The sequence below is a fragment of the Gossypium arboreum genome, chromosome 6 (assembly GCF_025698485.1).
Source record: "Gossypium arboreum isolate Shixiya-1 chromosome 6, ASM2569848v2, whole genome shotgun sequence".
NCBI classification, from domain to species: domain Eukaryota; kingdom Viridiplantae; phylum Streptophyta; class Magnoliopsida; order Malvales; family Malvaceae; genus Gossypium; species Gossypium arboreum.
In genome coordinates, this window is record NC_069075.1 from 20,714,948 (window position 1) to 20,787,036 (window position 72,089).

At 35.6% G+C, this 72,089-nt stretch overlaps 1 non-coding gene across 1 annotated transcript; it reads right to left on the reverse strand.

The window, feature by feature from the left end:
- Positions 1-33,211: 33,211 nt before the first annotated feature.
- LOC128294693 (small nucleolar RNA R71) lies at positions 33,212-33,316 on the reverse strand. Its single transcript, XR_008285000.1, has one exon. It is a non-coding gene; the product is annotated as a small nucleolar RNA R71 (small nucleolar RNA).
- Positions 33,317-72,089: the final 38,773 nt, after the last annotated feature.

Here is a 72,089-nt window from a genome sequence, read left to right on the forward strand (position 1 = left end):
AACCCCCACATTTCATTCTAAAAAGAATCTTCATATGATTGATGTTCTTGTAATGGTACATGTCTCCTAAAGTAGCTAAACTTATGTGTGTGAGCTTTATGAAGTATCTGCACGAGTGTAATTGTATGGTGCGTGGTATGTATAAATGCAAGTGTTTTCTAGGAAACAATTGTATGTTTGTACATGAAGTGCATAATATGCTACATGATTATGTTAATGTGTAGTAAACATGCATGGAAATATGATTATGTTATGGGCATGACTAAACTTTGCATGAATGTGTACTTATGTTATATGTATGATGGGTAGTTGAGAATGTTGAAGAAATGGGGGTTTGGTGGAATGTCATGACGTGATATATGTAATTATGGATGTGATGCCTCTGGTAGGGCAACTATTTTGCAAATTGGATTGGTAGATCACGGTTTGATATTCCGGAATAACCCTACAGTGGTAATTTGTTGAGTCCATCGAGATAGTAAACACACAAGCCATTATGGCAGATATGTGGGAAGACCATGGCTATGGTGCATCCTATGAAAAATTTGCACAATGAGTTTTGTAATGCTTTTCTGGTGTATTCAGTAATGCCTTTGTGGTATATTTCAGAATGCCTTGTGTCTTATTTTGTAATGTCTACGAGGTAAGTTTTGTATCACCTAAGTGACAAGTATTTGTTAGCCCATTTTCATGGCAAGATCTAAATATGGGTTTGAATAAATTTTTGAAAGAGTTTTCCCTACATATACCCGATATATGAATCCACTATGGTTTCGCTAGAATAGAGAATTCGATGTGCTCGAGGTTATGTGTAGTGTAAGTGTCAGCCAAATCAGATTATTTTCACGCTAAGTATAGAGGTTAACTGGTTTTTATAGAATCTGCCAAACATAGGTATCTCTCCCTATGAAATATAGTGTGTTAGGATTCCATTGAATGTCTTAAAATATTGCATCCATTAGAATTGGTTGTTCTCTGGATTGATTTAAGGATATGAGTTGACCAGTATTCAAACAACCGTAGAATTTGTGTATGAGTTCATAGAGATAGGATCTATTTGTAAATCGTTCTGAGATGATTACCCAATGTTTGTCTATATAAGAATCCACCAAGAAAAATAACTATGTATAGTATTCTAAGCAAAGCATTCAACATCTGTTTGTATAAGAATCCGTCGAACGTAACTTCTGCATGAATATCGCTCTGAGAAATGTATCCATCTTCTGCCTTTCTAAAGAGTGAGAAATAAGACCCACATTGAAGGGTAAATTTTGCAATTTGTCTAATGTGTGAAATGATTATATGGGGATCAAGTGTAGAGTTTGGCGTATAGGTATACGCCTAGAGTTTAGGAAAGTACCTGCCAAAGGCTGAAAAGTAATTCGAGTTGAGGAATTCAACAACAAATGTTCAAAAGTAAACTTGGTTAAAATTCACTAAATTCATTTGAACTTGTAAGTATCTAATTGTGATGCAGGTTCTGAGGTAAAAGTTGATATGCCAGAAGGGACTCAACCAAGAATACGTCAAGCGGCAGTTCATGTTGTGACACCATGCATAAAGAGGGCACCATAAGAATATGACGCTTAGGGCTTTACGCCATGAAAAAGTTCATCTTTAACAAAGTTTTAAGTTGTAACATCATATATTGCTTTTGAAAATATGATATAATTATTAAACCTTCTTTTTTATTAATCTTTTGTTTAAAGAACAGTAATTAAAGAAATAAGAAGTTTGTTTTAGAATGGTTTTACGCCTATTGTAATTTTTTTGCTAACTATTTAAATTTTGTAACATCTGATATCTGGATCCGATAATTCGGGTCGGGTATAGGGTGCTACAGTTAGGTATTCCGCAACCATACATCACATATCTATGTTCATATCAACGTAATACTTGCTAACAAATATTGAAGTTACAATGCACTCTAGGGTATCAAAATTTGTTTAATCAAATCAAAACCATATTTCCTATTATCATTATAATCATATTTCAACAACACATTTTCTTAGCATATAATCTCATATTTTTAAACCCTATTAATAGAATCGAACTCAAGGACGAATACTCAGATCAATCCACTAACACTAGTATACACACCGAAGTGTCGAAGTGTTAATTGAACATAAATGCACAAATCCCACCAACTACACCAGAATACGCTCATACCCCTGAAGTATTTAAGCTAGTGATACGTTCTTGACCACCAAGGTATTATAGAACTATCACAATATATATGCTCATCGAGTTGAATCCCTTACCTATAAAAATGGACCCTATGGCATGCCAGCTATACTCGTAACTCTATCCAACAATGTTAATAAGGCATTTTTCCATTATTAATTATCACAAGATATATTTCCAATAGAATAGTTATCAAATAGCACATAGCAAACAAATACATATTTGATTAATATTTCAAGTAGTCACATATTCACATATTCACATATTCACTTATCTTACGTCAATCATATCGCACAATTAAAAAATATATGTACCTTTTGGTCACATACGACATTAGCATCTATATATAATGAAATCGAATTATGAAAGCACAAATTGAGAAAAAAGGCTATTCGTCTACAATTTTCGCTTTTCCTTTATATCATGAAGACCCTATTTTGTCTTTAGCTACGTAAATTGAATTTAGATATGGAAAATTCAATTAGTCACGCAATTTGAACATAAGTCACACCAATATAAGTAGGAATGCATTTATTTCAAATTGTTCCTTCCAATTCCTATGTCACGATTTACTCAATTGAAATTAAATTTGACTTAATAAATATAGTGTAGAGACCTCATTCTATCATTTTTCATTATTAACCCTCAAAGTTTTTATACCTTGTGATTAGGTCCCTAACAACACATAATCAAGTAATTCAAATTTGATTTAAGCTTAATTCAATACCATCTACAACTTTCTAACATGATATTCCCATATTAACTAACTAACAACACCAAATTTCTAACATGATATTCCCATATTAACTAACTAACAACACCAATGCATGACTTTGAATCTTTAACAACCAATTTCTAAAGCTTTCCAACAATGGAAATCTACATTAAAACATATGAATTCATTAATCTAGCATGTGGGTATTATTACTCTAAGATTATAAACTAAATTTCCATAAAATTTCAATTGAAAATTTATACCTTACCTTCAAATTTTAGGATCGGCAATGGAAGAATAAACTAGGCTATTTCTTTCTTTGTTTCTTCTTTGACCGATTGTAGAAGAAAAGAAAAGAGAAAAATGTATTCTCTTTCATCCCACTATCACACTAATATATTTAATTTTGATTAACTAAAAAATATTTATAAAATTCAATGGCTATTAAGCCTTAACATTATTATTGGTGGAATCCAACGGTTGATAATATTGTTGGCCACTAATCCTTCATTTATGATGAGATAATTGTTTTTAAGGATATGTCGATTGGCTTAACAAGGACTTATATCAAGACTTCAATTATATCTTCTCATTTACTCCACTTATGATTTAGTCCTATGCTTTATACATATTAACTTAATCGATTTAATTAATTAATTCTATTTAATGGTTTGACCCTAAAATTTCATAAATAACATGTACTTATTCGATTCTAATTTTTAATTAATTCAATTTAAAAATTTAAACTAAAAATCAAATTTCCTGACATTGTAAAAAATCGAGTTATTATAAAAACACAATCAAAATAATAACTAAAAGATATCCAAAGTCAAACCAATAGTTGTGGGATGACCTAAACACTGGTGTTTGAGCAAAAGTAAATTTAAAAACAACTTGCACATAAATTATACGGGATGAAAGTCGAACTTAAGATATTAAAGTTTGGAAAATTTATGAATAGTTTAGGAATAATGTATAAAAAACAAAAAAGCTTAAATTCTATATATCTAATTTCTTCAAAATATTTACATCACGTTTAATACATATTATACGGGTTCAAATGAAATATGTAAATATAATTATTCTGTAAAGAGAAAATAATAAACATTATTCATATTGAATAATTTCAATTATTTTGAGTTCAAGAGTCCCCGTAGAAATAATGAAGAAAAGGAGGCTTGAAAATGACCAAGAATGCGTGTTTTGGGCACTGAAATTTCACTATCTCCGCAACAATTATGATTGAATTCCATATAGAGCCAGAAAGTTTTGGTTGGCAGTTTGTTATTTATCTGTTTCAATTGAACTTGTTATTTGTCTATCACCATCAAAGTAAACAAAGTAATTTTAATCTATGTATTATTTGAAAGTAAACAAATAATTAAATTTAAACTTTATTACAGTTTTCGTTTTACATCTAGTTAATACGAATTTAAATCTTATTATTTCTTTTCTTTTTCTCAATTGTAATGATTATCATAATTGAAGAATATGTTAATTTCTTTCTTAATACATGAATTTGTGTAATTATGATTGGTAAAATTTAAAATTTTTGAAAAAAATAAAAATATAATATTAAACATGATAAAAATTAAAAATAATTCCAAAATTAATAAAAAAATCCAAAATTTTCAAAAGTTCAAGAAATTCTTAAAATTTATAAAAATAATTAAAAATAAAATTTTCAAAAATTATAAATTTTAAAAATTCATTTAAAAATTATAAAAAGAAAAAATATAATATTGAATAAATATTCTAACAATTCTTTAAGAATAAAAATTATAAAAGATTCTCCAAATTTTTTTAAAAATGCTGATAATTGTATAAGAAAATATATATATTTTTCTTTACAAATTTTGTTTGTAAATAGTATCCATATCACTTCTAAATTTTAATACAAAATTAATACAAATTTTATTTTAGACGAAATATCAATAAAAATGGAATTCGAAACTAAATATGAATCCAAAAATATTTTAGACTAATTTCTTTCGAATGAAAATATTCATAAGAAAATAATATATATATATATATATATATATATATATATATATTGATGTTGATTTTTGCTCTTCTATTTGTCCCAAAAATCAAATATTCTTTTCTTAAAACCTTGTTTTCTTAAATAATTATTTGTGATGAATATTTTGATTTATGAACGACATCAGCTAGAAATATTTTTCCACTCATATTTAATCAAGAATAACAATTTTGATGATTTTTGTTAAAATTTATAAGTGATATGATAACATTTAGAAAGAAATTTGTCAAAAACTTTTATAATCTTTTTAATATTATATATTTTATTTAAAAAATTATAAATTTTATTTTGAAATTCAACCAATTGTAATTGGAAACATGTCATGTATTAAAAAAAAGAAAAAAAAAAAGAAAGAAGATAATGACATCTTCAATTGTCATTGTCCGTTTACTTTTGAATGCAAATTACTCTATCTATTTTTTTAAGAGAGGCTATATTGCTCTTGACTCAATAGTAGAATGACTTCTTGGGTATTTATACCTTTAATCTAACACAAAGAGTAATAATCTTAAAACCAGAAGATGAAATTGTGCAATCATCCATGTACTATTCAATTTGTGCGAATTTTGTCCCTTTACTTTGGTAAAAAATAAGAGAAAGTCTTCCCTTTGTTTAGGTAAGTCATTTTCATAAACGGAGGTGAATGAAAAGGAGGTGAAAATCTCTTACTTTCTTTATCTTTATTCCATTTTTTTGTGCCCCGGTTTGGGGAAAATGAGCTGAAAAAAAATATAAACTACTTTACAATATTTAAAAATACATTTTTATCCTTCAAATATTTTACAACTAACTCTTTATTTTTAAAATTTATTTTCAACAAAAAATATTAATTCTTTACTGCTTTAAGTTGTTAAATATTTAAACTTTGAATTTAAAAATTATCAAGCTTTATTTTTTACCTTATTATTAATTTTATATTTTAGATTATTATCTCTTTATTTTTTAAAAAAATTTTAACACTCTTATTTTTATTTTATATTTTTTTAGATTACTAGGAGTATTTAATATTAAACTTGTTTGATATTTATTTTTGAATTATTAGATCTCAATATTTTTACCGTATCATTAGATTAAAATTTTAGATTATTATCTGCTTATTTTTACAAATTTATTTTATTTTTTATTTTGTTAGATGACTAGGAGTCCTTAACTTGTAATTTGGTTAAAATTATTTTCTTTTTTATTTGATCAAATAAGCTTGTTTTAAACCACAATATGTTGATATATTATTGATTAACACTTCAATTATGATTTTATGTAAAATATTAGTATTTTTCTATATTTTTAATTTAATTTTGTTATTATATGTTATTTATGTAAATTTTAAATTTAGAAAATATATGTAAAATAAGTCATTTCCTTTTCTTTCCACAATTAACCAAATACAATTCTTTTCCTTCCATTTACTTCTCTTTATAAATTTTAATTATCCAAATAGGAAATAAATATATCATTTTATTTCGTTAACCTTCCCTACTATTCTTTTCCATTTCTTTCTTTCCATTTCCTCTACACTATGTTTGGGTTGGGGTAAAGAGAGGTAAAGAAAAGGAAAGGAAGGGGAAGGAAGAATCTTTCTCTTGTTTGGATTAATATTTTAACTTAAGCAATGGAGAGTAAAGGAAATTGAGTATCCTTACCTTCTTTCAAAATACTTAATTTTCATTTACCTTAATTTAGGGATAAAAGCTGGAGAAAGGAAAGGAAAGGAAAATGATTTTGAAGCTATAAATTAATTATTTTGTCCTCTTCATTTTCTATGTAATTTATTTTATAAAAAGAATATAATTGTCAAAAATCATCATAATAAACATTTCCTTTCCTTTCCATTGGTTAACCAAACAAAATTTGTTAAAATTAGTTTACTTTCCTTACCTTTAATAATTTTAACTATCCAAACAAAATAATAGGTAATTATTTCCTCTCCTCAACCTTCCTGTTTTTCCTTTACTTTCATTTTTCTGTTTTTTTTTCCCTTCAATATCGTTAATCCAAACATACAGTTAATTATATTTATCCAAACATAAGCTAGGTAGTTGGTACAACTGGATGATAAAATTGTACAATAACAAATTCAATCCAAATAGTAACAACTGCTATTTGCTCAATTTAAGAATTTTCTTTTGTATTTACAGATCATTATTTTAGTCTCAGGTGATTAGTACATGTTTGCATACTCATTTACTACATAATTTCCTTTTTTTAAAAAAGGCTTAAATGTTAAAAATGCCTTTGTAAACTATCAGAAAAAAATTATTTAAGCCCCTAATTGAAGTATTTCTTAGTACAACACCGGTGTTCATTGCACCAATTGAATTAAAGGAGTTGAAAGCACAACTACAAGAATTGTTAGACCAGGATTTTATATGCCCTAGCATATCACCTTGGAGAGCACTGGTGTTGTTTATTAAGAACAAGGATAGTTCTTTGAGATTTTGTATTGATTATCGGCAACTGAATAAGGTAACTGTAAAGAATAAGTATCCACTACCGAGGATCGATGATTTGTTTGATAAGTTAAGATGAGATACAATATTCTTAAAGATTTATCTTCGATAAAGGTATTACCAGTTAAAGGTGAAGGAATCTGATGTTCCTAAAACAACATTCAAAATATGATATAGACATTATGAGTTTTTGGTTATGCCATTTAGACTCACTAACACACCAGCAGCTTTCATGCATTTGATGAGCCAAATCTTTAAACCATACTTGGATCAGTTTGTAGTGGTGTTCATTAATGATATCCTTATGTATTCCAAAACTGAAAAAAATCATTATCAAAACTTGAGAATTTTGTTACAAGCTCTTAAAGAAAAAAAATTATAAGCAAAGTTTAGCTATTTTTGGCTTCATGAGGTTGCATTTTTTGGGCCATATTATAACGACTATGGGATGTGAGTTTCTTTGAAAAATATTAAAATCATATTGGAGTGGAAAACACCTAAGAATATTTTAGAAATTCGAAGTTTCTTAGGTCTGGCTGGATATTATCAAAGGTTTATAAAAGGATTTTCAATTATTGCTTCACCAATGACCAAAATACTTCAAAAAAAATGTCTCATTTGAATCAAATTATAAATGACAAGAGAGCATTGAGAAACCCAAAGAAATTCTTACTGAAGCTCCAATTTTAAACCAACTTGAATTGGGTAAGAACTATGTTATTTATAGTGATGCATCACACAACGAATTCGGTTGTGTTCTGATGCAAGATGGGAAAGTGGTAGTTTATGCTTCAAGACAATTGAAACAACATGAAAAGAATCACCCAAAAAATGATTTAGAACTAGCTGCTATTGTCTTGGCTTTCAAGATATGTTGACATTATCTATATATGGAGAATGCTACATTTATGCAGACCACAAGAGTCTCAAGTATCTGTTATCTCAAAAGGAACTTAATTTGAAGCAATGAAGGTAGATAGAGCTTCTCAAAGATTATGATTTTATTATAGACTACCAACTTGATAAAGCAAATGTAGTAGTAGATGCATTGAGCAAAAAACCCTTTACAACTAATAAAAGTATATAGTTAATTGAAATTTATAATTAGATATTGTTAATTAATGAATAATCTTAATTGCATCTATGAATAATCGTAATTGCATCTTGTTTAACTTGGAGCATAAAAAGTTATGAATGTTCGAGTAGAGATGATGAGTGATGGTGCTTTGTTGGCTGAATTGAGAATTAGGCCGATATTATGTCAAGAACTAAAAGAGGTTCAATTGAAAGATGATAAATAATGAATACATGAAAAACAGTTGATAATGGAGAATCAAAAGACTATGTTAAATTCTAATGATTGTTTATGTTTCATATGAAGAGTTTGTGTGCCTAGTGTTAATGAGTTGAAGAAAGATATCCTTCGAGGAGTTCTTAGTATTTCTTATGCAATGCACCCTAGAACTACTAAAATGTATCATGATATCAAAGTTCATTAGTGGTGGCCAAGGATGAAACAAGACATAACAACGTTTATCGAAGTGTTTGACATATCAACAAGTGAAAGTTAAAATACCAAGTTTTTTCAGGTTTGCTTCATCCTATTGCAATACCTGAATGGAAATGCGATAAATTTACTATAGATTTTGTGGTAGGGTTGCCACTTACACTGAGAAAAAAGAAGTCAATTTGGGTGATAGTTGATAGATTGATAAAGTTTGCTCATTTTTTGTCAGTTAAACTAATAATACTTTGGAAAACTATGTATATTTGTAAATTAGTGAGATAGTATGATTACGTAATATGCATATCTCTATTATTTCTTGTAACGACCCGGTTTCAGGTGGTGTAAAAAAAGTAGTTTTGGGATCCCATTTTCGTAAACTGAGCTCTTAAATATTTAATAAGAATATTTACAAAGTTAAAGTATAGATGAATTGGATTTTTGACAACCAATTTAGTCAGAATTGTGGTTAATTAGGGCCCAGAGACTAAATTGTAAAGTTCAATTGCTATAGATTTTTAATTAGTAAATGACTTGGGAACTTAAATTGTAATTAACCAAAGATTTAAAACAAAAATTATGCCATGTTAAATTGTATGTTAGTGGATGATATGATTAATTATCCACTAACTTAGGTTAATTAAGATTTTTTTTTAGCAAAAACATGATTAATTAAATTAATTTACAATTTAATCCTAGTATATATATGACAATTCGGTGGAAAGAAAGAGAATTCCATCTTCTCCACCTGATTCTAAGCAAGAGAGAAACACTTGACGCCACAGCTATGGTTTTCAAGCTTTTTGGCTTTAATTTCTGGTTAGTCCTTAGCTATTTTTCTTCGATTTTTATGGAAATTGAATAATGCGAGCTTGGTATAGCTAACCATATACTAATTTGTAAAAATGTTAAAGTTTAGGAAGTTTCCATGCTTGAGAACTGAATGATTTTGGTGTTAAATTGTTAGAAATTAAGCTTAATGTATGAAAATGCCTAAATTGTAAAGCTTAATTGGTAGTTTCATACATTAGGGACCAAATTGAATAAAATAAAAATTTGTCATGAATTATTGGTAAGGATAGAAAATTTAGGGCCCCTAATGATTTTTGGTGAAATCAAATTTTAATCCAAATCCTTAAATTCAAAATTATACTTGCCCCGATTTTAGGGACTAAATTAAATAATTTGCAAATTTTGTAAAAAATGGTATTTGATTCTGTTTCAAATGGAATTTGATAATGTGATGTATTTTATGATTATTCATATCTTAAAAAATTGAATCGTCGAGAGGGAAAGGAAAATTGAAAATCGTCGACGAGTGATGCACGAAAATCTTAGTTTGTACATTTATAATTCAAGGTCATTTTTTGTTGATTGCATTTTTCATGTTTTCTACATATGGGAGTGTCAAGGTGAGTATATGTTGATAGGCTGACATGATTTGATTGAGATTGGTATGGATTATTGGAAAAAATTACTAAACCGAATAGAATAGAAAATAGTGTAAATTGATGAAAATATGAAATTGACTTTGAATTAGGCTAAAATATGTTATGTGATAAATTGATGAAGTGAATTATGAATTAGAAATGATGAATGTAAATTATGAATTGAATAATTGGTTACCCTATTAACTGTTTGTGTAGACTTAGATATAGTTGGTATGCCATAGGATTGGATTGTGTAGGTTTATGTGCTTACGCGCTAGGAAGCACTTCTTGTGCCAGTATACAAATTACGTGTCAATTTCCTTTATTTCGAGTTATATGAAAATGCACTTTGGTGCAGTTCAATGTGTTGGTTGGAAAATTCGAGTATCCATCTAATATAAATTTTTAGCATTAGAATAAATTGCACTTAAATGCGAAATAAATATTGAAATTACACAATCGAGTATTCAAAGCAAAGTAAATCGAGCCCTAGGGGCTGAAATAGATTTGAACAAGTTAGTAAACTCTAAAAACTAATGAATAAGGTGCTAAAAAAGAGTTTTTCACAACCTTTAGAGCAACCTTATTTCGGTTATATTTAGGGTATTTTGGCTTTTTTTTTTTTACGGCAAGACAAACGAACAAAGGAAAGAGCAAGCAGTTTATGCCTTGGGAACGTCCTGAATCAGCTAGAGTTTCTTCTTCCCTTTTATCTTTGTTTTTGTTCAATTTACAAATATGATTTGAACTAAATATTTTATTTTCAATATAATCATGATTGCTTAAATTTATTGGTGTTTGAGTGATTTGATTTCCATAGTTTGCTTTATTCAATTGTGTTAAAAGGTGTTCTATCCTTTTGATATATTTATTCATGCAAGTAAAACCATGATTAAGTTTCTTATGCATGTTTAATGTGAAGAAATGTATGAATTAATTAACTAATCTGAATAAGGTTTTAATTAATTGACACAATACTTGTATGGTGTAATGTTTAATCATGTATTGATTGAATTTGTAATAATACCAAAACTATTATTACCTTAAATAACCTTGTAATATGTTTTGCTTATGAAATTTTAAATCTATTAAACATAGAAAGTTGTGAGATAGGTTTAATAATTAATTAACTTGAATATATTTACCCAATTTGATTATAAATTATCAATTTAGCCACGAAATCTTCTTAACATCGTTTAACAATGTGAATAATTCTAAGCTAGGAAGGACGGTTGTTCTAACAGGAACTTGGTAATTGTGATTGTAACACCCCTAACCCATAGCCGTTGCCGAACTAGGGTTAAAGGCATTACCAGATAAAATCGAAACATTAACATACATTTCATAAGCATCAAAGCATCAAAGATTAAACATCAATATAGAGTCCCTTATATAGATCATCGAGACCATAAACATGCATTAGAAAAGGGTTGGGACTAAACAGAACACATACAAAATTTTTCCAAAACTTAAACATTTTTCAAACAAGTACAGGTCATACGCCCGTGTGAATAGGTTGTATGCCTCACACAGTATTAGACACGCCCGTGTCTTTAAGCCGTGTCAAAATAGGGCATACATTCTGACTTGCACACACGGCCACAAGACACGCCTGTGTGCCTTGGCCGTGATCGAAACTGGCTTGGGCAATACAGCTAGCCATACGCTGGTGTGCCTTGGCTGTGCTTGAGCCTAACTTACAATTGCAGGGTACCTCAAGGGACACACAGCCGAGTAACATGTCCATGTGTCACACACGGTTGAGACACACTCCCGTGTCTCTGCCCGTGTGGACAAAAATGGGCCATTTGAATAGCCAATTTGCCACCCCAAATTGGGTCAAACCTAAAAGCACCAAATCAAATAAATTTGTACAACAATTTTAGCCAATTTCTAACCCAAACCATACACCAATCATGCCATAATATTAACAACCATTCCAATATCAATTCATAAACCATTTCATAACCAATCTAAACGAAAATCATACTAAGGCATATGTTTCAATACATCATTCAACCTCATGATCAAAACTTACCCAAACTTATCAACATTGACCATTTCTTTTGGTCATTCCAAACATACCATATAGCATTTCCAACCATAAGTTCAAACACTTAATTCATACCACAAACTCATTCATATACATATCCATAATCAAGCCAAATCTTATGGCTTAATGTATTCACATTTCAAAACATAACCAAAGTATTCCTAGCCTATACAAGCCATACTTCAATATTTACACTTTAAAAAGGCACCAAAATATGATTCGATAGTGTGGTGACGATCCTCGATGATCCCTGAGCTCCCAGTGGCTTTGACATCTATAAAACAGATAATAAACACACAAAGTAAGCTTTCAAAGCTTAGTAAGCTAGTATAATAATAACTCATCTATATAATTAAACATTAACAGTTCATAATAACATACACATCTTCCGAGATTTCTAACAAACCTTTTACCCACATACTTCTCTCAACTTGTACATACCCGAAGTTCGCTATTGCACAAACAATGCCTTTCAACCAAAGTATTCTTCTCGAAGTTTCACACACTTAATGACTTCACGGATGTATCGCACACTAAGTGCCATCCTAGAGTCTCACACACTAAGTGCCATCCTCGATAATTCGCTCATTAAGAGCCATTTCTGGATGTTTCGCACATTAAGTGCCATCCTCAATAACTCTCACACTAAGTGCCATTTTCAAAATTGACATACTTGTAACCACCAAATCTAGTAACCACAAACACAATTTAATCGTTCTTAAGCATTATATATAAAAAAATATTACTCTTATAACATACTAACTTACCTCGTACATATTTGGATGACAGAATCGGTTACTCTACGACTTTCGACTTTCCCCTATCTAATTCCGAATTCCTCTTTTCTTGATCTTTATAAATTAAATTCTAACTCTTTTATTCACCAAATCATTCAAATCAATCTAAATACACACATTCAAGGCATTTTACAAATTAGCCCTCACATTTTTGCATTTTGACAATTTAGTCCCTAATTCACAAAATCACAAAATACACATAATTTGCATATACTCATGCCTAGCCGAATTCTCCTAGTGCTCATACTAGTCCACACATTTCATTTATTTCACATTTTAGGCCCTCAATTTACAAATTTCACAATTTGGCTCATTTTACTCAAAATCATTAAAAATTCAAAGACAAAAACATATCAACCCAACACATAGCTTTCGATTTCTATCAACTAACTTCACAAAGCTCACAATTTCATCAATGGAATAATTCAAAATCATCATCCAAATCAGAAATTTAGACATGGGCTTGATAGAACACTAAGCAACGATCACAAAAACATAGAAATTATAAAAAACGGATCAAAATTCACATACCTAATTGATCTTCAAAGTGACGAATGTTTTTATGCTTCAAACCTTAATTTTATTCTTTAATTTCGGTGACCATTAAGATGAATGAATCAAATTTTGTCTTTTGTTTCTTAAATTATTAACTAATTTACACATTTACTAAATTAACCTTATTTCATAACATTAAAATTCCACGAATAATGGGCATTTGTGTCCACCCATTATTCCAATGGTCAAATAACTACATAAGGACCTCACAATTATAAAGCCAAATCAAATAAGCACTTTTAACATATAGCAGACAACTTTTATATTTTACGCGATTAGGTCCTTTTATTAAATTAGGCACACAAATGATCAAATTTTCATACGAAACTTTCACACATGCTCATTCACATATCATAAACACGGAAAATAATATTTAAATATTTTTTGACTCAGATATGTGGTCTCGAAACCACTATTCTAACTAGGGTCTAAACTGGACTATTACAATTCTCCCCCTTAGGGATTTTCATCCTCGAAAATCTTACCGTTGAACAGATTCGGATATTGCTGCCTCATAGCATCTTCAGACTCCCATGTGGCCTCTTCAATATTGTGTCGATGCCACATCACTTTTACTAATGGAATTTTCTTATTTTGCAGCTCTTTAACCTCTCGAGCTAAGATACGGATTGACTTTTCTGCGTAAGTAATATCAGACTGAATTTTAATCTCAGACAGAGGAATCACATGTGAAGGATCTGATCTGTATTGTCGAAGCATTGATACGTGAAACACATTATGAATCTTTTCTAACTCTGGTGGCAACAACAATTTGTATGCTACCGGTCCAATACACTCGGTAATCTCATATGGTCCAATGAACCTCGGACTCAGCTTGCCTTTACGGCCGAATTGAAGCACTTTCTTCCACGGAGACACTTTCAGAAATACTTTGTCGCCAATCTCAAATTTAATGTCTTTTCGTTTCAAATCCGCGTATGATTTCTAACGATCAGAAGCTATTTTCAAACTATCTCGATCACTTTTACTTTCTGTTCTGTCTTTTTTATCAAATCGACCCCGTGTATCTTATTTTCACTTAGTTCAGTCAAAACAAAGGTGTACGGCATTTACGACCATATAAAGCTTTGTATGGTGTCATTTTAATGCTTGACTGAAAACTGTTATTATAAGCGAATTCAATCAAAGGCAGATACGATTCCCACATACCTTTAAACTCAAGAATGCAACATCTTAACATATCCTCAAGTATTTGAATAATCCGCTTGGATTGACCATCCCTTTGCAGGTGAAAAGTAGTACTGAAGTGCAATTTAGTACCCAGAGCATCTTGCAATTTCTTCCAAAATCATGATGTAAATCTCGAATCTCTATCTAACACCATAGACAATGGTACACCATGCAATCTCACGATATCAAAAATATATAACTCGGCTAATTTATCAAGTGAGTAATCGGATCGAACCAGAATAAAATGAGTTGATTTTGTCAATCGATCAACTACAATCCAGATAGCATCTTTCTTTCTTGGAGACAGGGGCAAACCTGAAACAAAGTCCATTGTCACTTGATCCCATTTCCACTTCGGAACCATAATCGGTTGTAACAAACCAGAGTACACTTGATGTTCAGCTTTAACTTGCTGACAGATCAAACATTTACAAACAAGGTCAGAGATGTTTCTTTTCATTCCAGACCACCTGTAATGCTGTTTCAAATCATTGTACATTTTTGTACTACCCAGATGCACAGATAACTGACTATTATGAGCTTCATTCAAAATCATCTGAATTAACTCTGGATTTCTCGGAACACAAATTCAATCTCGGAATCTCAAACAATCATCTTTATCAATTTTGAACTCTAAATCAGACTCTAAAGCACACTGAGCTCTTTTATCTAAAATCTTATTATCAATTTTCTAAGCTTCGATAATTTGCTGTAAGAACAAAGGTCTCGCTTTCAATTCAGCTAAAACCAAACCATCATCAGATATGCACAAATGAGCATTCATAGCATGCAATACAAACAATGATTTTCGACTCAAAGCATTAGCAATAACATTTGCCTTTCACGGATGATAATTAATAACAAGCTCGTAATCTTTCAACAATTCTAGCCATCTTCTCTGATGCAGATTCAAATCTTTCTGTGTCATCAGATATTTCAAACTCTTATGATCAGAATATACGTGACATTTCTCACCAAACAGATAGTGACGCTAGATTTTCAAAGCAAACACGATCGCAGTTAACTCTGGGTTGTGCGTTGGATAATTCTTTTCATGTGGTTTTAACTGTCTTGAAGCATAAGCAACGACTTTACCTTCTTGCATCAAAACACATCCCAAACCATTCAACGAGGTATCACTGTAAATTACAAATTCTTTACCCGATTCAAGTTGTACCAATACCAGAGATTCAGTCAACAAAGTTTTCAACTGATCAAAGTTGTTTTGACACTTTTCAGAACATTCAAACTTTACATCTTTTTGAAGTAACTTCGTTAGCGGAGTCGCAATCATCGAAAAAACCTTTTATGAATCGTCTATAATAATCAGCAAGTCACAGAAAACTATGAACTTCAGAACGTTCCTCGAAGGCTTCCAATATAAAATAGTTGAAATTTTGCTCAGATCAACTCGGATACCAGATACTGATACAATATGGACCAGAAAACCAACTTCTTGGAACCAGAATTCACATTTGCTAAACTTTGCATACAATTGCTTGTTTCACAAAGTCTGTAGCTGTGACAGCCCAAAATTGACCCTAGACGGGATGTGGTTTCGGGACCACAAAACCGAGGCATAAAAATAATTTAAAATTTATTTTGATGCCTATGATATGTGTTAAATTGTGTGTGACATTTTTGGTGATTTGATTTAGTGTTATAAAGGTGAATTTCACTAGAAAGGACTTGTGTGAAAAAATTTAGAAATGTGCTAGGCAAATGCAAAGTGGCCTAATAATGCATGTTGTGAAAATGAGGGATTTGCATGTCAAATTTCCCTAAAGATAGCCTAGTGGCCGGCCATGACAAGGATGATGGGCAAAAGAAAACATGTCATAAACATGTTTTGTTAATGGTTGATGTCAAAATTGATAAAATATTAAGGTTGTAGGAAGAGAAACAAAAAAAAATGTGTGTGTGTGGTTGCCCCCCCTTGCCGTGAATAGAGCAAAGAAAGAAAAAAAAAAGAGCTTCATTTCCTTTGGTTCTCTCTTAGCCGAATTGAAGAAAGAAAGGGGGAGGGGAGATTTCGGTCAACTTTAAGCTCAAAACAAGGTTAGTATTCATGTTAGATTTTGAAATTTCAGCTTAATGTAAGTTGATTACTAAGTTCTTTAACTAGCCCATGTTAAAATTTTGGATTTGGGTGGTGCATGAAGTATTCGGCCATGGTAGATAGTGAAGAGAGTTGATTATTTTCTTTGTGTTAAATGAGTGATTGTGGATGGGTGAAGTGTGAGCTAGTTAAATATTCATATAGTTAGGTTGGATGATAGGAAGAAAAAATCGGCTTGTGTATGTACACTAAGGCCGAATGTAAAGTTGGAGATTTGTGGGAAATGTATGTGTCTTGAAGTGTTGGAATGGAGAGGATGCTTTAATTGTGTTATGAACAATTATGTGTTAGAAATTGTGATTTTGGGTTGACTAGGATTTTCGGCCATAGTGGTCATTGAGGATTAAGGTTATGTTTCATGCTAAACTTGATAAATCTTGGTGTATGGGTGTTTGAACTAAACTAATGATCAAATAGATGCATAAATACAAAGTAAGAAGAATCGGCTATTGTATGTAATACTATTGCCGAATGTGAAAATACTATACTTGAGTAATGAATATGATTGGATTATTGATGGTATGGTAATTGCATAAGGCTATTAGCCGAATAGCTAAGAACGTAAGGTAGTAAGATAAAAATTTTACCATGTCGTTCCGTATGTCATAGATCATTAAAATGTGGATACCAATATATGTACCAAAGCGGTTGAATGAGCTAATTTATTTGTTTAAGCTCAAGATCCTAAAGGAGAGGCGCCCAACAAGGGAAATCAAGATCATCGAGTAGCCGACTTGGAATTAATTACCGAACACAAGGTAAGTCATTAAGCACATATGTTTGATATTGCTTAAATGATTGGAAAATCTATGAAATTGTGTTTAATGGAATGCTATATATGTATAAATGAAATTGTATGTGTATGGAGTGAGGATAATTGTTGAATGTAAAAGAAATAGTGGAATGTGTAGAAAGTTTGCTTCCGGCACTGTGTGTGCGGGCAATACGTGTGTATGGTGACGAGATTGGCACTAAGTGTGCGTGCTGGAAATATAAGGCACTAAGTGTGCATGCTGGAAAAATATGACACTATGTGTGCAAGCTGGAAAAATACTGACCTTGGGTGTGCGAGCTCGGAGGGTATGGCTGTGTGTGCGGGCTTAAATTACGTGGCACTAAGTGTGTGAAATCGAGTAGTAAGCATTGTGTGTGCGTACTCTATATATATGGAGGTGTGTCTCCATTGAATTGAGTATGGACAGCGGATCGGGTAAGTACCTCGAGCTCATGACGAATAGAGAATACGTTCATGCTTGGGGTTGAATTTGGTAAGCCTTAAATCTATGTGATGATTGAAATTGTATGGTTGTGCTGGAAAATGAGTTAATGTGTAAAAATGCTTGATTATCTTGTTGTGTAGAATATGAAATGTGGATGTATGACTTGGTGCGAGATTGGACCGAAAGGTCCGAGGTATTATGGTATAGATTCGATATGGATGAGTACCTAGCCTCGTTTGTTGTACATGTTGTAGTAACTTTATCAGTGGATTGATGAATGCTTATGACTTACTGAGTTGTAAAATCACTCGGTGTTTTTCTTGTCACCCATTTTAGGTCTCTCGGACTCGTATTGTTTGCGTGATCGGGACCGTCGTTGAAGTCATCACACCGACTGAAATCTTGTGGTATTGTTTTCGTTGTTGAAGAACATTTGGCATGTATAGGCTATTATATTTTGTCGAATTGTGGGTTGTAAACTTTAAGCCATGTGAAAATGGCCTATGTGGTCGTCGAGTGGGATGCTAGAACCTATAGCCACGAGTCTTAGAAACTCTAATTTTGATAAGGTGGCCATAATTTGTGTCATGTATGATGGATGATTAAGGCCAAGGAAAGATTCATGAAATTGGCATAGTCTCACTGCAGTAACTGTTGCGGACAGCAGCAGTGAGATGAGATTGAAAAATCACTAAAAATAGTAGAAGTAGAATTAAATAGTGAGTAAATTATGGAATTGAACCTTGATTAATCTATTTTATATGGACGAAACGAAACGACCATATGAGCAGTATACTGAGAAATATTAAAGTTCTCGTGAGACAGGGCCAGAACGGTTTCTGGGTCCCCTGCGGCGACTTTGAAAATTTACCATAAATTATCCAGAAAGAATTAGGAGTCATTCCTTATATGTACAGATTCCATTTTGAGTCTAGTTTCATTAGAAACAAACGGAACCAGTATTAAAGCCCTGTACAGAGAGATATTCAAGTTGTAACACGCGAAGGTCAGAGCAGTCGATCCCTGTAACATGGGTGACTTTAACTAATAAACTGTACCAATTGGCCCGACCAAAAATTCTAAAAATAAATACATGGATGGGTATGTGAGTCTAAATTCAGGGAAAATTTACGAAACCAGTTTCCGAGTTTTGAAACTCGAGATATGATTTTTAAGGCGACGGTGACGCAGTTTTCCAGCCTGACTAGTAATGTCAAATTGGTTGGTACCTTGAGAGGATTTGGCCGTTAACCCCTCGTGTCCGACACCGGCGACGGTCACGAGTTAGGGGTGTTACAATTTTATTAGTATCAGAGCTATGGTTTAGTCGGTTCTAGGACTACCATAGAGCGTGTGAGTCTAGCTATACATGCCAAATTGTTAGTGCTTAATAATGTGATGACTTCTGACGGTTGAAATTTTTGTTTTGATTAGCGATGGAACCCGGGATAGAGAGACCCTTGGCGGATGACGTTGAAAGTGTAGCGGCTACTCCTGCGCAAGGGACACCGCCTGTTGAGCCTCAGTCATCCGCGAATAATCAAAATGAAGGGGCGAAACAAGCCTTCTTCACCATGATGAATGTGTGGGTCGCATAATATGCCCGAACCAATCCGGTGTCCAACCATTCCCGAATTTAAATAATCCACCCCAAGAGCCCGTGATGCCATCGTTACTAATCCCGTGAGGCTGAGTAAACCACCGTGGACTTGATTAGGAAGCGTGGGGCGAGGAGTTTAAGGCCATAGTTACCGCGATGCCGAAAGGGCCGAAGTTCGCTTGATAACACCATTAGAGTGTTTGATGAATGTCATGCACACCGATGAATATCTTAAGTGTGCTATATCTTTGTTGCGAGACTCACCTACTATTGGTGGAGGACCTTGATTTCCATAGTCCCAAAGGAACAAGTTACTTGGGATTTCTTTCAAACGAATTTGGAAGAAATATATTAGTCAACGGTTCATCGATCGAAGCGTAAGGAGTTCCCGGAACTCAAGCAAGGCCGATGATCAGATCTCGAATCTGAACATGAGTTCGTAAGACTTAGTCGGTATGCTCGGAGTGTGTGGCTGATGAGGTTGCTATGTGCAAAAGATTCAAGAAGGATTGAATGAAGAGTTAAAGTTACTAGTGGAATTTTGGAGATAAAGGAGTTCGTGACACTAGTCGAACGAGCACGCAAGGCGGAAGAACTTGGGAAGGAGAAGAACAAGGCTGAATTTGAAGCAAGAGATTACCGTAAAAGATCAACGAGTAAAGCTCCGTTCTCATTGTCAAGAGGTTCGTGGAGGACACCAGAAGTCGAGGCGATCGGGAATTTCCATTAGAGCCCGACCATTGACGGACTCCCGAGTTACATCGGTAGCTAGTGTGGGCAATAATCGTCAAGAGAGACCTGAATGTCCCCAATGTGGAAGACGACACCTAGGTGAATGTTGGGGTAAGTCTGTTAACAAGGCCTCATTACGGATATGGTTCAAGGACCACTTCATTAGGGATTGCACGAGCTAGATGAGAAGAATAAGATGCAAGGTGCGAGATCTAGTGGGGCGACAGCTAGAGGTAGACCCCGAGGGTTTCAGGAGGTAGGGGTGGTAATCAGAGGGGAGCCACTGATACGGCTGTTCGATCCGAGACCCGAGCTCCTGCTAGAGCATATGCCATCCGCGCATGAGAGGAGGCATCCTCTCCTGACGTTATCGCTGGTACTTTTACTCTCTTTGATACTAGTGTGATTGCATTGATTGACCCCGGCTCTACTCATTCATATGTATGTGAAACTTTAGCATCCAAGAAGACTCTACCGTTGAGTCTCTCGAGTTCGTAATTCGAGTGTCAAACCCTTTGGGTCAATACGCACTCGTTGATAAAGTGTGCAAGAGATGCCCTTAATAATTCGAGAATCTGCTTTTTACCGATCCGATGCTTCTACCATTTGATGAATTCGATGTTATTCTTGGTATGGATTGGTCGATCGTACATGATGCATGGTGGATCGCAAAAGGAAAACCATTGATTTGAGGAGTGCAAATAATGAGGTAGTCCGAGTCGAGTCTCATCGATTTAAAAGGAGTGCCGCGATAATATCTTCTATGACCGCCGGAGATATGTGAAAAGGGTGTGAAACATACCTTGCGTATGTGTTGGAAAGTAAAGAGACGGAAAAGAAACTCGAATCGGTATCGATGGTTTGTGAGTATTCAGATGTTTTTCCGGAGGAGTTACGGATTGCCACCGGTTCGAGAAGCGGAATTCGGCATCGAAGTTGTACCGGGCACTACGCCGATCTCAATAGCTCCGTATCGTATGGCATTAACGGAGTTAAAGGAATTGAAGGTTCAATTACAAGAATTGACGGATAGAGGTTTCGCTCGACCGAGTTTTTCTCCATGGGGCGCACCAGTATTGTTTGTGAAAAAGAAGGACGGAAGTATGAGGTTGTGCATCGACTACGAATTCTTGGTGATGCCGTTTGGGCTCACTAATGCCCCTGCGGTGTTTATGGATTTAATGAATAGAATTTTCAGGCCATACTTGGATCGGTTCGTAATTGTATTTATCGATGACATTTTGGTCTATTCGAGAGATGAAACGAACATCTGAACACCTAAGGCTAGTGTTGCAAATCTTACGAGATAAGCGATTATACGCAAAGTTCAATAAATGTGAATTTTGGTTGAAAGAGGTTAGCTTTTTGGGGCACGTGGTGTCCGTGATCGGTGTCGGTGGACCCGAACAAAATTTCGACCATAGTCAATTGAAACCTCCAAGGAATGTTACCGAAGTTAGGAGCTTTTGGGGCTTGCCGATTACTACCGACGGTTTGTAAAAGGATTCTCGATGATAGCCACACCCATGACAAAACCGCTTCGTAAAGATGTCAAATTTGAATGGACGGAAAAGTGTCGAAAAGTTTCACCAATTGAAAACCCATTTGACGAAAAGCTCCGGTTCTAGTACCGTCCGAATCGGCAAAGAGTTTGTCATCTATAGTGATGCCTCCCTACTTGGGTTAGGTTGCGTATTGATGCAAGAAGGTCGAGTTGCGCCTCACGCGTCGAGACAATTAAAGCCACATGAGAAAAATTATCCAACTCATGATCTCGAATTGGTCGCCATCGTATTCGCTTTAAAGATATGGCGACATTACTTATTTGGTGAGAAGTGCCATGTGTATTCGGATCACAAAAGTCTCAAATATTTGATGACTCAGAGAGACTTAAATCTGCGACAAAGACGATGGCTCGAGTTGTTAAAAGATTATGAACTCGTCATTGATTATCACCCGGGAAAGGCTAATGTGGTTGCAGATGCCTTAAGTCAGAAATCACTGTTTGCTTTACGAGCGATGAATGTACACTTGTCTATTCTACCCGACAATGTGTTAGTCGCCGAATTAAAGGCCAAACCATTGTTGGCTCATCAAATTCGGGAAGCTCAGAAAGTTGATGAGGAGTTGCTTGCAAAACGGGCTGAGTGTGTTCTGAACAAGGAATCAGAGTTTCAAATTGATGATGACGATTGTTTGAGGCTCAGAAGTCGTCTGTGTGTTCCAAAGAATTCGGAACTTATTTCGATAATTCTAAATGAAGCCCATTGTAGCCGAATGGCAATCCACCCGGGGAGTACGAAGATGTACAACGATTTGAAACGCCAATTTTGGTGGCCCGGTATGAAACGAGACATTTCTAAATTTGTTTCAAGGTGTCTGATATGTCAACAAGTGAAAGCGGAACATCAAGTGCCATCGGGATTACTTCAGCCGATCACGATACCCGAGTGGAAATGGGATCGAGTCACCATGGACTTTGTATCCGGACTGCCATTGTCAGCAAGTAAGAAGGATGCGATCTGGGTCATTGTTGATAGATGACCAAGTCTCGCTCATTTTATTCTGTCGCACCGATTTTTGCTTGATAAATTGGCAGAATTATACGTCTCCCAAATTATTCGATTGCATGGGGTGCCTATTTCTATCGTGTCGGATAGAGACCCAAGATTTACATCGCGATTTTGGAAGAAATTGCAAGAGGCTTTGGGTACCAAGCTGCATTTTAGCACTGCTTTTCACCCCCAAACCGATGGTCAATCCGAACGGATAATTCAAATACTCGAGGATATATTGAGATGTTGCATCCTTGAGTTTAGTGGTGCATGGGAACGGTATCTACCTTTGGTTGAGTTCGCTTACAACAATAGCTTTCAATCAAGTATCAAGATGGCGCCTTACGAGGCTTTATACGGTCGTAAATGCCGTACCCCATTATTCTGGACTGAAATTAGTGAAGGAAAAATCTTCGGGGTTGATTTGGTTAAGGATGCCGAGCAAAAAGTTCGAGTAATTTGTGAAAGTTTGAAAGCTGCTTCGGATCGTCAAAAGTCGTATGCGGATTTGAAAAGAAAAGATATTGAATATCAGGTTGGAGACAAGGTATTTCTCAAAGTCTCACCCTGGAAGAAAGTGCTTAGATTTGGCCGTAAGGGCAAATTGAGCCCGAGGTTCATCGGGCCATATGAGATATCCGAACGAGTCGGTCCAGTCGCGTATCGTTTGATTTTGCCCCCTGAGCTCGAAAAGATTCATAATGTTTTTCATGTCTCGATGCTTCGACGATATAGGTCTGATCCATCGCACGTAATTGCTCCATCTGAGATTGAGATTCACCTAATTTGAGCTATGAAGAGGAACCGGTTCGCATTATGATGCGTGAAGTAAAAGAGTTGGGCAATAAGAAAATCCGTTAGTGAAGGTGTTGTGGCATAAACACGGAATTGAAGAAGCCACTTGGGAACTTGAGGACTCTATGAAAGAGCGATACCGAGCCTATTTACGGTAAGATTTTCGGGACGAAAATTTCTTAAGTGGGGAGAGTTGTGACACCCAAAATTGACCCTAGACGGGATGTGGTTTGGGACCACAAAACCGAGGCATAAAAATAATTTAAAATTTATTTTGATGCCTATGATATGTGTTAAATTGTGTGTGACATTTTGATGATTTGATTTAGTGTTATAAAGGTGAATTTCACTAGAAAGGACTTGTGTGAAAAAATTTAGAAATGTGCTAGGCAAATGCAAAGTGGCCTAATAATGCATGTTGTGAAAATGAGGATTTGCATGTCAAATTTCCTAAAGATAGCCTAGTGGCCGCCATGACAAGGATGATGGGCAAAAGAAAACATGTCATAAACATGTTTTGTTAATGGTTGATGTCAAAATTGATAAAATATTAAGGTTGTAGGAAGAGAAACAAAAAAAATGTGTGTGTGTGTGGTTGCCCCCCTTGCCGTGAATAGAGCAAAGAAAGAAAAAAAAGAGCTTCATTTCCTTTGGTTCTCTCTTAGCCGAATTGAAGAAAGAAAGGGGGAGGGGAGATTTCGGTCAACTTTAAGCTCAAAACAAGGTTAGTATTCATGTTAGATTTTGAAATTTCAGCTTAATGTAAGTTGATTACTAAGTTCTTTAACTAGCCCATGTTAAAATTTTGGATTTGGGTGGTGCATGAAGTATTCGGCCATGGTAGATAGTGAAGAGAGTTGATTATTTTCTTTGTGTTAAATGAGTGATTGTGGATGGGTGAAGTGTGAGCTAGTTAAATATTCATATAGTTAGGTTGGATGATAGGAAGAAAAAAATCGGCTTGTGTATGTACACTAAGGCCGAATGTAAAGTTGGAGATTTGTGGGAAATGTATGTGTCTTGAAGTGTTGGAATGGAGAGGATGCTTTAATTGTGTTATGAACAATTATGTGTTAGAAATTGTGATTTTGGGTTGACTAGGATTTTCGGCCATAGTGGTCATTGAGGATTAAGGTTATGTTTCATGCTAAACTTGATAAATCTTGGTGTATGGGTGTTTGAACTAAACTAATGATCAAATAGATGCATAAATACAAAGTAAGAAGAATCGGCTATTGTATGTAATACTATTGCCGAATGTGAAAATACTATACTTGAGTAATGAATATGATTGGATTATTGATGGTATGGTAATTGCATAAGGCTATTAGCCGAATAGCTAAGAACGTAAGGTAGTAAGATAAAAATTTTACCATGTCGTTCGTATGTCATAGATCATTAAAATGTGGATACCAATATATGTACCAAAGCAGTTGAATGAGCTAATTTATTTGTTTAAGCTCAAGATCCTAAAGGAGAGGCGTCCAACAAGGGGAAATCGAAGATCATCGAGTAGCCGACTTGGAATTAATTACCGAACACAAGGTAAGTCATTAAGCACATATGTTTGATATTGCTTAAATGATTGGAAAATCTATGAAATTGTGTTTAATGGAATGCTATATATGTATAAATGAAATTGTATGTGTATGGAGTGAGGATAATTGTTGAATGTAAAAGAAATAGTGGAATGTGTAGAAAGTTTGCTTCCGGCACTGTGTGTGCGGGCAATACGTGTGTATGGTGACGAAATTGGCACTAAGTCTGCGTGCTGGAAATATAAGGCACTAAGTGTGCATGCTGGAAAAATATGACACTATGTGTGCAAGCTGGAAAAATACGGCACTGGGTGTGCGAGCTCGGAGGGTATGGCATCGTGTGTGCGGGCTTAAATTACGTGGCACTAAGTGTGCGAAATCGAGTAGTAAGCACTGTGTGTGCGATCTATATATATGGAGGTGTGTCTCCATTGAATTGAGTATGGACAGCGGATCGGGTAAGTACCTCGAGCTCATGACGAATAGAGAATACGTTCATGCTTGGGGTTGAATTTGGTAAGCCTTAAATCTATGTGATGATTGAAATTGTATGGTTGTGCTGGAAAATGAGTTAATGTGTAAAATGCTTGATTATCTTGTTGTGTAGAATATGAAATGTGGATGTATGACTTGGTACGAGATTGGACCGAAAGGTCCGAGGTATTATGGTATAGATTCGATATGGATGAGTACCTAGCCTCGTTTGTTGTACATGTTGTAGTAACTTTATCGGTGGATTGATGAATGCTTATGACTTCTTGAGTTGTAAAATCACTCGGTGTTTTTCTTGTCACCCATTTTAGGTCTCTCGGACTCGTATTGTTTGCGTGATCGGGACCGTCGTTGAAGTCATCACACCGACTGAAATCTTGTGGTATTGTTTTCGTTGTTGAAGAACATTTGGCATGTATAGGCTATTATATTTTGTCGAATTGTGGGTTGTAAACTTTAAGCCATGTGAAAATGGCCTATGTGGTCGTCGAGTGGGATGCTAGAACCTATAGCCACGAGTCTTAGAAACTCTAATTTTGATAAGGTGGCCATAATTTGTGTCATGTATGATGGATGATTAAGGCCAAGGAAAGATTCATGAAATTGGCATAGTCATCGCAGTAACTGTTGCGGACAGCAGCAGTGAGATGAGATTGAAAAATCACTAAAAATAGTAGAAGTAGAATTAAATAGTGAGTAAATTATGGAATTGAACCTTGATTAATCTATTTTTATATGGACGAAACGAAATGACCATATGAGCAGTATACTGAGAAATATTAAAGTTCTCGTGAGACAGGGCCAGAACGGTTTCTGGGTCCCCTGCGGCGACTTTGAAAATTTACCATAAATTATCCAGAAAGAATTAGGAGTCATGCCTTATATGTACAGATTCCATTTTGAGTCTAGTTTCATTAGAAACAAACTGTACCAGTATTAAAGCTCTGTACAGAGAGATATTCAAGTTGTAACGCGCGAAGGTCAGAGCAGTCGATCCCTGTAACATGGGTGACTTTAACTAATAAACTGTACCAATTTGCCCGACCAAAAATTCTAAAAATAAATACATGGATGGGTATGTGAGTCTAAATTCAGGGAAAATTTACGAAACCAGTTTCCGAGTTTTGAAACTCGAGATATGATTTTTAAGGCTACGGTGATGCAGTTTTCCGGCCTGACTGGTAATGTCAAATTGGTTGGTACCTTGAGAGGATTTGGCCGTTAACCCCTCGTGTCCGACACCGGCGACGGTCACGACTTAGGGGTGTTACAGTAGCATTATTCTCAGATGCTCGGAATGTTCAGTTTCATCTCGTGAAAAAATCAATATGTCATCAATGAATATAACAACAAATTGATCTAAATACAGTCTGAAAATTCTGTTCATCAAATCCATAAAGATAGCAGGTGCATTCGTTAATTCGAAAGGCATAACTAAGAATTCATAGTGACAGTACCTTGTTCGAAAAGCAGTTTTCAGTATGTCAGAGTCTTTTACTCACAACTGATAATATCCGAATATCATATCTATCTTTGAAAACACACCAACTCCTTTCAATTGATCAAACAGATCGTCAATTCGGGGCAGAGGATACTTATTCTTAATAGTCATTTTGTTCAACTGACGATAATCTATACACATTCTCATCGTACCGTCTTTCTTTTTCACAAACAATACCGGAGCACCCCAAGGTGAGAAACTCGGTTTAGCAAATCCTCTATCGGGGAAATCTTGTAATTGAGATTTTAATTCTTTTAGTTCGATCGGAGCTGTTCTATACAAAACTGTCGAAATTGGAGTAGTACCAGGTACCAATTCAATGCCAAATTCTACTTCTCTAACCGGAGGTAAACCCGGAAGTTCTTCAGGAAATACATCAGGGAACTCACAGACAACAGTCACATATTCAACTTTCTTTTCTAACATTCTCGAATCAATCACATAAGAAAAATAGGCTTCACAACCCTTTCTCACAATATTTAAAGCTTTCATCGAAGATATCACAGCAGACGATCCATTCAAATCACTAGATTCAATTTTGACTATTTCATCATTTTTGCATCTCAAATCAATAGTTTTTCATTTGCAGTTCACAACAGCATCATGCAAGGTTAACCAATCCATACCCAGAATTATATCAAATTCATCAAAAGGTAACAGCATCAGATCAGCCAGAAAACAAGTGTCTCGAAACATTGATGGACAATTCTTGCAAACTTTATCAGCCAACATGCTTCTGCCTAGGGGGTTCAAAACTCTAATTACAAACTCAATAGACTCTACAGGAAAAGTCTTATTGTTCACTAAGTTCATGCATATATACGAATGTGTTGATCCAGTATCTATCAAAGCAATCACAGAAGTATCATAAAGAGTGAATATACCCATAATCACATCTGGTGATGAAGCTTCCTCCCGAGCTCGGATAGCATAGGCTCTAGCAGGTGCTTGAGCCTCAGATTTAACAGCTGTATCTTTTGTTCCTCTCTGGCTACCACTTACATTTCCTATATTTCTAGGAGGTCTACCATGAGATGCATTGTCACTTGGCCTTGAATTCTAAACATTATCTTTTTCGGCTAACTCTGGGCAATCTTTTATGAAATGATCTCGAGAACCACAACTATAACAAGCTCGGCTATTAATTTTTCCCCAACACTCTCCAAAATACCGTCTTCTACATTGGTTACACTCAGGTTTTTCATTCTTTAGACTTCCAACACTGGCAACTGACGTAACTGGAGCTTTAAAGTTCAAAAACGATCTAGCACGATCTCTATTCGAATATCCCATATTAACCTTTGAACGACTACTATCATCTCTAAACTTTTTTGATGCAGATTGAAATAACTTGCCCGATGATCTCTTTCGCACTTCTCTAGCTTTATATTCAACTTTTCTTTTCTCTTTCCCAAGATCTTCAGCTTTACATGCTCGCTCAACAAGTATAACAAATTCTTTGATCTCAAGAATCCCGACTAATAAACGATATCTTCGTTCAAACCATCCTCAAATATTTTGCACATTATTGCTTCAGTAGATACACATTCACGAGCATACTGACTCAATCTTACAAATTCCCATTCGTATTCTGTAACAGACATACGACCTTGTTTAAGCTCCAGAAACTCTTTATGCTTTTGATCTATGAATCTCTAAATAATATATTTCTTCTGGAATTTAGCTTAGAAGAAATCCCAAGTAACTCTTTCACTCGGAACCACGGATATTAAAGTCTTCCACCAATGGTACGTTGTGTCCTTTAGAAGTGAAACTTCACATTTTAAGCATTCATTGGGATTTAATGGCAATTCATCAAATACTCTTATTGTGTTCTCTAACCAGAACTCGGCCCTTCAGCATCATCATTCGTTGTAGCTCGGAACTCTTCAGCCGCATACTTCCTAATCTTATATACTGGAGGCTTACTTAATTGAATTGGAATCACTGATGGCATAACAGGAGTTTGTGAAGGATTTACCGGGGGTGAAGATTGTTGAATAGCCGGATTGGTTCTAATGTACTCACTAAACCAACCATTCATCATCTGATAGAAGGCTTGCTTAGCTTCACTATCATGGCTACTTGTAGCCGGTCTAGAATCAGATGGCGCCGTCCCTTGCGCGGGAGCAGGCATATTACTTTCAACATCGTCTGCTACGGCTCGTTCAGGATCTATTTACTATATAAATGCACATTTCAATGTCAGGATTCATCACACTATCATAGTTCATAAATATGACATGTATAGCTAGACTCACATACGCTATAGTAGTCCTAGAACCGACAAAACTATAGCTCTGATACCAATAAAATGTAACACCCCTAACCCGTATCTGTTGCCGAACTAAGGTTAAAGGCATTACCGGAAAAAATCAAAACATTAACATACATTTCATAAGCATTAAAGCATCATAGATTAAACATCAATATAGAGTCCCTTATATAGGTCATCGAGACCATAAACATGCATTAAAAAAGGGTCGGGACTAAACCGAACTCGTACACAAATTTTCCAAAACTTAAACATTTTTCAAACAAGTACAGGTCACATGCCCATGTGAATAGGTCATGTGCCTCACACGGTATTAGACACGCCCGTGTGTCTAAGCTATGTCAAAATAGGACATACATACTCACTTGCACACACGGCCACAAGACACGCCTGTACGCCATGGCCGTGGTCGAAACTGACTTGGGCCACACGGCTAGCCACACGCCCATGTGCCTTAGCCATGCTCGAGCCTGACTTACAATTGTAGGGTACCTCAGGGGACACACGGCCGTGCAACATGTCCGTGTGTCACACACGGTTGAGACACACGCCCGTGTCTCTGTCCGTGTGGAAAAAAATAGGCCATTTGAATAGCCAATTTGCCACCCTAAATTGGGTCAAGCCTAAAAGCACCAAATCAAATAAATTTGCACAACAATTTCAGCCAATTTCTAACCCAAACCATACACCAATCATGCCATAATATTAACAACCATTCCAATATCAATTCATAAACCATTTCATAACCAATCTAAACAAAAATCATACTAAGGCATATGTTTCAATACATCATTCAACCTCATGATCAAAACTTACCCAAACTTATCAACATTGACCATTTCTTTTGGTCATTCCAAACATACCATATAGCATTTCCAACCATAAGTTCAAACACTTAATTCATACCACAAACTCATTCATATTCATATCCATAATCAAGCCAAATCTTATGGCTAAATGTATTCACATTTCAAAACATAACCAAAGTATTCCTAGCCTATACATGCCATACTTCTATATTTACACTTTAAAAAGGCACCAAAATATGATTTGATAGTGTGGTGACAATCCTCGATGATCCCCGAGCTCCCTGTAGCTTCGATATCTATAAAATAAATTATAAACACACAAAGTAAGCTTTCAAAGCTTAGTAAGATAGTATGATAATAAATCATCTATATACTTAAACATTAACAGTTCATAATAACATAAACATCTTCTGAGATTTCTAACAAACCTTTCACCCACTTACTTCTCTCAACTTGTAGATACCCGAAGTTCGCTATTGCACAAACAATGCCTTTGAACCAAAGTATTCTTCTCTAAGTTTCGCACACTCAGTATCTTCACGGATGTATTGCACACTAAGTGCCATCCTGGATGTCTCGCACACTAAGTGCCATTTTCAAAATCGACATACTTGTAACCACCAAATCTAGCAACCAAAAACACAATTTATATCATTCTTAAGCATTATATATAAAGAAATATTGCTCTTATAACATACTAACTTACCTCGTACAAATTCGAATAGACAGAATCGGCTACTCTACGACTTTCGACTTTCGACTTTTTCCGAGCTAATTCCGAATTCCTCTTTTCTTGATCTTTATAAATTAAATTTTAGCTATTTTATTCAACAAATCATTCAAATCAATCCAGATACACACATTTAAGGCATTTTACAAATTAGCCCTCACATTTTTATATTTTGACAATTTAGTCCCTAATTCACAAAATCATAAAATACACATAATTTGCATATACTCATGCCTAGACGAATTCTCCTAGTACTCATACTAGTCCACACATTTCATTTATTTCACACTTTAGTCATTCGATTTACAAATTTCACAATTTGGCCGATTTTACTCAAAATCATTAAAAATTCAAAGACAAAACATATCAACCCAACATATATATTTCAATTTCTATCAACTAACTTCACAAAGCTCAGAATTTCATCAATGGAATAATTCAAAATCATCATCCAAATCAGAAATTTAGACATGGGCTTGATAGAACACTAAGCAACAATCACAAAAACGTAGAAATTATCAAAAACTGATCAAAATTTAAATACCTATTTGATCTTCAAAGTGCCGAATGTTTTTATGCTTCAAACCCTAATTTTATTCTTCAATTTTGGTGGCCATTAAGATGAATGAATCAAATTTTGTCTTTTTTTTTAAATTATTAACTAATTTACACATTTACTAAATTAACCTTATTTCATAACATTAAAATTCCACTAATAATGGGCATTTGTGTCCATCCATTATTCCAATGGTCAAATAACTACATAAGGACCTCACAAGTATAAAGCCAAATCAAATAAGCACTTTAACATATAGCAGGCAACTTTTATATTTTACGCAATTAGGTCCTTTTATTAAATTAAGCACACAAATGATCAAATTTTCATACAAAACTTTCACAAATGCTCATTCACATATCATAAATATGGAAAATAATATTTAAATATTTTTCCAACTCAAACATGTGGTCCCAAAACTACTATTCCGACTAGGGTCTAAACTGGACTGTTACATTGATAAACTCTTCAAGACTTGTATTTTCTGTGTTTATTTTTAATTACATACTTAGATAATTTTTAATTTAAATTAGTTAGTAATCCACTCTTATAAACCATATTATTTTTCCATCACCAATTTGTTTAAGTTATATTTTTTCACAAAGAATTGCTTAATAGTCCCTATGGAGACAATACTCGATACTTATCACTTTATTACTTGCCACGACTGTGTACACTTGCAGATTTTAATCGTTTTAAGTTTTTGGTATAGTTGCCGGGGACTATGTTTAAAGACATTATTTGTGAAATTAGTATTTTGGCAAATTAGTTTAAATTTTCTATTAAATTTTAACATAGTTATTGTTGTGTTTATTTCAGATGTTTATGAGTATTGACCATATCGTTGACTTACTCTAGTAGATCCTAAAACAAAAGAATATTTAGACAAAGGAGAAGGCAAGTAGCTCAAAGATAGACTGGAGAAATGAATCTTGAAAATTAGAATCAAGATCAAGAAAATGGAGCTACAAATGCTCGAAATATGACCTTATTGCTGATGATAGAGACCGAGCCTTAAGACAATATGTCATGCCACTTTTCCATGAACTTAATATGGGTATCGTTACACCTAAGATCGAGGCACTACAGTTCGTTGAAGCCCGTTATGTTTCAAATGCTTCAGACAGTGCGCCAATTTACTGGGATGACTATTAAGGATCCCCACTTTCACCTTTGATTGTTTATGGAGGTGAGTGACTCTTTTAAGCTAGTCGGAGTTACTGAAGATGCATTAAGGTTTAAACTATTCCATATTCACTAAAGGACAGAGTAAGAGCTTGGCTAAATTCATTGTCACCTGGTTCAATTTCTACATGGCAACAATTGGCAGAACACTTCCTATTGAAGTACTTTCCACCTAGTAAGAATGCTAAGTTGCAAAATGAGATCACTACCTTCCACAAATGGATGATGAATCCTTGTATGAGGTGTGGGAGAGATTTAAAGAATTATTAAGAAAGTGCCCTCATCACGGAATTCCATATTGCATCTAGTTGGAGACCTTCTATAATGGTCTCAACGCATATACAAGGATGTTGGTAGACACTTCCAAAAATAGGGCACTTCTCTTTAAGTCTTATAATGAGGCTTATGAAATTATTGAACGAATAACTAGTAATAACTACTAGTGGCCAACCAGTCGAACTGCCACAAGATGAAAAGTCGCAAGAGTACATGAAGTTAATGTACATACATCCCTTACAGCTTAGGTATCTTCTTTGTCCTCAATGCTTCAGAATCTTACTACTAACGATTTCAATAATAATCTGACAGGACAACAACCTAGAAAATTTTAAAACATCTCTTATGCTTCCTATAAAGATGGACACATGTTCAAAAATTACCTATCAAACCCATAGTTCATCTATTATGTAGAAAATCCGAATCGGAATTGAAGTGGGCTAGGATCCCAGTCAAACTTTTATAAACCTTCATGGAGAAACCATCCGAATTTCTCATGGAATAACTAAAGAATGGGTCCTAGCAACACTTACATGCAATCAAGGCCAAGTTAGCTAACAGGATTTAATTAACAAGTTCAAAAACCATCCCAAGGTGAATCCTCCAATAGTTTGGAAAACTTGTTGAAAGTATAAATGGAGAGAAATGACACAATGATTCAAATCCAAGCAGCAACATTGAAGAACTTGGAGAATCAAATAGGTCAATTAGCTAGTGAACAATGAAATAGAGCACAAGGCACTTTGCCAAGTGACACGGAAAACCCAAGAGATCCAAGCAAGGAGCATTGCAAAGTGGTCACTTTGTGGAGTTGAAGAACACTAAAGCCTAATGTTGTGGAGATTGAAGATGAACCCACTAATGTTTAAGAAAAAAAAGAAATTTAACCAACTGTTGAAACTCTGATTTTTCAAAAACCAGAATCTGTGAACTCTAACAAGGTAACCCTTAAATTGGTCAATTCTATTAAACTAACATCTATGTCAGATGCAAAACAAATGCCTTAGAAGAATTTTCTAGCACAAGTTAAGAATCCTCTATCACCCTACCCTCAAAGAATTCTAAAACAAAAGCAAGAATTCCAATTCAAGAAGTTTTTTAGACGTACTCAAATAGCTTCACATCAATATTCTGTTGGTAGAAGCGCTTAAGCAAATGCTGAACTACATAAAATTTATGAAGGACATCCTGTCCAAAAATAGAAGACTTGGAGAGTTTTTGACTGTCGTGTTAACGAAGGAATGCAGTGTATTCTTGTAAAACCAGTTGCCCCTAAAAATGAAGGATCCATGGAACTTTACTGTACCATGTAGCATAAGAGATTCTTGCTACGGAAGGGTGATCTACTGTTTAACGTCACAACAATAATGTGTAAGTGTACACTGTCGATGCAAGTATACTAGAAAGATGTGAGTTTATTAGATATCGGTCCCACAGGGATGGTAGTCTTTTGTCTATTAATGTCGGTGCAACAACTAGATGGAAACGAAATAAATTGTGAGAATAGTTGTTGAAACAATAACTTGAAAACAATAAAGTAAAATATGATAATGATAAACTGATATCCTCAACATGAATCTTCAACAAAATACTAAGTGCTCACAAGGTATAAAAAGATAGGTGATTGTCGAAGCAATAAAGTTCAATGTATATCTTACTCAGTGTCACTCCTCTATTTAATCCAAGACTTAAACATGCATACTACCCTCACCTTCCGATGATGGCAATATAGCACTATTAAGAACAAGTGAACTAAATTCCTCTAATCCTCACCCAACTACAGTTGTAATGCTTGTTGGCTCAAACTATCACTGTACTTTCCAGTGTCAGTGACTGCAATAACATTTCCGTGTTAAAAACATTCAAACCCCAAGATTAAACAATAAAAGCAAGATTGAATAAGATAACATTTAATCAAAGAATTCATGTGCACTTCCATACAAATAGAAAATAGAAAATAATCATCAGCATTCATAAAGAAATAAGAAAGAACTGAGTAGAGAATACTATTCCTAGACAACTCAACTAAATCTCTCTATTCCCTTTTGTCTCGCACTTAGGTCTTCTCGTCAGAAACTAGTCTGCATCTGATTTTCACGTTCGCTCACCCGTGAGAGGCTTAAGCTGCCATGGCCGCAAGCTTTAAGATCAGATGATGAAAATGATAATCTGGAAAAAAGAAAATCCCTCTTTTTCTTTTCACGTCCACCTTTTATGTCCTCCTTCAACAATACAAGTGTCATTTTCTCAAAATTATTCTGTCTTTGTTAGTACTGGTTGGTTGTACCAGACTGGACAGCTCACACAAATTTAATGCTTATCCGGATAGCTGTCAGGTGCAGTGACAATTTTGGACGCAATCCGAAATTCACTTATGTAGCAACATTAATGCAAAAAGATAGCAGAATTAAGGATAAAATAGGCTAGGATTCACTGAGTTATAAAATGCAATTTACTAAACTAAAAATGCTAAAATTTATGCTAAGGACAACTAAATGGGAACAATTTAACCAATAAGTAAGGAGGAAAAGCTATGTTCTTTCTAGTGCTATCATACCCCAAAATTTGAGTTTTTACTTGTCCTTAAGTAAAATAGAAACTGACAGGGCTACAAAAATTTTACTAAGACAAATGATCATTCTAGCAACTTGAACCTTCTAAAATCCCAATGGATGAATCACATTTAGATGAAAGAATATTGTATCGACAATTCATAAGCATTAATGAATGAGGTGGCAACTTCATTAATGCTAGCATCATGCTTCAAACCTTAAGTTCTATCTACCATTAAAGCATTTATTCTACAATACTAAGTATTTATATATTATATATATATTTTTTCAGAATAAGGGATGCCGTTGTATTACTATATCCTTATTCCTGAGAAGTAATAAAGGGGTGTAACAAACCCCTTGGGAGTAGTAATGGCACCGACACACATTCATGTAGTGACAGCTTTTGGCCAGATTGAGTTTTCTAATGCTTGTATTGGAGTGTTCCTTTTTTAACATTCCATACTACACCTACTTTGGAGTGTCTCTAATTTATAACTATATATACATATATAAGCAGCTGTAAAAAGTAGATTCATTCAAGATTTAAGGAATGATAGCAGTTATCCACTACTAATGCAACCTAACCTATTCATCAAAGAATTGAAGTTATAACCTTTTGTCAAATTTATCCAACTTATTCATTGATAATTCACATGATTCAAGAATTAAGCATCGAATATAACAGAAATTTTTGAACAATTTTCATTAACTATAATTAAACCTTGCATGCTTCATTATTGAAAGAAAAAAAATTGAAATGTGGGTCCATTTCCAAGCCCCATGTGCATTCCCCCAAACTTAAAGTTTGTATTGTCCCCAATGAACTAACATGAAAATGCAATGACAATTAAAAAAAATGCAATGACAATGTATACTTATCAAAATAAAACTTACAGCTACATGCAATGCATGAATACTACAACTAAAGCTTAAAATAAACTATCTCAGTTATCCGCAGTTGTCGAAGTGGCTGCATGATGTTTCTTTCTCCTCCTTATTTTATTTTTTATCCTTGGAACGCTTCTTTTTCTTTTCTTTGGGCTTTGTATTGCCTTCAGATTTCTCCTTAGTTTTCTGCTTTGCCCCAGCATCACCGGTTGCTTCCTGTGTAGGAGAGGTCACCTGGAGTAGTCCAATGTAGACCACTATTGCCAATGAATTGCACTACTCCTTATTGGTTACCTCAGTAACTTCCGCCGGCCTTGCTCCAAATTATCAATATTTGAATCCATAGACTCGGGTGTGGTCACAGTCTTCTCAACAGAATCTTCTTTTTTTTTCTCTTTTTCAGCAACTTCTTCTTCTTCTTCAGCAACAACTTCCTCTTCTGCAGCAACTTCCTTCTCAACAACAATATCCTATTGATCAGCAAAAATACCATCCTTGAATAAGCTACCAATCTTTCACAGGTATTCTTCATTATCCTTGGATTCCTCTTCTTTCTCATTATCAGAGGCCTGTATAATGGGTAGGGTTACCACCGATCTATCTCGATCTTTTAAGTTGTCATCTAAGGTAGAGAGGTTATAATTTTGAATGATTGGTTGAATGGTAGTGCGAATGGACTCAGTCGGCCTAATGTGGCTACAATAGAACTGGTCCAGGCTCCAGTATAAGCATAAAAAAAATTTTGAGATTTCTCCATAACTTCTACTGTAGCGACAAGCCTAATCTGCCTGTTGTTAATGGAATTTACTATTTTTTTAACATCATTTAGTTTGTGCCATAATGATGTCTCTTCATTTAGGTTTGTTCCTTTGCTGTCGACTTTGGCTTTGCCCTTTCTTGTCTTACTGGTTTTTCCTCCTTCAGTATCAGCGTGTTCTTGCCACGAGTCATTCTTTCTACAAAAGCTTCGTTGATTGGGCCCCTATTTTTCAAGACTTCATCACCAGAACGGGGCATAATTCTTCTTTTTTAGGATAATAACATCACAAATGATGGGAAAACCAAGATCAATTTGCCTTGCGGCGCAGTCCGTAATTTCTTAGTGAAGTATTGCGCCTACATCAATTTTTCTAGCCTTGATGATAGAATGTATCAGAGAAATTCTATCGAGGGTGATTGTGGTGCTGTGAGTAGAGGGCTTTAGCCTACAGTTGAAAAATGAAACCAAATTTTCCCTTGTAATGCCAGGAAGTGACAGCACATCGTAAAATTCTTTTGATGGGAACTGGCCACCCTGCTCCCTCGACACACAAGTCTCTCACCAACAAGTTTAGTTTTTCATCTGTGATGTCATTAACAAACTTAGAGTGTTCGTCAACATCGAACTTGGTGTTGTACAGCTCGTTGGTTTTTCAGTTTCCTATGGTATTAAACCTTCTCAAAAGAAAATGAACTCTAACCCATGATCGTAGAGACTAGCATAAAACTCATGTACCAGTTAAGGCAAGTAACTTCTAAGATGGGTGTAAAAAGTTTCCCACTTTAACTTTGAGATGGTCTTGTAGAATTGTTTACCCAAGTCTTGTTGTAGCGAAAGGGAAATGCCCTGTTCGGGATGGAAGTTTCACTTCAACATGTTGTCGTGAAATCGTTCCTTTACTACTTTATTTAAAAAGATTAATGACTCCTTTGTCTGCATTGGCCCGGAGGATTTCAATTTATGGACTGTGGTCATAGAGGACGCATGTTCTCCAGTAGATTTGGTGGCTTTCTTGACTGAGCCTCTTGTTTTTGCTATATTTTTTAGGGAAAATAGTTTAAAGTTAAAAAGATATGTCCTTGAGAAGAGAAAAGAAATAAAAATGGTTGCTTGAATGCGTGACAGTCGGTATAGTGGGAGAGGATTTATAGTTAGTGAAAGAGGAAGATGGAGAGGTGTGTTGTTTTGTGGAGAGATATAAGGCCGGGGGCAAGAGTTGTGTCCAATAGAAATTGTACCCACTGAGAACGATCAAATTTTTGGGTGATTTTTGATCCAACAGTGGAATCTGAATTTCCCTGAATTCTGATGAGATATAAATAGTAGTACAGACTTATGAAATGCACTGACAGAAAAATTTTAATATGTCGACAAAGGTACCTAATTATTCTGAAGAAATGAAGGAAAACAAACTTTAACAAAACATAAATAAAATAAACTAAAATCACGGAGTACTAATTAAAAAGTAAACTTTTTGACCAATTTAATGATCTCTGCCTGCTTTTGATCACTGTTGCCAAAATAATGTTTCAGCCTCTGTCCATTTACTTTGAACTGGTGTCCATCACATAAATCTTGAATTGTGACTGCACCATGAGGACATACGTAACAACTTCAAAAGGTCTAGACCAACATGAACGCAATTTACCTATGTGCAATTTGAGTCAAGAATTGAATAATAAAACCTGTTGACCGCGATAAATTGTCGCTGCAAAATAATCTTATCAAGCCATCATTTGGTCTTTTCCTTGTAAATTGCAGTGTTTTCATAAGCATTTCTCTTAATCTCCTTTAGTTCAATGATATCCAACAGACTTTTCTTTCCAGCCGCTTGATAGTCCATGTGCACTTACTTAATTGCCTATATTACTTTGTGTTCCAATTCAACTAGCAAGTGACATGCTTTCCTAAAAACCAATTGATACGGTAATATCCCTAATGTAGTTTTGTATGTTTTCTGTAATGCCCATAAAGCTTCATCAAATCGAAAAGACTAATCTTTCCTTGAAGGGTTTACAACCTTCTCAAGAATGTTCTTAATTTTTCGATTCAATACTTCGGCTTGTCTATTAGCTTGCGGATGATAAGTAGTAGCCATTCTATGATTAAATCCATATCTCTTCAGTGCAGCTGCCACTTGGTTGCAATGAAAGTGTGTACCTTGATCACTAATCAATGCTTTTTGTGTGCCAAAGCGGGTGAGTATATGCTTATAAAAAAATTTTAGCACTATCTTTGCATCATCCTTTGGGACTACAACAGCTTTTACCCACTTCGGGACATTGTCAACAGGTACTAATATATAAAGATTTCTAAATGAGTTCGGAAACGGTCACATGAAATCCATACCCAAACCAAATAATTCAACCTTCATAATTGGCTGCTGCAATATTTCATTACGTTGGGATATAAAATTAGTACGCTAACACCTATCGCATTAATTTAAAAACTTATGGGCATCTTTGAATAATGTCGACCAGTAGAATCCTGATTGAAGAACTTCAGCCGTAGTTCTCATACCACTGAAATAAACACCAAAAGGAGCATATCAGGATTGAAAGTATCTCCTCTTTCGGAGCACAACGTCAAATGATGTTGCCATTGCATACCTTGAATAAATACAGCTCGTTCCAATGATATATCACTACTTCACGAAGAAATCTTTCTTTTTTATGGCCTGTGACACCCAATGGGAGTTTTCCACGCACAAGATAATTAACAAAATCTGCATACCAAAGAGTTGCATCTACAGCAAATAACTTTTCATCTGGGAATCCGTCGACAATTTGAAGTATTCTTTTGTATTAGCTACCAACTTCCAATCGAGAAAAATGGTTTGTAACTTGATTTCCTAAACCTTTACGGTCTTTTATCTTGATGTCAAGTTCTTGCAATAGTAATATCCAGTATATCAATCTTGGTTTGGCTTCCTTTTCACAAAGAGATAACTCAATTCCAAATGATTAGTGAATACAGTAACCTTTGCACCGACAAGATAGGAACGAAACTTGTTGAAAGTAAAGACTACAGCCAACAGTTCTTTCTCTGTAGTTGTATAATTGAGTTGAGCCTCTGTAAGAGGTTTGCTAGCATAATAGATGGCGTGAAATATTTTTCCCTTTCGTTGTCCTAGAACTGCACCCATAGCAAAGTCACTTGCATCCCACATAATTTCAAAACGTTGATACCAATCTGGTGCAACGACAATGCGTGCATTCACTAGCTTCTTTTTTTACTAAATAAAGGCATCCAGACGTGCACTCAATAGCAATTTGATTGTACGCAAAATAGCCGTCTAAAGAGCAATAATAAGCCTTTCCAACAAGTCGATCTAGCATTTGGACGATGAAAGGAAGTGCGAACTTATCTTTCTTTGTAGCTACATTCAATTTGTGATAATCCATACAAACTCGCCATCCCGTGAGAATGTGTAGGAATTAATTTGTCCCTATTGTTACGAACCACAGTGATGCCACTCATTTTAGGCACGCATTGCACTGGACTTACCGAATTGCTATTAGAAATCAGATAAATAATTTTGCATCAAGCCATTTTATGATTTCCTTCTTGACAACTTCTTTCATCTTCTCGTTTAATATTCTTTGTTGTTCAATCAATTGCTTGCCTTCATTTTCCAACTTGATCTTGTGCATGAAAAATAAGGACTAATACCTTGAATATTAGCAATACACAAAGCAATAGCTCATTTATGTTGCTTGAGAATATGAACTAATTTCTCTTCTTGAGTTGCATCTAGTGTTGCGAAGATAATAACTAGGAGAGTATTGTGGTCACCTAGAAAGACATATTTAAGATGATGAGGTAGTGGTTTCAATTCCAAAGTAGGAGCTTCTTCAATAGAAGATTTGAAAATTGGGATTGTTCTATTGGCTAGGTCTAAGGATTCAATCTACCATCCATACTTGAGTTCAAAATTATTAGCTGCAACCATGCTGCCACAATTATCTAAGGGTTTGGCATCAGATGTCACTACAAACTCTTCTGAAAGTACTGTGCTTTGGTCATTAAACTCTTCTTCAGTTAGATCATTTAGAACATCAAAAGTATGGCATTCTTTTCTGTCCTTACATTGAATAGATTCAAAAACACTGAAGGTGACTTGCTTATCATTAAGTCTCATGGTTAGTTCACCTTTGTAGATATCAATAAGAGTTTGGTCGGTGGCTAAAAATGGTCATCCCAAGATTATAAGAATCTCCTTATCTGCCTCGTAGTCAAGTACGATACAATCAGCTAGAAAAATGAATTTATCCACACAAATTGAGACGTCTTTTATTTACCCTTCAGGTTGAACCAATGATCAATCGACTAGTTGTAATATCAATGTAGTAGATTTCATATGACCAATTCCCAACTTTTTGAAAGTAGATAGTGGCATTAGGTTAATGCTAGCTCCTATGTCGCATAAAGCCTTTTCCAAATAATGATTTCCATTTGAACATGGGATGGTAAAGCTCCCAAGATCTTTCAATTTTGGGGGCAACTTGTTTGTCAAAATAGCATTACAGCCTTATGTAAGTGCAATAGTTTTAATATCAGTGAGCATCTTCTTCTTGGACAAAAGGTCTTTCATAAATTTCTCATAACTCAGAATTTATACTAGAGCATCTACTAAATGAATGTTGATCTATAGTTGCTTCAGTGTGTTCAGAAACTGCTGATACTGCTTGTCATGCTCATTCTTCCTGAATCTTTGTGGGAAGGGTAAAAGTAGAGATTGCGGTGACATCTTTAATTGCCATGTCCAAGAACTATTGGTACTGCTTGCACCGACATTTTTTATTGCGATGAAAGTTTTGAAGGTCAGACATTAGGCATATAAGTGACAATTCGTGGAACTTCTTTGTCTGTTGCATTAACAAACTCTTCAGATTCAACCTTCTCACCAGTGATAACTCCATTAGCATCTTGAGGTGCTACAGTAGAGTCGATAAATGATTTGCCAGTTTGTTTACCACTCCTAAGAGTGATAGCCTTACAATGTTCTTTCCCTCTCGGACTAGGATTTTCTGTGTCACTAGGTAATGAGCCTGGTGGTCGAGTATTCAGATTTGAAGTAAGTTGTCCTAATTATGCCTCCAATACTCGAATGGAAGATGAATTCCCTTGTATGATAGCTTTTTTGCGAGTAATATGCTCCCGCATTAATGCCTCAAGAGTTGCTAACTGGTTAGAAGTAGAAGCTTATGTGTACGGTTGTTGTCGATGTCCTTGAACATGCTGATTTGGTATTAAAGAGTGTTGTGGATGCATCAGATTTTGATGTGGATGTGTCTAGCCTTGTTGTGGATGCATCTGAGGTACTGATTGTAGTTCTACTATTGTTGATTGTAATTCCCTTGTCTGGGATTATAATTGCCCTGATTAGATGTATTCTCATATCTGAATGTCGCAGTATTTTGTCCACCATTTTAAGTTTCCCAAAACTATTGCTTGCGTGCAAAGCTTTGTAAGAATTACCATAAGAATTGTTGCAAATGTTACTAATATAACATGCATTCTCTGCATGTTGTGGGCAATCTTCATAGCTATGGTTTTCACTACAAATTTTACAACAAAAAGTAGGAATGTTAACTTGCTGAGTGACTTGTATAGGTGCAACTCCACAAGTCCATTGCATATTTTTAATCATGTTTGTGAGAGAAGAAACTTGAGCACTTAGTGTGGTTGTTACATCCAATTCGATAACTCCTAGAGTAGTTTTTGCTTGTGTAAGTTTGAAGATAGGGTATTGATAATCATTCTGAGCAATTCTCTCAAGAATTCTCACAGCATTATTATAAGTACAATCCAGCCGAGGTCCATTGGCTGATGCATTGACAAGATCCCTTGTATGTGAATTTAGCCCATTATAAAAAAAATCTTAATTTGTGTTTTTGGTTGAATGCCGTCCATGGGACAACGTCAAAGTAAAGATTTATAACGTTCGCATATGGTGTGAAGATTTTTATCATCCAGCTGATGATAAACAGTAATGTCATTTCAAAGACGTGCACTCATTGTTTGCGGATTAAATTGCAAAACAAACTGTGTTGCTAGTGTATCCCAAGAAGTAATTTATCTGGCAGGTTGCCCAAAAAACCAAGTACGTGCTCTTCCTTGTAGGGAATAAGAAAATAATTGCATCTTCAAAGCATCATCAAGAACACTTTATCAACTAAAGGAAGCACGGATCAATAAAAAAGGATTTAAGATGTTCTCTCGCATCTTCATGTGGCAGTCCAGCATATAGTCCATTAGAATTCAGCATTAGAATCATTACTGGCTTGAGTTCAAAATTCCCAGCTTGGATTGCTAGCCTAACAACTCTTGGTTGTAAATCATCCAAAACAAGTACTACAAAATCTTCTATAGTCTTATTTTGTATGCGAGCATCTTGTGGCAACAACGGGTTACTAACATTTTGCTGTTGCATCGGGGGTATGGCTGCATTGTTCCTTGGTAGAGCAATATTTTTTTGTTCTCGGAGTCTACTCCAAACAGTCATTTCAATTTCTAGATCAAACTTGGCAAGAAAATCTAATTTGTTTCGGGTCATAAAACACCTAAATTGAAGTTAAAGAATTAGCAACAAAGAAAAAACCAGTTAGTGAATACTAAATATTATATAAGGAAAATAAAGTGCAAAAACACACAAAAACAAAAATAAACATCAAACAAACGCCATCCCCGATAACAGCGCCAAAAACTTGATTGGATGTTTAACGTCACAGCAATAATATGCAAGCGTACACTGTCGATGCAAGTATAGTAGATAGATGTGAGTCTATCAGATATCGATCTCACAGGGATGGTCTTTTGTCTATTAATGTCAGTGCAACAACTAGATGGAAATGAGATAAATTGTAAGAATAGTTGTCAATGCAATAATTTGAAAACAATACAATAAAATAAAATATGATAATAATAAACTGGGATCCCCAACATGAATCTTCAGCAGAATACTAAGTGCTTGCAAGGTATAAAAAGATAAGTGATTGTCGATGCAATAAAGTTCAATGTATATCTTACTCAACGTCACTCCTCTATTTAATCCAAGACTTAAACATGCATACTAACCTCACCTTCCGATGATGACAATATGACACTATTAAGAACAAGAGGACTAAATTCCTCTAATCCTTACTCAATTTCAGTTGTAATTCTTGTTAGCTCAAACAGTCACTACACTTTCCAGTGTCAGTGACTGCAATAACACCTCCGTGTTAAAATACATTCAAACCCAAAGTTAAACAATAAAAATAAGATTGAATAAGATAACATTTAATCAAAAATTCATTTGTACTTCCATACAAATAGAAAACAAAGAATAATCATCAGTATTCATAAAGAAATAAGAAAGAATGGAGTGGAGAATACTATTCTTAGACAACTCAATTGAATCTCTCTATTCCCTCTTGTCTCGCACTTAGGTCTTCTTGTCAGAAGATAGTATGCATCTGGTTTTCATGTTGGCTTACTCGTGAAAGGCTTAAGCTGCCATGGCTGCAAGCTTTAAGATCGGATGATGAAAATGATGATCTAGAAAAATTAAAACCCCTCTTTTTCTTCTCACGTCCACCTTTTATGTCCTTCTCCAACAATACAGGTGCCTCAAAATTATTTTGTCCTTGTAAGTACAGGTTGGTTATACCAGACTAGACAGCTCATGCAATTTTAATTCTTATCCGAATAGTTGTCAGGTGTAAAGACAATTCTAGATGCAATTTGGAATTCACTTATGCAACGACATTAATGTAAAAAGTTAGCAAAACTAAAGATAAAATAGGCTAGGATTCACTGAGTTATAAAATGCAATTTAGTAAATTGAAAATGCTAAAATGTATGCTAAGGATAACTAAATGGGAACAATTTAACCAATAAGTAAGGGGAAAACCTATGTTCTTTCTAGTGCTATCAAAGGGCTTTATGTGATTAGGGATCAGGTATCAACTTGATGCCAATGTTTTTATCTAGACAATTAAGGATTGGTGAGGTTAGACCAATGACGGTAAGACTCTAATTGGTTGATAGGTCATTAGCACATCGTAAAGGAAAAATTGAGGATATACTGGTACGTATCGATAAATTTATCTTTCTCACCAAATTTATCGTGTTGGATCTTGAGGAAAATAAAGAAGTTCCTATCATTCTAGGGAGACCATTCTTGGAAACCAGAAGAACATTGATTGATGTGCAAAGCAGTGAAATTAGCATAAAGGTTCACGATAACACAATAAATTTTAATGTCTTTAATGCTATTAAATCCCTTGATGAGATTAAAGAATGCTCTATTGTTTCCAAGATGGAATCGCTAGTCCCTCAAGAATCGAAACGTATGCTATTATGTGATCCGATGAATGATGAGGAAGACGATGAATGTTTGATTTTGTTAGAAGCAGATTCGAAGGAAATCATCTCTCAAGCTCGATTTGATTCATTAGATTTGTCATCACAAGGATTCAAGGCACCAAAAGCATCTGTTAAAAAGCTACATGAATAGAAATTAAAGGAGACTACTGAAGGACAGAGGGGATTGACCCAATCTTGGGTATTTGAATAGGGAAAACTCAAGTCTCGATGGTTAGAGGCAAGATTCATTTATTCCAATTCCTACAGTCCTTGGGTAAGCCCTGTTGAACGTAGACTGGAAAAGGATGAAATTACTACAATTACGAATGACAACAATGAGTTGATTCTGAAAAGAATGGACACAAGTTGGATGATTAGCATGAAGTTAAATAAGGATACCAGGGAAGATCATTTCCTGTTTCTTTTCCTTGATCAAAAGCTGAACATACTTGTTAGGAAAGATTAGTTATTCTTTTCTAGATGGGTATGATTGGAATGAAAAATGACCCTTTGACATCGTCTCGGTCAATGACCATCCACAATAACATTGAAAGAGTTATCTTTATGTTCTCTATTGTTTTTTTCTCATTTGAATAAAATGGAAGACTCAGATAAAATTTTCTTTGAATCATTATATCAAAAGAAATTATGTTTAGGAAGTTAGATTTTAAGCGGGATCCCTTGTGACCCTCCAATCTTTCTTATGAATTGCTTTTTAAATAAATTTCTGAGAAAATATTTTCTAAGTAACTTAATAAATTTGAATTTACTAAATAAAGGGTCAACTCTGACCTAATTTCATTTTTCCTGTTATTTAATTTTCACATGTAAGTACGTTAGTTATTTGTTTTAAATAAATAGTTGTGTACTTGTAAATATTTTTAGCAACCAACAAACAAAATAATAAAAATATATAAACACATATTTTATATGTAGTTATATATATTATTTATTATTATAGTTTTGTAGAATTAGGATTAATATTATTTGTTTTTATTTTTTCTAAGTAGTTTAATTTTTTGCATGTAGACCCTTAATTACAAAATCCTAAACCCTACCATTTTCCCTCCTTTTTTCTTCCCACTGTCAGCCCTATCTCAACCCTCTATTGCCGTACATTACGCTCCTCCCATCTCCTAAAGTCGTTGGTCTCCTTAGAAAACCACTTGCATTGTCATACCATTCCACCTTCCCCTTAACCTAAGTTGTCGAACTTCTATCGCACCTTAGACCACCAACAGTTGCAACATCCTTAACACTGCCACCCTTACCTTCTGTCGTTCACCCTTAAAAATCCTCAAAACCACAACCCTCCATCATTGCACCTCCATAAACCTTCAAGTCTTCACCCTTAAACTCCCAAAAGCTGCCCTTAAGTCCCTTAAAATCATAAATTCTACAGCCTTAAGCCATCAGCAGCCTTACCTTCTACCCCACAAAATTTTCACCTCCAACGCACCTTAAAATCGCAATCTCCAACCCCTTGAACCACCCTGATCATCTCATTTGAAACCCACCTACCACCACAACTTTTCAACATTTAACGTTGATCGTCGTACCTTTTAAACCTTCACCCTAGCCATCATTGACCGCCTTACAACCCTAACCCGACTCCATCATGTCGTTGCATCCTAAGGTTGTTTCTTTGTGCTTTTGTCGGTTGGTAACAAAAGTGGTAAGAATTTTGTTTTCCAAAAAAATTTAATTAAATTTAATTTGTTTAACTTTTCGATTCAACATGAATTGTTAATATTGAATTATTTCTAACTAAATTTTAGGAAATTACTACTTGTTGTCATCTTATGTCAAGTTTCAAGATGTGTTGCTAACATGTCTTAAAAAAAACACGATCCTTCGTTGGAATTGAATAATTACAAAACAAGTTTCAATCTAAAGAAGTGAGAGCAAGGTATGAAAGCATCTTCAAGAAACAACAAATGCTTTTGGAAAAAGGATTTAATTTGGGAATGAGTGATCACACTGGCTTCATGGTGAGCTTTTGGACGATAGTTGTAGCATTAAATTGGGAAGTGCTTTGTGATGAAAGGTCGATCCCGGATGCTGAGTTAGGTCAGGAATTTTATGCAAATCTGACCTCGACTAATGCAACGGAAGTTTTTGTCCAATGTATTAAGGTACCCGTAAACTCAAAATCCATTAACGACTTTTACGATTTACCTGATTATGAAGATGACGATTATTCTTCTATATTGGAAAATATTGAGACAAAGATGTTGCAGGAAATTCTATGAGAACTTACAATTCTTAGATGTAAATGGACTATGTCAAGATGCGTGAGTCATACTTGCGACAGAGAAAATTTGACCCCTATAGCTAGGGTATGGTTTTGCTTCGTACGTTTTAGTCTAATGCCTATCTCACATAGTACCACAATTTCTTTGGAACGGATGGTTTTGTTATACTCAATTATGATAGAACTAACTATTAATGTGGAGAAAATCATTCTGAATGAAATTCGAGATTGTGTTGAGAGACGTTCTCGTCCAACTTATTTTCCCTCTATGATAACAATACTATGTTTGAAGGCTCGTATCCATTCAGATGTTAATATGACAAGGAATAATCAAGAAATGATTATTGACTGAGACATTATCAAACTAGCGGGAGATGCTATTCTAGAGAAGCAGCCTAAACCAGTCGATGGCACTAAAAAACAGGAAATTCCTGCATAAGTAGAACAAGTACAGCAGGTTGAAATTCCTGACTTGCAGAAGATATTGAACCGATTCCCAAACCAGATATGGTAACTCTGACACTTAGAGTTCCTTCATCTAGCACCATTTCTCGGAGTGAACAGTTGAATATAATGGACATGCTGCATCACATTGAATGGCAGCAATGGGCTTATTGGAGATACGCAAAGATATAGGATGACTCAATCAGAGATGATTTCAGAAAATATTTCATAACCCGTTTGTTTTTGTATCTGAATTTCCAGACATATATATTTGAGCAATGGACTTCACTGTCAAGAAAGAAACGAGATGACTCAAGCAAGGATATGGATGATGAAACAATAGCTAGGTTAGATACTAAAGGGTATGGATATAAATGAATGGGGTAGTTAATTTTGTTTTCTTTTAGGATATTTTAAGATTTAAGTTTTAACTTTTTTGTAGTTTTTTTTTTTATTTCTCGCATAATAAACATTAAGTTAAAATCATGAATAAAATTGAACAAATTGCGGTTTATTTATTAAAATTATTGAAAAATAAGAAGTCTGGTAATGGATAAGTACATGTCTTGGGCTGGATTTGTCTAGAAAAAGCTTGGTATTTAAGAAGTCAAGTTTGACTTACCTCCCTTTATTGGAATCCTATCTAGTGTATAGTATCCATTAACTTATTTGTTTTTGTTCCTTCTATCTTTCATTTTTCACAATGAGGACATTGTTTTTCCTAAGTGGGGGAAACCATAAATTAAAATTTCTTATTTTTCTGAAATTTTTCTTATTTTTTTGAGTTCGCTAAAATTGCAATTCTTTTTGAGATTTTTCAAAAAAAATTATTTTTTTTCCAACAAGTTATGATTAAGTAAACTTTACTTAGAAATTTAAACTTTTGTCTAATTATGTTAGCTTTGTATATATAAAATTTCATTATTTCAATTATTTTTATGTTAGTTTAATTTTGACAAAAATGCTTATATTAATAAATGTGTATAAATCAAACCATGAAATTTTATCCATTTAGTAAATTAGATATGCATGAAGATTTAAACCTTTAGAATTGATTCAATAAACTGGAATCCTAGGAGACATAACAATTTAAAAATGATTTAGGCAAACTTTTTTTTGGGCCATTTCAGCCTTTCAAGCCTACCCTATTAAAATTTATGCATTGAAACCCACTTTTGAGCCAAATGACCTATTCTTTTTAGTCCTTACATTAAAACAAACCATCCCTTATTTGAAAAAATGACTCATCTTGATTTTTCTCACCAAACTTTAGACTCAACTTATTTTATGATATTTTCTTTCTTGAAGTTTGGGGAGTTCAAAAAGAGTGTTGAGAACCTAAAGTATAAAGGGTGATTTCATGCTCAAAAAAAGTTTCTTTACCATATTGTTGTTTTAAAAAAAAAGAATCTCAGTTTCCAAAATTGAGGAACAAGGAATTGGGTAGTCAAGGGGATGATTGTGTAGTTTAAAAAGCCTTGAGGTAATTTGAGTTTAAAGCTATTTAGCCCAAAATGTCTATCTCTTTTTCCTACCTTAAAACCTAGCCCCATTACAACATTTCAAAAGACCTATTAATTTGAATTGCTATGTTTGCTACATTAGTAGAGAGAAATTATTGAATTCAACATATGAAAGCATCATTTAGACCTAGGGATTGCTACTTAGCTGAATTAAGGGAAATAAATTGATTAGAAAAAGATTCACATTAATTAGGAGAAGGCATTTAGTTCATCTTTTTGCTAGCTAGTCAATAGTTAAAAATAATTGAATGATATATATACTTAAGTTGCATAGTAGGAAAGTTTCTATTTTTGAGCATAGTTTCCCAAAATTCATAACTATGGAATAAATTGATTTTTCAAAAGGAATCTCTTAAAAATTAAATTCTCTTGTAAGTTAGGATTACTCGGGACAAGTAATGAATTAAGTTTGGGGATGTTGAAACTCAAAAATATATATACTTTTTTAGCACTTTCTAACAAGCAACTGTTGTAAATTCTAAGCTCTTTTCAGCATATTTGTCACAACCCAAATATGACGGCTCCGATTAGAACATACGTAGATGTGAAGACATTTGTTTGGCGTAATGTAGTCAACCATATTCTAGTCTTTTGACGAATAAGAGTTGGCGTAAAGTATCCATTCTATAAGTAATTAAAGATTCTATCTTAGGTTATTCTGCTAATTAAGAAAATATTATGGCAAGCAAAAAGTAAACCCCAATAGAGTTACCGCTAAATGTATACTACGCCTAGTTTGCCTGAGCACTGTGCTAATTAGGTTTTTTAATGTGATCTTGTTAGGAGCTAACTAAATTGACTGGTCAAATAGCTTATGTAAAGGATCCTCATTTATATCTGTAACACCCCAAACCCGGCCCAGACATTATGGCCGACTCTGATGTGCCACATTAAAGTTAAAAACCCATGTTTCGTTTTAGTGCTTTAAAAAATGACTTTTGTTAAGCTAACAAAGTGAATGAGAGCTGGGCACCAAGTAGGAATCCGTAACAGAGGAGGTGAGCCATGAAGGCTGCTTAAGTACCAAGCTCTTCTAATGGATCCAATCCTAGACATGCCCACAACCATTGCCACACTTGGTTAAATCGAGTTGTAATTTATTTAAGTTGAAATCTTTGATAAATCAGATAATCGTGGCGTGGTGTTATTTTGAAAACAATTATCATTTAGAAAACACGTCCTAAGTCTAGCCCATTTATTAACAAACAGATTAAAGTTATTAAAAATAAAATAATCCCAGAAAAATAATTAAAATGGCCTTATTACAACCCAAAACCAAACAATAATATTAATAAGATAAAACTTATAAAGAAATAAATTGGCTACTTATTGCAATTAAAAGAAATAGAAACAGTAGTGTGGCCATCTCCGAGCCCCTCGCAGCTCCAAACCATCTAAGCTTAGGGATTACCTGCACAGTTAGAAACGGGGTGAGTTTAGTGTGTAATCCCAATAACAAATAAACAGTGAAAACACAGTATCAGTATAATCTGGGCCAAAGCCCTATTTAGTCTTGACATATACTGGGCCGAAGCCCTTCGTTTAACGGTTACTAGGCCGAAGCCTTTTCACAAATCATATCATTGGGCCGAAGCCTTTACTGTAAATGGTATGGCCCTTAGGCCCATTTCAATATCACATGTAATGTCAATAAATGTATGCAAGCCCATTTCAATATCACATGAAATACCAATGAATGTAACCAAGCCCATTTGGGGAGACTACTCAACCCACCATCTGCTACTCTCCACCCGTACCAACCAACACACCATGTGGGGAATAACTCAACCCACCCAACCAATACACCATTGGCAGCATAGCTGTTTTATCATATATCTGGAGGCCTAGCCTCTTTAATAACTAGGGCAAAGCCCTTTTCGGTAAACTAGGGCATAAGCCCTTCTCGGTAAACTGTGGCATAAGCCCTTTTTCAATAAACTGGGGCATAAGCCCTTTTTGGTAAACTGGGGCATAAGCCCTTTTCAATAAATTGGGGCATAAGCCCTTTTGCACTTCCTCCATCCATATAAAAACCCAACCCAATGCAACATGTCATGTATGCAGAATGTCATGCCCATATTTGAATTAAACAATCACATTCAAGTCATTCATATCACCAACATATATTCACAATCAAATCCAACAACCACAAATTAAGTCACCACTTGCCCACAAGGGCAAAACAAGTCATTTTCACATTATAAGGGTATTTTCGTAATTTTACCAAATATCAAGGTTTTCCATGTTCATTACAATTATCAATATTTCTGAGTGTTTAAACAATGATCCTTAACCCACTTTATCAAATTCGAGCTTTGGGGCCCAAAACCCCTAATGGGCCCTACGAATGCTGATTTAGCCTACTTAACCCAAATTTTACAACAATACTAACCGTGTTAACATGCAACATTTCCAAATTCCATTTTCTATCAATTCTACCCAAATGGGTCCGAAAGTCCATTGGGCCCAATTTCAGCCCATTGAGGCCCAACTTACCATCGTGCACAAAATTGAGTTCTTACCTGTTCCATCGATCTAAACACCGATCTTATCGTATTTATCGCATCTATACCCAAACGCAACATTACAAGTTCTCAAATACCGATATTTTAGCATTTGACTTCTCAAAGAAATATTAATCTAAGCTATTACGAGGGTTAGTACACACATTACGGGTTGAAGTTGAAACGCTTCCAAAATCAATCACCCACGATAACCACCACCATCACTCAAACTTAACTAATCCAATATCAATATATGTAAATCCTAAGCACATCACCATACGGAACATAAGGGCATATTCGTCATTTTACCATACATGGGTATTACGGTCACTTTACCCTACAAGGGCTTTATGATCACTTTACCTTACAGGGGCTTTACGGTCTTTTTACCTAATAGGGGTATTTTAGTCATTTCATCCTATAAAGGTGTTTTGGTAAATCTACAAACCAAGGGTATTTTAGTAATTTTATAAACCAATGGTATTTCCATAATTTTTAGAAAGTCAAGGGTATTTCTGTAACTTTGTAAATCAGGGGTATTTTGGTAATTTTACAAATTGAGGGTATTTCGGTAATTTCACAAACCAATGGTATTTTGGTAATTTTACAAACTAGGGGTATTTTGGTAATTTTACAAATTGAAGGTATTTCGGTAATTTTACAAACCAGGGGTATTTTAGCAATTTTACAAACTAGGTATTTTGGTAATTTCTTGATCGAGGTATTTTGGTAATTTTGTAAACTAAGGGTATTTTAGTAATTTTGTAAATCGAGGGTAAAACAGTAATTCTGTAGATCAAGGGTAAAACAGTAATTCTTTAAATCGAGGGTAAAACGGTAATTCTGTAAATCGAGGGTAAAACAGTAATTCTATAAATCGAGGGTACTTTGGTAATTTTACAATTTGAGGGCATTTCAGTAATTTGGTAAACTAAAGTATTCTAAACAGGGATAACAATACAAATGGGCCTAAAGCCTATTCTCGGCCCAAATGGGCCCACACGCTTGTGTGGCCCTTTTAGCCCAAATCTAGCCACAGATATGAGATTCACCTAGCCTAGTCTAATATTTACTACACAATCAAACAACTTATCCAATTGGGCTCGTAGGCCCATTGGGCCCACATGACCCATTTCTGACCACCGCGGCCCGAAATAGCCATCCTACAGCTAGAGTAGCGAGAAATACACACCTGATTGGCGACTGGAGTTAATCCAAGCTCCGAGCACTCTTAGCCGACGCCCAACCCAAATGAGCACGCCATACAGCGAAAGGGATTAGCCAAGAAAGGTACTTTTACTCTCCTCATGGTTCCCTCTATTTAAAGCCAGCTTCACATCCACTCTTATGTTAGCTTCCCGATGTGGGATCCCTCCAGCATCAGAGTTTAAATTCAACACCAACTCTTGCTACTCCCTGTTAGCAAAATAAATGCTCCTTGCTTGCCATAGGATTCGAACCCATGCCTCCTCTCAGATGCTCTACACGCTTCTTGCCACTAAGCCACAAGGCTTTTTGTGTCATATTTTATCCCCAATTAATTATAAGGTCTAAAGGCCAAAGTCTAGGTTCCCTTAAAAAACCAAAATAAATTGCTAGAGCGAAAACTTGAACCCAGGCTCCCATACAACCTTAATGACGCCACAACCACTAGACTACATGCTTCCTTGTGTCATTTATTTACCACAATAATTTAAAAGGCCCTCATCCAAGCATCTAGGTTTTTTTCACTTAATACCAAAATTTTTGCTAAAGCCCAAGTTTGAACCCAAGATTTCTCCAACACTTCTCAAAGCCATTAACCACTAAGGCAAACATTTAATTGTGTTATTTCATTGCACAATTAAATACCTATATACAACCTCCTTACGGATCCGCACTTAAGGCCCAATACTTCTAGGCCCAAATTCGGGGTGTTACAATATCTCTCTTGAATCTTTGTAGGCCATTTATAAAGACAAACTCTAGATGCAATTGACACTTATCAAGTTCCACTAAAGCAAACTGGATATATATATTGTGAGAAGGATTTGTCGGGATGTTTTTTTACTTGAATACTATTCTCTGGTTCTTCCACTTAGAACTTATAAGTTTTCCTTGTCCTTTATTAAGCTGGAAGCTAAGGTTTTCAAATTAATGAGTGGATGTTCTACCTTTTGCTAAGGCTGATAGCTCTGCATGTTGTGTTTTTGAAAGAATAAAGGTATTAAGAAGCATATGAACAATGATTTATGAATAAAAGACCTTGAATGAGGGTTGTCTTTAATTGAAATGTTAGCCATTTTCCTGTAAATGGGTTTTTAATAGTGGTTCTATATTCTTTAAGTAATTACTACTATTGGTTTGAGAAGGATGTTCGAGTTTGGAACTCTAAGCTGCAGTCTAGGCGAGTATCAGGTGAGTCCTATTCACGACTCTCATAAGCCATTCTATGTAGTTTTTCTTATAATTGATGTTCCAATAAAGACGCATGAGTACCTAAATGACTATTGAATGTATATGTGTGACCATTGTATAATACTCATGTAGTTAAGTATGTGATGTGTTGTAAGTATGGGTGCATGTGATTCTGTGAAGCAATTGTATGTATATATAGGAATTGTATATTATGATTCATGATTGTGTTAATTCATGTGAAACATGTAAAGAAGTATGATTTGGTTAAGAAAATGAGTATAGCCTACATGAATGTGTACTTTTGTTAGATGTATAGGTGTGATTGAAAATATGAAATAGTTGGGGGTTTAATGAAGCCCTAAGAGATTATGTCATGTAAGTGTTGACACTGCAATGGTATGCAACGAAGTCCGTCTGGACAATAAACACAAATTTTGATATGACAATTCTAAAGAAAGTCCATAGCCATGGCACATTCTGTAAAAGGAAGATGAGTCATATTATCTATTGGGGTTTCTGTGTGTCCCAAGGTGATAATGAGCAAACATCATGTAATAATGAGTTTAGGCAAATCCATATCGCAAACACGGTAGTTCATATGATGCCTTGGTGGCATCCAAACATAATCTTTGTGGCGTATCCTGTATTTCCTTTGTGGCATATTTTGTTTGTCCTGTCTGGCATATTTTGTTTGGCCTTTATGGAGTATTTTGTAAATGCATTTACAGTGTATTTTGTGTTGTCTTTATGAGGAATCATGAAATGCTTATGTAGCATGTTCGAGAATGCTTACTTGGAAGAATCTAGTTATCCGCTTATGTGATAAATTTGGGTAAAGTTTTGAGATCTTTTAAAGGATAATTCCTGAAAGGAAGTATGTCTATGTATTATTAAAGGGGAAATCCGCAGTAGTAATTTGTCAGTTCATGATATGGGTGTATTCACAATTATGAAAGGTATATATGTTAGTTGGTTTGAGATTTTCTATGCTATGTAGGATTCAAATCTGGGTTATCTTCTATCCACCATATATGAATAGTATCATGTCTCGTTCTGGGGTTACTTGGAATGTTAGCTGATTATCAAATTGGGTGTTCTTTTGTTATGTAACATAGATGTTGGAATTCTTCTGAATGATTTGGAATGTTTCATCATCAGTTTGAGCTTATTTTGGGTTTGAATCAGGGTATGATCTGACTACTGGTTTGACAATTATCAAACTCAATATTGGAATCCATCAATGTAGGGTTAGTTAGTAAATATTCGCCAAGAAATAGTATCTGTGAACAACCATTCTAAGGAAAAGTGTTAAGTGTTGCTGGAGAGGAAATTCGTAGAAAGTGAGTTCTATAAGACTTGGAATCAGGCAAGGTGTGAAGTAAGAAGGGTGTTAAGTATGGAAGTTGGTGTATGGGCATATATCCAATAATCTGAAAGTATTCGCCAAAGAAAGAGGGTTAATCCAAACTTTTAAGATATGGAATTCAATTCGAAAGGCTTCAAGGTAAAGTATATTAAAAACTCACTAAGTTTGCATGAACTTACAAGCGTTCTATTCATATTTCAGGTTCTACTGAAAAAGGAGTTCGCCAACGAAGAGATCAAGTCAAGATTGCACCAGATAAACGGCAAGATGGATGTTATACATATAGAGGTCATCTTAATAGTATGGCGTATAGTTTTCTATGCCTAAGAGAGTCTATTTTTAACAAACTTTTTCGTTGTAATGTCTTACAGTAAATTCTAAGAGTGCTATATTTTTGGATGTTTTCTTTATATCTTTGAAATTAAGTAAAATAACAGTAAGTGTGTTGAAAAAAGATTATTAATAGTTTGTTAAAATTTCACTAAGTTTTTGCATGTCACAACATCTAATATTTGGACTCGGTGATTCGGGTTGGGTAGAGGTCTTACAATTTAATTGGTATCATATCCTCCGATTTAGTCGATCCTCTTGCAGTTAAGTGAGAATTAGACCTTTATGTATAGTACGTTGAACCTGGCTTAGTCTCTCAGGTATGTTAAAGATTTCTATAGATGATGAATATTTTTTATATTGATTATTATTATGATTGGAAAAATAGTTGGAATAGAAATGATAGTTTTATTAAAAATATCAGAAAGATATTACATAAATGATAGAAAAAGAAAGAACAGGGAAAAACAAGACGAAAATTCAATTCCCCACCCCGCGTGTTGGTCAATTGTTTCAGTAGGGACCTTTTCTGTTAGGGGGCATTCCTCAGGAGTTTTCTCTAAGTCAATAGAGCATTCCTCTTCTTCAACTTCTACTTCAGGCATAATGGGAATAAAGAAGTCAGTTGATTGTTTCCATTTCCTTTGAAAATTTTCCCAGTCTTCCCCATCGGGGTGATAAACATTAAAGCTTAAGGACTTTGTAGAGATGTTTTAAAAGAAGTTGAAGTCTACTTAGATCCAGAAGGCCAAAAGCCATTTATGCCTGAAGAAATAGGCTGGATCTTAGCTTGGCCAAAGCCTCAGTTACATTCTTCCTGGTATCCTCCTGATATTTTCTTAAAGCTTCACCATTGGACTGGCGTAGACTTTTCAGCTCTACTTTGTGGCGCTCTTCTGAGGCATTAAGCCTCTCCTCTCAAGAGGACTCCCTATCTTTCAGCAGGTCGTGCTCCCTCTTCAGTTGTATGCATTCTGCCTGTGTATCTTTCAACTTAGTCTTTCAGGTAAAGACACAAGATTTGACTTGCTCGATCTTGTTCTAATAAATTTGACTAGTCCGGCATAGATGGGCTACAGATTGTTTTCCAGCTTTTACAGCCTTTTCCAGACTTTCAATCTTAGTATTTTATAGACCACTAGTTTCTTTGAGAAGCCAACTCCAAAGCCCATACTCTACAGATAAGGCTTGTGAAGACTTTGCCAAAAGTGATAGTGGAGATGATTCAAAATTTGATAAGAGTTAAGATGAGAGGCTCTCCTTTATCTGTTGAGCCACTGACTTATTTTACTACTGAAATATAGAGCTTAGAAAGACAAAAGGTGGTTTTGACCTTAACAGATCACGCCAAAGGAATAATTCTTCAGCTTCGCTAGAGGAAACATTGAAACGTTGAGAACTAGATGGAACCACTAGCTGTTCTGGACTTATTGTTGGAATCTCATCCAAAAAGGGATCAATGGTATGAATGATGGAATCTTCAGAGTGGGTGGACTCTGCCAGTAGAGCGAGTGATTTAGGGGGGGCTGGAATTAGAGAGGTGTTAGAATTAAGTGACCCAAATTCTTATTTAAATAAAATACGATGGAAAATAAAATAAAAGTAAAATCCATATAGAACTAGACTTCTTTTATTTTATTTTAGAATAAGGTTTTTAAACCTTATTAAACTCCATCTATTTTATATTGATTAGGATAAGGTGTTTCAATCCTCCTAGAATATGGCTTTGCAAGCCTATAAATAGACATAGTCTATTCCTCTTGTATTCGAGTAAAAATTTTTCGACATAGTGAATTTTCTTCTCCTCCGCTGCGTGGTTTTTTTCCGAAAGGGTTTCCACGTAAAATTTATGTGTTCTTTATTTTATTTATTTTATTCTATTTTATTTTTCACAAATTAGTATCGAGCTTCGGGTTATTCTCGATCACGGTAATGGCGTCTTTGAAGTATGAAATTCATTGTTGGATCGCAACACCGATTTGCGTTGTGGCAAATTAAGATGCAAGCGGTTCTTGCAGATGGATCTAGAGGATGCCCCGCTAGGATAGATAAGATGCCTTCGACATTAACAGATGAAGAGAAGAAGCGTAAGGATCGAAAGGCATTAACACAATTACATCGCATTTGTCCAACGAAATTTTGCAGGATGTGATGAAAGAGAAAACTGCCGCTGCATTATGGAAGAGGCTAGAACAAATATGTATGTCGAAAACTCTAACAAGCAAGTTGCATATGAAGCAGCGTCTTTATGCTCATCGTTTGGAGGAAGGTGCGTCAGACACGAACACTTAATGGTGTTTAAAGAAATTCTCTCAAACTTGGAGGCCATGGAGGTTCAAGATGATAAGGAAGATCTAGGGTTGATTCTACTTTGTTCGTTGCCCGCCTTATTCAACCTTTAGAGACACGATTTTATATAGCCGCGAGTCTCTCACAGCTTGATGAGGTTTATGATTCTTTAACCTCGTATGATAAGATGAAGCATCTTGTGGTTAAACCCAACTCTCAGGGAGAGGGTCTCATTGTTCGTGGGAGACAAGACCGGAATGTTGATGATGATCGTGGTAGAACACAGGAACGGAATCCTCGTGGTAAATCTAAGGGTAGATCGAAATCTTCAAACAGAGGTAAAACTTGCAACTTCGCAAGAAGAAAGGGCACATTAAATCTGAAAGTGCTATAAGCTACAAAATAATATTAAAAGGAGGTGCGAATCAAAAGGAAAAACACGGAAAATTCGGTGAAGTGATGTTGTAGAAGACTACAGCGATGGTGAACTTCTAGTTGCTTCATCAATGATTCTAAAGTAAGCGAGAGTGGATACTTGATTCAGCTGCACCTTCCACATGAGTCCCAATCGGGATTGGTTTACAACTTATGAAACAAAGATCTGAAGGTGTTGTTTTGATGGGAAATAATGCTTCATGTAAAATCGCAGTGTTGGAACAATTAAAGTTAAGATGTTTGATGGAGTTGTCGAACACTTAGTGACGTGCGACATGTTCCGTAATTGAAAAGAAATTTAATTTCGTTGAGTACTCTTGATTCAAAAGGGCAGATACACACGGTGAAAGTGGGGTTTTAAAGATTTCCAAAGGGTCCCTTGTTGTGATGAAAGGGCAAAGAAAGATTGCCAAGTTATATGTTTCTGTGGTTCTATCATATCGGTGATGCATTGTCGCTTCCTCTTCCTTGTCGATGATGATATTACTAAACTTTGGCATATGCGCCTAGGGCATATGAGTGAGAATGGCATGGCGTAATTAAGCAAAAGAGGACTTCTTAATGGGCAAGGAATTTGCAAACCGAATTTCGTGAGCACCGTGTTTTTGGGAAGCAAAAGAGAGTTCGATTCACTAGAGGAATCCATAACACGAAGGAAACGTTGGAGTATATCCATTCGATCCGTGGGGCCGTCCGAGTGCCTTCGAGAGGTGGAGCTAATTATATGCTAACCTTTATTGATGATTTTCCGAAAAGTTTGGGCGTTCTTCCGAAGCGTAAAGCGATGTGTTTTCCACATTTAAGTCTTGGAAAATTATGATTGAAAAACAGACGGAAAAGCAGATAAAATACCTCCGCATGCACAATGGCTTAGAGTTCTGCTCGATGAGTTTAATAGATTGTGCAAGTCGGGGATCATGATACACTTGTCGATTCGTCATACTCCACAAACAAAACGGCGTTGCGAGCGAATGAACGTAACGATCATGGAGAAGGTTCGATGTATGTTGTCAAATGCCAACTTATCAAGTCATTTTGGGCGAGCGACCTCATCGCATGTTTTTGATCAACCGATCTCCATCCGTTGCCATTGAGAAAAGACTCCACAAGAGGTATGGTCCGTAATCCCGCTAATTATTCGATTTAAAGATTTTTGGGTGTCTCCGCGATGCTCATGTTGATAATGGAAAATTGGAACCGAGATCCATTAAATGCGTTTTCTTGGTTATAAAGTGGTGTAAAAGGCTATAAGTTATGGTGTCTGAAAATAGAAAAGTTGTGATTAGCAGAGATATTGTTTTTGATGAAACCGCTATGCTACCTAACTTATCTCTTAAAGACTCTTCCAATAAAGAAAACCAAAAGCGGTGGAGCATCAAATTAATACGTAATCAACTCCTCAAGCCAAGACAAAATTGAGAATAGAGTTGCTTCTTCACCGCAATACTCTATCGCCAAAAACAGGACAAGAAGAGAAATTAAACCTCCAAAGAAGTATGCCGAGGTTGATCTAGTTGCTTATGCTTTAAATGTGGTGAAGATATAGATGCTAATCAAGAGCCATTTAATTATTCGAGGCGATTAGTGTGAAGACTCGAGAAAAGTGGATGTTTGCTATGCAAGAGGAGATGGAATCACTCCACAAAAAGCAGAACATGGGATCTTGTAAAACTTCCTAAAGGTAAAAAGGTCATTCGTTGTAAATGGGTGTTTAAAAAGAAAGAAGGGACTCTAGGAGTTGAAGAACCCAGATATAAAGCAAGGCTTGTTGCAAAGGGTTCTGATCAAATTCCGAGTGGACTTCACAGATGTGTTCTCTCCGGTTGTTAAGCATAGTTCGATTCAAGCTTTGCTTGGTATTGTTGCCATGCATGATTTGGAGCTTGAGCAGTTAGATGTAAAACCGCATTTTGCATGGAGAACTTGAGGAAGATATTTACATGCAACAACCGAGGGTTTTATAGTCTCGAAAAAGAGGACTATGTTTGCTTCTGAAAAAGTCCCTTTACGGTTTGAAACAATCACCAAGACAAGTGGTACAAGAGGTTTGATTCCTTTATGACTTCTCATGATTTCAAAAGAAGTAGTTTTGACAGTTGTGTCTACTTTAAGAAAAAGTTGATGGTTCTTTTGTGTATCTACTTCTTTATGTTGATGACATGTTGATAGCAAAGAAAAGATAAAAGAGAGATAAGAAAGGTTAAAGCCCAACTAAGTGAAGAATTTGAGATGAAAGATTTAGGACCAGCAAAGAAGATACTTGGTATGGAGATTCTCGAGATAGAAAAGCAAGTAAATTGTACCTAAGTCGATGGGGTACATTGAGAAAGTTCTTTGGAGTTCAATATGCAGAGTGCTAAGCTCGTTAGTACTCCTTTAGCGACCATTTCGACTTTCATCGGCCTTATCTCCTCAATCGATAATGAGATTGAGTACATGTCACATGTTCCATACTCTAGTGCGAGAGGATCTCTCATGTATGCTATGGTTTGTTCACGCCCGATTTATCATATGCAATCAAGGCAGTTAGCGATACATGGCGAATCTCGGTAAAGAACACCGGAAAGCGATTCGATGGATTTTAAGATACTTACGAGGCACTACTAATGTTTGCTTACAGTTTGGAAGAACTAAAGATGGAGTTATAGGGTATGTTGATGCTGATTTTTCGGAGACCTTGATAGAAGAAGATCTCTCACAGAGTTACGTCTTTACAATCGGAGGTTGTGCAATTAGTTGGAAAGCCACTTTGCAAACTACGACGCTTTGTCTACCATCAAGTTGAGTACATGGCGATTAATGAGGCTTGTAAAGAAGCTATTTGGTTGAAGGGACTATTTAGTGAACTCAATGAAGACCTTCAAATCAGCACGATGATTTTGTGACGACAGAGTGCCATCTTTCTTACAAAAGATCAAATGTTTCATGAGAGAACAAAACACATTGATATTCGGTATCATTTTGTTCGTGATATTATTGCTCGTGGTGATATTGTTGTGAGCAAAATTAGCACTAATGAAAATCCTGCAGATATGATGACTAAGTCACTTCCTATAACCAAGTTTGAGCATTGCTTAGACTTGGTTGGTGTTCATTGTTGAAGTTAAACCCTTAAGGGGTTTTTGGAAGAGGTGAAGAACTTGTTTATTGAAAGTTCGCGATGAAGAACTTGTTCATTGAGAATTTGTGTCAAGGTGGAGATTGTTAGAATTAAGTGACCCAAATTTTATTTAAATAAAATACGATGGAAAATAAAATAAAAGTAAAATCCATATAGAACTAGACTTCTTTTATTTTATTTTAGAATAAGGTTTTAAACCTTATTAAACTCCATCTATTTTATATTGATTAGGATAAGGTGTTTCAATCCTACTAGAATATGGCTTTGCAAGCCTATAAATAGACATAGTCTATTCCTCTTGTATTCGAGTAAAAATTTTTCGACATAGTGAATTTTCTTCTCCTCTGCCCGTGGTTTTTTTCCTGAAAGGGTTTCCACGTAAAATTTATGTGTTCTTTATTTTTATTTATTTTATTCTATTTTATTTTTCACAAGAGGTATGAGTTTCTGCTATAGCAAGCCCTTTCTTAAGTATAGGTTGTGTTAATTGTGGGCACTCAGTTTTCTAAATCTCTTGGGTGCTTTCTTTTATCCTAGGCCTCTTTAGAATTTTCCTCACTGTTTATTTTTTAGGGTGGGGTAGTAGTAGCCCTTTCTTTTGCTCGTGCCTCATCCAAAATAGCTGTGATATCCATGTTTTGTGCTGAATTTAAGGAAGACCCAACACTACCAACATGAGAATTAGCCCAACTTGAATAGGAAGGAGTATTAGGATATGTAATATTCCAATTGTGTCAATGTGGTCCATAAATGTCATAAAAGTAGAAGGAAGGTTCCTTTATGCGCCTTATTAAAACTTATGCCAAATCACTACTTGCATTGTCAGTCCAGGTCACTGAAGCAAAAGGCACATTGAAATCATCCAACCAATTTATGAGGTCATTCGTTCGACGACCATTTTTCCTTAAATCTTATAGGCAATACTGGAAGACGTTTTTGACTGAAAAAACTTCCACCTATTCAAGGACACACCCTTTTTTTAATCATTTGTACTACTTTCAGGCAAGTTGGAAATAGACTAGCTGGAAATGTGCACAAACACTTTCCCCAGGAATGGACCATTGTGTAGGAAAGCCAAAGCCATTTTCGAGCTTGCAGATAACTCTTACATATTTATCCTTCATTAATTGTAGATTTGAAATTCTGTTCTGGATTATGGGCCCGTAGCCTTGGCATATACTAAAGTGGGACCAATTGAAGCTTCTTGTTCTTTTATCTTCAACTGATAAATTTTTTGAAATGTGCCCAGCATTGAAAGTTCATTATGCATGCAGAAGTTAATAAAGAATGCCACTAGTGTCCACTAGGATAGGGCAGATAAATTCCCTAGTGCGATATCGTATTCATTAAACATCGTATAGAAGAAAGGGTGGAGTCGCATGTGAAAGCCAGCCTCCAACAAGATTAAGAAAAGGATAAAACCTCTGTTATTATTGCTAGAGCGAAACCCTTGTGATCGTCAAAAATTATAAGAAAAGATGGGATAGAGAATGCCCTAGGCTCCTAGGTATCTATGTAACTCATCTTGGGTGGTGCTACAATTGTACATCAAAGCCTCTGCGTGATGGGGATTATCATTAGTAGAAAATTCAGTTTCAAAATTCACCCTTGGGAAGATCAAATTGATATAGCACTTTCACAGCATGAGGATTTAGAAAAGGGTTGATTAATAGGCAGTCGTAGATGCCAAAAAAGATCAATTTTGGACCCCTACAATTCAATTAACCCATCTCTCAATTGGGATGATTAAATTGGATAGCTTGATGCAGAGAAAAAGGATCAAAATATTCAATTTTCAGAGGATTGATCCACAAAAACAGAGAGCAACCCAAACCATCCCGAATTACTTCCTAAATAAGCTATTTTAAGCTAATTTCAATAATTAAAAAATATCCCTTAAACTTCTCATAATCGTTCTAGCCCCTCCACTTTTCAAGCACCTAGCTAAAAATAACAAAATATTTAACCCATTCTTCCTTAATTGAAGGTTGACCATGTGAGTGAGAAAATCAATGCTCTCCCATGCTATTTTTATCCATCCCATGCTACTATAAATAGGACCCCAATTTGTCATTAATTCATCACTCAAATCTCATTCACTCATCTATTCTCTCTTCATTTCCTCTCATCTTCTATTCTCTCTTCTCCCTTTTTCTATTCCTTATTTCTTCTTCTTAAAAAAGAACTTTCCACAGCCTTGAAAAATAGTCTTATTTCGGCTATAATGATGGTGTTTTGGCTTAGTTGTTATGGCAAGACAAAAGAACAAAGGAATGAGCAAACAATTTATCCTCCGGAACATCCAGAATCGCCTAGAGTTTCTTCTTCCCTTTTTATCTTTCTTTTTTGTTCAATTCATGAACATGATTTCAACTAAGTATTTTCTTTTCAATATAATCATGATTTCTTAAATTTGTTGGTGTTAGAATGATCTGATTTCCATAGTTTTCTTTATATAATTATGTTAAAAGGTGTTTTGTGCTTTTGATTTATTTATTATACATGTAAAACCACGATTAAGTTTCTTATGCATGTTTAATGTGAAGAAATATATGAATTAAGTCCATATGGCAACATCATTGCTCAAGGTCATGGTGAGCACCAAACAAAGAGCTGTGTCGTGACGAGGAACCCTCGAGGTCGCGATGTCAACTAAAAAATTTAGAATCTTTACAATTTGGCCATATTTCAACCTCAGGTTAGCAAAAGAGTTTTTGTAAGCTCAAATAAGACTTGAAAATGATAATGAATTGTTTAAAAGACATGATTTACTTGCATTTGAATATATAATGGTGTCAAATTTAGTTTTATTAATCGTAGTTGCTTCGGAAACAAATGTCGCATCTTGTGGCTCAGACCCGGTGATCAGGTCAGGTAACAAGGTGTTACATTTATGATTGAGATATGAAGTTTACATCTAGGTTTTGGAAAAATTTACGTGAAGCATTAGGAAATCGATTGAAATAGATCACAGCTGTAGCACCCCCTACCTGTGTCTGATGCCGGGACAGGATATAAGGCATTAACGGACTTAAAAGCAAATAATCATGCAAATCAGGCCATAAAATTTCATTCATATTTTAAAACATCCAATCACATGCACATAGTCCCTTACTTGGGTTTAGAAAGCCTAAAACATACTTTAGAAAGGGTTTGGGACTAAACTGAGAACTTTGGAAAGCTCTGGGAAAAACTTAGAAATTTTTCTCATGAAACAAGGTCACACGCTTGTGTCCTTAGGCCATGTAACTCTCTGTTTATGACGTCAACAAATAAATTGAACCACACGGCCAGGCCACATGCCCGTGTCACCAGGCCGTGTCCCTCACACGGTTGAGACACACGGCCGTGTCTCATCCAGTGTAGTTAACTCTTAGGCTATTTTCCAAGCCTTTTTGTTACCCTTACATGCACACACATATACATGGATCCAATGGCATTCAACATCCTTAATTATTATACAAATATATCATTTACCTATCAACATGCATGTGTTACACATTCCCACATTAAGCCAAGACTAGCCATACCATAGTTATCTTTGTGCCAATTATTTCAACTTATCATCAAACTTCCATATTCAAAGCATGATTATTTATCTCCATATTACACATTTAATTCATGGTCATAAAACATGCATTCAACACACATGACATATTGCCAACCATGCATGACAAACAAACATAATCATATCTTCACATTATAAGCAATAAATCATAACTTGACTAGCTATACTTATGACATCCCAAAATTTGACCATAGTCGGAAAGTGGTTTTGGGACCGCTAAACCGAGTCACCGACATGTTCGAACGTAATATTTATTGTCTAGAATATGTGAAAAATGCATGTGTGAATTTTGAATTCTTTGATTTAGTTAATTTGATTGTGAATTGAAAGAAAAAGGACTCATGTGAAAGGATTTAAATATATGTGGCTAATTTTAAGAGATTAATAAAAGGATGAAGTAAAATAAATGGACTTGCATGTCAAATAGCCCATTCCTAAGGCTAGTGGCCGGCCATGTCAAGAGTGATGGGCAAGGGAAAACATGTTTCAAACATGTTTAGTTAATGGATTATGCTTGAAAGAATAAAGAAATGAAATTGAAAAAAAAAGGGATATGATGAAAACAAAAGAGAAAAAAAAAAGTGTCCATCCTCTCATCTTTTTCTTGCTTGGCCGAATATACTAGGAAGAAAGGGGGAAAAAGCTTGAGAAAAATCAGCCATGGGAGCCTACTAGACTAAGGTGTTTTGATACAAGAAGGTATGTTTTATGCCACTCTTGAAAATGCATGCATGATTTGGAGGATTGGTTCAAAATTTTCCTTGAATCTCGAATCGAAACTAGGTTGTTAGGTGAGTTAAATTTCGGCCATGAATGTTGTCTTCCTTGGTGAGTGTTTTGATGTTGTTGTGATGAAAGCATGGAGATGAGTGAGTTCGAATGTTTAACAAAAAGGAAATTTTGTGCCATTGAGTTCTTGTTGTTATGTGTGTGTGTGTGAATGAGTATTCGGCCATGCTATAGAATTTATGTTGCAAAATGATTAATGCTTAATGAGATGTATAATAGTACTTGTGAATGAGCTTGAGGGTATTTAAACAATTAGACATAAAAAGTGTGGTAATGAGGTTGAAAATTGTTGGATGGTTAATTGGGTAAGGAATGAAGCATTCGGCCATATGGGGTATGAATGGGCATAGGTGTTAAATACTTTGTATTGGAAATTTTGATAATAAGTAGCAATAAATTAAGATGAGATTGAGTAAATTTTCAGCTTAGTTGTGCTAAGTATTCGGCAATAACCAAAATAATGCATGTGAATGCCGTATGTTTATGTTTGATGGAGAGGTAAATTGTTTGATTCAGCTCAAGAGCAAAGGGGGACTAAATTGGACAAAGGAAAGGAGAAAGCAAACGAGTAGAACCGTTCTACCCCAAACAAGGTAAGTCGTTAAGCACATATGTTTGATATTGCTCAAATGATTGGAAAATCTATGCAATTGTGTTTAATGGAATGCTATATATGTATGAATGAAATTGTATGTGTATGGAGTGATGACAATTGTTGAATGTAAAAGAAATAGTGAAATGTGTAGAAAGTTTGCTTGGCACTAAGTGTGCGGGCAATACGTGTGTATGGTGACGAGATTGGCACTAAGTGTGCGTCTTTGAAATATATGGCACTAAGTGTGCGTCTTTGAAATATATGGCACTATGTGTGCGATTTACTATGGCACTATGTGTGCGATTTACTATGGCACTATGTGTGCGATTCGCTATGGCACTATGTGTGCGAACATAATAAGCACTATGTGTGCCACATTCGGTTGTGGAAATAAATTGTGCATGAACGAGGTAAGTGATTGAGCTACTAACTAGGTATCAAAATTGGGATTGTACGGTGTATGCATAAAATTATCTAGTACATTGTTGTTCCAACTTGTGGAAACGGATCCAAATCGATTGGGCTGACTTGGAGTTTGATTTGGTTGAAGGACTTGGCATGAGATCGAACCAAAAATTCTAGAAAAAAATATGTAGATGGAAATATGAGTCTAGTTTCAGAAAAAAATTACAAAGCTGATTTTCGAGTTGTAAAACTCAAGTTATGATTTTTGAAGCGACTAGTACACGATTGGCGGCTTGTCCGAACTTCTCAATAAGTGGTTTGAAGTCTGTTGACACCTCGTGTTCGACTCGTGACGGTCTCGGGTTCGGGTGTTACAATTTTATTGGTATCGAGCCATGGTTTAGTCGGTTCTAGGACTACCATGGCACGTATGAGTCTAGCTATACATGCCTTAATGTTAATGTTTAAATGTGTGATGACTTCGACGGTTAAAATGTTTTTTGTTGTTTTGATTAGTAAATGGATCCCGATGTAGAGAGAACCTTGGCGGATGACGTTGAAAGTGTAGCGGCTGCTCTGCACAAGGGACGCCGCTGTTGAACCTCGGTCATCTGCGAATAATCAAGGTGAGGGGCTAAACAAGCCTTCTTTACCATGATGAATGAGTGGGTCGCATAATATGCCCGAACCAATCCGGCTGTCCAACAATTCCGAATTTGAATAATCCACCCCAAGAGCCCGTAATGCCATCGATTCATCGACCTCGTGAATTTGAGTAAGCCACCGTAGATTTGATTAGAAGCGCGGGCTGAAGAGTTCAGGGCGTAGTTCCGATGATGCCGAAAGGGCCGAGTTTCGCTTGACAACACCATTCGGTGTTTGATGAACTATTATGCACACCGATGAATGTCTAAAGTGTGCTATATCCTTGTTGCGGGACTCAGCCTACTATTGGTGGAGGACCTTGATTTCCATAGTTCCAAACGAACGAGTTACTTGGGATTTCTTTCAAACGGAGTTTCAAAAGAAATATATTAGTCAACGGTTCATCGATCAAAAGCGTAAGGAATTCCTAGAACTCAAGCAAGGCCGCATGACAGTATCTGAATACGAACATGAGTTTGTAAGACTCAGTCGGTATGCCCGGGAGTGTGTGGCTGATGAGGTTGCTATGTGCAAGAGGTTTGAAGAAGGATTGAATGAAGATCTAAGACTACTAGTGGGTATTTTGGAGATAAAAGAATTCGTAACACTAGTTGAACGAGCTCGCAAGGCGGAGGAACTTGGAAAGGAGAAGAAGAAGGTGAATTTGAAGCTAGAGACTATCGCAAAAGATCGACGGGTAAAGCTCCGTTCTCGGTGTAAAGAAATTCGGGAGGACACCAATAGATCGAGGACGATCGGGATTTCCATTAGACCACGACCATTGACGAACTCCCGAGCTACTTGGTAGCTAGTGGGCAATAACCGTCAAGAGAAACTGAATGCCCCCAATGTGGGAGAAGACACATAGGTGAATGTTGGGGTAAGTCTACCAATAAGGCTTGTTACGGATATGATTCAAGGACCACCTCATTAGAGATTGCACTGAGCTTGATGAGAAGAATAGGATGCAAGGTGCGAGACCTAGTGGAATGACAGACTAGAGGTAGACCACCAAGAATTTCAGGAGGTAGGGGTGGTAGTCGAGAGGGGCTACTTGACACTACTGTTCGATCGAGACCAGCGCTCTGCTAGAGCATATGCCATCCGCGACGAGAGGAGGCATCCTCCTTGACGTTATCACCGGTACTTTCACTCTTTTCGATACTAATGTGATTGCTTTGATTGACCTGGTTCTACTCATTCTTATATATGCGAAACCTTAGCATCCAAGAAGACTTTGCCTATTGAGTCTCTCGAGTTTGTAATTCGGTGTCAAACCCTTGGGTCATTACGTGCTTGTCAACAAAGTGTGTAAGAAAAGTCCCCTAGTGTTTCGAGGTTCTTGTTTTCGCGGACTTGATGCTTTTGCCGTTCGACGAATTCGACGTTATTCTTGGGTTGGATTGGTTGACCATGCACGATGCGGTTGTAAATTGCAAAGGCAAGACTATCGATCTGAGGTGCGCGAATAACGAGATAATTCGGGTTGAGTCTACGGACTTAAAGGGGTTGCCACCGTAATATCGCAATGTTGGCCCGAAATATGTAAGAAAAGGGCAAGCGTACCTTGCGTATGTGCTCGATGACAAGGAGTCGAAAAGAAACCCGAATCTGTGCTGCTGGTTTGTGAATACCGGATGTTTTCCACGAAGAATTGCGGGTTTGCCACTGTTCGGAAATAGAGTTTAGCATCGAATTGGTACTGGTACCACTCCAATTTCATTAGCTCCGTATCGTATGGCACCAACGAATTAAAGGAGTTGAAAGCTCGATTGCAAGAATTGGTGGATAGAGGTTTTGCTCGCCGAGTTTTTTCGCATGCGGGCGCGCCGGTGTTGTTTGTGAAAAGAAGGATGGAACCATGAGGTGTGTAGATCGACTATCGTCGACAATAAAGCGACGATAAAGAACAAATATCCGTTATCAGCGTATCGATGATTTGTTCGATCAAGCTGAAGAGCCTCGGTGTTTTGAAAATAGATCCGAGATCGAGCTATTATCGATTCATGAATTCGAGATTCGGACATACCCAAGACTGCCTTCAGAACGAGATATGGTCACTACGAGTTCCTAGTGATGCCGTTTGGGCTTACTAATGCCCCTGCGGTATTTATGGATTTGATGAATCGGATCTTCAGACCATATCTGGATCGGTTCGTAGTTGTCTTCATTGATAACATTTTGGTCTATTCGCAAAATGAGAACGAACACGCTGAACACCTGAGATTAGTGTTGCAAATTTTACGGGATAAGCAGTTATATGCTAAGTTCAACAAGTGTGAGTTCTGGTTAAGAGAGGTTAGCTTCTTGGGTCATGTGGTATCTGCATCGGGTATTCGAGTCGACCCGAGCAAAATTTCAGCCATACTTAACTGGAAGCCTCCAAGAAATATTACCGAGGTTCGAGCTTTTTGGGACTTGCGGTTACCTAGAAGGTTTGTAAAAGGATTCTCGATGATAGCCACACCCATGACAAAAGCGCTTCGAAAGATGTCAAGTTTGAATGGACGGAAAAGTGTCGAAAAGTTTCGACCAATTGAAAACTCATTTGACGAAAGCTCCGGTTCTAGTACTGACCGAATCGGCAAAGAGTTTGTCATCTATAGTGATGCCTCCCTACTTGGGTTAGGTTGCATATTGATGCAAGAAGGTCGAGTTGTGGCCTATCGTCGAGACAATTAAAGCCACATGAGAAAAATTATCCAACCCATGATCTCGAATTGGCGGCCATCGTATTCGCCTTAAAGATATGGCGACATTACTTATTTGGTGAGAAGTGCCATGTGTATTCGGATCACAAAAGTCTCAAATATTTGATGACTCAAAGAGACTTAAATCTGCGACAAAGACGATGGCTCGAGTTGTTAAAAGATTATGAGCTCGTCATTGATTATCACCCGGAAAGGCTAATGTGGTTGCGGATGCCTTAAGCGAAAATCACTTTGCTTGCTTTCTGACGATGAATGTACACTTGTCTATCCTACCCGACAATGTGTTAGTAGCGAATTAAAGGCCAAACCATTGTTGGCTCATCAAATTCGGGAAGCTCGAAAGTTGATGAGGAGTTGCTTGCAAAAGCAGTGAGTGTGTTCGAACAAGGAATCGAGTTTCAAATTGATGATGACGATTGTTTGAGGTTCGAAGTCGTCTGTGTGTTCCAAAGAATTGAACTTATTTCAATAATTCGAATAAAGCCCATTGTAGCCGAATGGCAATCCACCCGGAGTACGAAGATGTACAACGATTTGAAACATCGGTTTTGGTGGCATGGTATGAAACGAGACATCTCGATTTTGTTTGAGATGTTTAATATGTCAACAAGTGAAAGCGGAACATCAAGTGCCATCGGATTACTTCACCGATCACGATACCCGAGTGGAAATGGGATCGAGTCACAATGGACTTTGTATCCGGACCGCCATTGTCGCAAGTAAGAAGGATGCGATTTGGGTCGTTGTAGATAGATTGACTAAGTTGGCTCACTTTGTCCCGTGACGCACGGATTTTTCAATGGACAAACTAGCCGAATTGTACGCTTCTCGATTGTGAGACTACACGGGTGCCTATTT